The sequence below is a fragment of the Ammospiza nelsoni genome, chromosome 1 (genome assembly GCF_027579445.1).
Source record: "Ammospiza nelsoni isolate bAmmNel1 chromosome 1, bAmmNel1.pri, whole genome shotgun sequence".
In the NCBI taxonomy this organism is placed as follows: Eukaryota; Metazoa; Chordata; class Aves; order Passeriformes; family Passerellidae; genus Ammospiza; species Ammospiza nelsoni.
The window spans coordinates 105,802,374-105,874,462 of NC_080633.1; the positions used below are offsets into that span (position 1 = coordinate 105,802,374).

A 72,089-nucleotide genomic window follows, 5' to 3' on the forward strand; every position below is an offset into this window, starting at 1 on the left:
TTTTGACTAGTTCAGAAAAAAAAATTAACCAGGTGGTACCAGGAAACCAAAATAATCTACTCAGCAGCTTCCACAAGAGGGTGCAGTTGCATTTTGTTAAATCCGGAACCAACCACAGTTAATAAACGGATTGCACCAACAGCTGCCAGGCTGCCTACAGAAATGACTAATGAAACAATTATAGATATAAAAACATCAAATGTGGTGAAAGATGAGAAAAATTATATTGAAACACACTGAATTTATTAATAAACAGCACTGTCAGGCGATGCTGAATAAAAAACTTGGCCCTTCACAACTCTGTGGGATCCATTTGTAATTTGTTTTCTTTGAGCTAGTGCCATGAGCATTCTAAGGGGAAGCCCCCAGCTATAAAATCCACTCCTCCATTTTAATGTGACTTCTTAGACATTCCCATCATGAAGCAAATAGAGCATTTACTGATTTTACCAGGATCCTGGGCCCTTCAATAGCTCACCCTCAATTCCACACCACTACGCTGTTGTCAGTGGCCATTTTGCATATTGGACTAGCAAAGGTTGTTTATTACTATATCTTTTGTTATGAAGACCTCTAACAGACCTGCTGTAAGGACCAGCATCTGACTGTGAAAACTGCACTCACAAAGAACATCAAAAAAATTTTACATTCCTGCAAAAACCAGGTGAAAGTTCACGTAATTTCACTGATGAAATGATGCATGTGCCAACAGGCATGATGCCAACAACCATTGGCTTTGTTTGTTGCTCTTCTCTCCTTGCTTGTTGGTCCCTTAAGCCTGTTCTACCCAAAACTGCAATCCCCATCTCTAAAAGTCTTCTATCCTTATGGGACACTTCAGCCTGGCACAAGAAAAAGGATCCAAGTGTGGGTGAAATTTGAGAAGTGGTGATAGATATTCAGAGCTCTGAATTCTGTGAACTCTGTGAACAGATATTCAGAGTGCTTGACACTGGCTGTCTGTTGGTCACTTCTGTTCTCAAACTTGGTGAATCACCTGTTTATGCTCAGAAAAGCATGTGATTAGCTTGGGTAATAGGGAATCACAGGCTCTGTCTCCCACCCACTCTTGACAAGATGGAGCTTGCCCTGACATAGAAGCCAGCACACAGTTTGTCACATTTAAAGCACAGATTCCCTTGACAAATAAGCATTGAGATAGTCATCAGTTCTAGCAAGTCAGCGACTTATGGCCACTTTTACAAGGATATAAAATGTCCTGGCAGGTTATCCTAACTACCTGTATCCTAAAAATTCAGTATGAGTATGGCAACCCTTATATTTCCTAAAAATACTTCACTGTCATTAAAAAGAGGTTTGTGCCCATTTTTTAAAAACAAATTAAGGAGTATGCCTCTGAACATTAAAAAATTATGAATTTACCTACATGTTTTTTAAAGCTAAAACTATGTTTTTAAACATACAAATTTTTGCTTGGTAGACTGAGACTTTTTTTTAAAAAAGCAGTGTTCAGTTTTTAAAAAATGCCCAGTCCTAGGAAAACAGTTGTGAAACCTCAGATGTGATTTTTCATGTCAAAAGCCCAAGCCTTCCACCAGAGCTCTTTCAAATTTTTACAGTTCTCAAGCAACTCTGAGAAACATCATATTTCAAATGTGTTGAACACACCAAATGCTACATGGATTTCATGAGGTTATGTTTGTTGTCTAGGAAATAAACTTACCTTCAAATAAGATCCTTATTGCTAGGTTGGAGCAGTCATAAGATTCTCCTGAGAGGACATTTTCAAATGCACTTGGTTTTGGCTTGACTATTTCCCTCTATTGCTGCTCCAGAATTTTCTATTCATGGTTTTTAATAGAAAAGTGTTTTCTGTAATATTTTTTCCACAGGAAAAAGTTGGTTGTGTCAAAACAATGTCATGTCCCTTTGGGAAAATAAAAAAATAATCCAAAATGTTTTGAACTGTCCAAGCAAATCTAAATGTTTGGCTTCAGGATGGTTTGTCATTACTTATCATGAGTTTGTCATGGTTAAGGTTCCTCACTTCCCCCCATCATCTGGGGTTCCTGCATGGATTGCATTTTCCATCAAGAACAATAATGTCCCTTCTAGCTGTTATGATGATGCATCAAAGATGTCCAAGCCCACATTTTAAAACCAAAATACTTTGGAACGTTCTGTGTTTTGTTTTCTTCCCAATTAGAAAACAAAAGCAAAAATGTGGGACAGTTTTGAACACACTGTCTGATTTTCAATAGGCTCCATTTTGATGGAAAGAGGAGTAGGAAATTCTTGTGCTTTAGAAAATTCCACTTTAACCAAAACTGAAAGAAAAAATAGGCAGAAGGAAGAAGCATGTGACCCATATTAATGTAATCCTTAATGTCATATATCTTTGTTTAGCTGGTATTTTTTCTTCTTTCATTTAGCTACATTTTTCTGCATACTATTAACTAGCATTGTCCATTATGAGAATTATAAATGTATCTTTTTATCCCATCATTTACAACTTATTCCATGAGAAATTAAATACCAACATGCAATGGTATCTGGCTACAACAAACTGTTTAATGAAATGTATAACAGAATTAAATAGCTGAATATGATGTTACTTTAAAAAAAAAAAAAACCACATATTTATGAGGGGAAAGGACTATTTGCCAGCTGCCTTTCTTAGAATAACTCAAAATTTGTATAAATATATGTTGGCAAAACCTCTCCTTTCTAAATAAATTTGTCATTTTTGTAGCTTGCAGTTCTGAATTCATGGCATATAGTTAGTTCTTCTGAACCTTTATAGCAGTGTTTTCTTTTTTCTTTTGAAGAATATGAACAAAAAGTTTCTGGGTGGCTGTGACATACCATCACCAGCTTCAGCACTCATGAAGGCAGGCTCAGGTTTGGTTCTGTTCTGCTCCTTTTTTTCTCCTGAAAGCCAGATGGCCAAAAAGCACAGTGATAAAACATCAGGACAAATCAGGAGCCTGCAGAAAAAAGAGAAGAGTAACTCAAAAGTATTTTCCTTCTTTATTAATTCCTATATATTTTTTTCTTTTTGAGCTAGAGGTGGAGAAGGTTAAAGCTGCTAACATTTCCCCACAATAGCTGTTGCATGGTGGGAGGTCTGTTCCAGCTCTGTGCTCCTACCTAATTGCAAAGAAATGCTAGCTTAGCCTTGGAAGCCTTTGAACAGAGCATCTCCAACCTCCTTGGCTTGTGAGACGAAATGCAGATAGAGATTTGGAGAACTCACCTTAGATCTACCAAGCCTCTACATGAGCAGTGAGACTGTCCAGAGGCTTAATTGCCTTTGGGTCGGGTATGGATGTACTATTAACACCTACTGCAAAATGCACATCCCTGCCATCTGCGTGGGAGACTCGGGACATTACAAAGGGCTGTGTCCAGTTTGGAAGCAGAGGTGTTGTTCTGCAACTTAGCTGGCAAAGTTGCTTCCTTCTAACATGAGAAAGCAGCAGACTTTCACTTTGAAAGTGTCAGAGCAGTGAGGCAGGCAATTGCCAAGAACAATCTTTGCCTAGAAAAAGTGGAAGATGGGCAGTTATAGGCAACTGAAAACTCTTACACTCAATAACAATTAACAACAAGGAAATGATACAAGCTCTGCTTTTAATAAACCCAGTCTTCTTCCATTTCTTCATGTCTTCTTCAGATGTTAAGAATCAAGCTTTCTACAGGTGCAGCCTCTTGAGTAGCTGTTACCTTGGCTGGCTCCATGACTCACTCATTCAGCCCCAACAGAGATTCTCAGGGAGAATGGAAGACACTGCGGTTGCTTCAAGGGAACAGAGCAGATAAGCAAACCAAAGGACATTTACCTAAAGTGAGGTGGGAACTGAAAAACATCCATGCAGAACTATGGAACAGTTAAACATCAGGAAAACAGAACCCTATAATCTTCCCTATTCCCTACCACCACTGCTCTCTCTTCATCTATTAATACAATCACACTGGATTTTCCTAAATTCCAAAATTTCAGAAAATTGAGACTGTTCTGGTTCTAGGTGGGATAAGAAGTCAGTGGTGTCCCTATGTTATTACATCTTTCCTCATGCCAGTGAGCACAACAATGTGTATATCCCTAGCAAAATTGCCTCAACACGTTCTTGGCTTGTAGAAAACTATTAGGAGATGTAAACTAAGATCATGTTGGCAGAGCTGAAAACCTATAAAACTATAGGGAAACCTATACACCAGCAGACCTGAGGGAACTGTAACCTCCACCTGAAGGAATGGTGATGAGAACATTAAAGTCCTGAGGAAAACAATAGAAATAGAGGGCATGCTGGGAAAACAAGCCCACATATCTGAGAGATGTCCAGTTTTCTCAGATCTCTAAATGGTGGACAGCAATTATGTCAACCTCTAATGATGAACAGCCCCATCCTGATCCAAGCTTCATTCTAAGGATTTGTGTGACATCACAGATTGAGGGGATGATTTTGCTCCTGGAACTATTCCCAAAGTAATAAATTTCATCACATTAATCTCTAAATTAAGAAGGAAGGTTTTCTTATCCTCAAAGTTCTGACCAACAATCCTCAAAACATTAGGGCAGGAAAAACAACCTGTCACAGAAAATTCAAAAGATCTGTTAAGCATCAAAGTATAATGAAGGGCACACACACAGCCTGAGGAATTTGCTCACCTTTAAGCGAGGTGGTAGCTGAGAGGAAAAACCATACAGAGTTCCAAGTAAGGTTTAACTACTGATGACAGGAGAGTAAGATTTCTTTTTTTTTTTTTCCATTCTATTCCACTTGGCTTTGTTGCATGAAGTCATACATAAAAGCACCACAACAGCATGTGTGTTCAAGAGTAAAAATTCAGGATGCCCTGGAAAAGAGGAAATTTAGATGCAGAATCCCCTTCCAGTGCTCCCTAAATGCCATTTTAACTTGGATTCTGCAGCTACTAACATTATTAAACATTACTCACACAATAATGTCTTAGGTAGTCACTTCAAGAAAAACAAAATACATATAACCAGTATGTACGTGTGCAAGTCTCCCAAAGTCAGCAGAAATTGCTTCTTTTTACTGGCTATCAAATGAGGTCAGAAATCTCTTACAGGCTATGAATTACTCTGGCAGTGATGTCAAAACCAACCCCACTTCAGGTCAGCTTTACTGCACAAACTTCTTTTCCTCCTACTCTTTGTCCTTTTCCACTCTCCCTAAGAGTACACGACCTGCTTTGTGAAGAGGAAGGCATACATTCCAAATGTCTCAGAAGAGCACAGTGGCACAGGTAAATATATTAATTTTTTCTGAACATGTATGATTTCACAGGTTTCAGATTTTTCAACTATGAAATTTAAATGAAAAATAAAAAAAGAATGTGCGCAAGCTTCCCAATTAAATCATGCAAGAACCAAAGACACAGGATGTGAAGTCACTCCCAAAGCAGGGTTGAGTGTTAAGTGTTCATCATATATAGCACTGCCCTTGAAACAAAAGCAGTAGTTATTTTAAGTAACCATAAGCAATACTCATGTGCAATTCAAAGGAGATCGGATATAAAGAGATAAAGATTAGAGTACAGCAATACGGCTTTCATTATACAATGTAATCCAGCGTGTCTGATGTAACTGGATGTGACACAAATGTAAATAGCAACAGGTTTGGGAACACGGGGTTTACAAGCTTTTAAGCACAACTTTTAGTAAGTTCAAAAACAATCTTTGAAACAATGTTTTTCAAAAAGAACCCTCCGCATACTTGCTAGAAGTAAAATATGCATAAATAATTAGAGATGCTATGCAAGATCAAACAGAAGTGCTATTTGAAAAAGAACGGAATATTTAACCTCACAAATAGATGCAGGCACCAAACACAAAGATCCTGGCCATTTGGAGATGCAGATGCATTTTAAGGCAAAATGGGACAAGTTTAACATGAGGCTTAAATAGGAAACTTGCTTCAGAATAGGAAATAATTACAGACCAACCACACAGTGACTTAGCACTCCATTTCCTTACTGAACTACTATAGTGGTATGTAATTTGCATTATATCTAAGGAAGATCTTTCACTTTTAAACATCAATGATTTTATTAATAGCTTCTGGAATATTAAATAGAAATTAACGTGACAAAAACTACCCACTTATTCAACTAATGCTTAGACTATTCAAAAGAAATGTATTTGGGATTAAAAAGAAAAACCTATGTTTTGCTAAACACCATGTTCTTAAAATAGTGATCCAAGAGCTTCAAAGTGAGCAACTAATACTATTTCCAAGATGAACTGCTTTTTTGTAATATGATCACACAATACAACGAGCAATGGGAAATTTGGACATGAATTTTAGGAGGTGCTGCTATAAAATACCATTGTTTTCTACACTTTCAAAGAGCAATAGCTACGATGAGGCCTTGACTACCTCAGTTATTTCTCATAAAGAGGAAATTCATTTAGGTCCAGAAATATTTTTTTTCCTTTCAAAAGAAAAAAATTGTTTATCCATGAACCACTGTAATGGTTTGGTTTTTTTTACTTACTCTGAATTGCAGAATCCCACCAAGTGTTTTCAATAATGTGTTGATGTTTTCAGGTTACTACCATGTGTACCATAGATTAACTTTTGGCATGTACTGACAAAGCTCTTCAGGGAATCAATCTGTCCATCTCCTTCAATATCTCAGGATGCAAGTCCTGTATGCCCCAATTACAAACCACTGAACCCACATCAGTGTTTGAAATATTTTAGTCTGCCTGTCTCCATCTCTATTCCTCTGTTCCTCCTTCTTCCTGCTCTTACACCTGTATTCCCCCACATCACCCTAAAAATACTTTATTTGGCATAATATGTATTTGATTCTATCATATATTTTTGGGTTTTTCAAATTACTCAAACACATTAAGGATTGTATAAGTGATCACTTTAGAAAGTAATTAAAATATATGAGAATTTTCAAGGATAGTGCATGGAGAATGCTTGCCTAAACATAGGCTATTTGCATAAATCTTCAAAATTAAATTAATAACACACAGATGAGGAGTTAGTGAATACTGTGAAGGGCTATTTGGGAAACTGTGTTCAGCAAATGGCAGCAATGAATCCCTGCATTAGTAGTTCTTACACTATATTCCAGCCATGCTAAAGCATTCAAGGGCAGCTCCTCCCTCCTCCTTCCCTCACAAGGTCAAAAATACTAATTTCAAACAAAAGAATGAAAGAGAGGGGAAATTCCTAGAAGCTGGCTCTGGCCTTGCCTGACTAGTAGGTGAGACTGGTAGTTTTGGCTGATCCGCTCAGTCTCCTGAGCGAATACCAAGCAGCGTCAGTCCACCTGCAGTGCAACACATCAGAGATCCCAGTCAGGAATGGCCATGGAAAGGGAGCTTTACCCAGGTATCATGTGGCAGACATTTTGCAGGCTGCCTGACTGGCAGGCAAAAGGTGGCAATGACACTTTGAGTCCCATCCTGTGCAGGATTAATCAGGCTGAACTACCAACAGTTTCATCATTTTAAGTCACCTGCTCAACATTTCCTTATAAAAGGAACACTGTGAGGAACACTCAGACTATCAGTGACAAGTGCAAGACAATTTAAGAAGCAGCCAGTTTTTCCACTGCAATGAAAGCATGTCTAGCCTCCAAGACTCCCGACTCAGACCCTCATCTATTCTTTCACACCCATATGGTGTGAGTCTGAGCCTGCTCTCAGCTATGGGACTGGTCAGCTCGCCTTCTCCCCAACTGCTCTGCTATTTTAATCACACTGTGCTTGAAATTAAGCGTGACAGTCTCTCCACTACGGATCGAGTCAATCACTGGTGCAGCCCCAGTACTGTCTGTGGCAGCCAATAGCACACATACACGAAAGACAGAGAGCAGACGACAGTTAGTCACTCAGCCTTTCAGAAACTCACCAAATCATTCCTTACACTGGTCTTTAGGAGAGAAAGCAACAGGAGAGGTGTGATGAACTGAGAATCCCAACAAACCTTTCGGTACCACACGGGCATCGCCAGGTGCCGTGAGAAAGGACTACTATATAATCCCACCCCTGAACACCGAACCTGAAACCCAGACATCAAATTACAGCGACAGCTGGCAAGAGCCAGGATGTCTCTAACTATGAAGCTTTAGCCCAATGCCACAAAATTTCTTATGTGAGTCATTCTGAAACGTCATGAAGATGACAACACAATTAAGTCTCGTGGTTTTCAGGTATGCAAATTTTACCATTGTGCTGTAGAACGAACCAATCAGCAACACTTGCCTGAGTATACAAAACACCACAAATGATACTGGAATTCAAACTTCGCTCTCACTCAAGACCCAGTTGGAGTCGTGAAGCCGTGGGTGACCCAGAGCTTCAACCAGGCTGCAAACTGTTAAGTAATTCATTGCCAAAGTCAATTTGTAAAATTTACAATTGCTGTTTAAATTAAAAATAAATTCTGTATAACGTCAGTTAGATTTCTGACTGAACAGGATATGATCAATTCCACAACTCAAAGAAGGTTACATGAGAAGAATTTATGGTATTGAGTCTCCAAATCTAGAACACTTTTTTTTTTGTATTTTTTTAACTGTTTAAGTGTATCTATGGTCCTCTAAGAGCAAATACATGTATTTTCTTTATTTGAAATTAAAAAACACAAACGGCTTTACTCTGCAGCATTGCCTGCAAAATAAACTGGACATCCTGACTCAATTATTTTTCTTAAGAACGAACTATATGAAGTTATCATTAGTGACCAACACAACTACTGTTATCTGGTCAGCCTTTAAAGAAAATAAAACGGGGGGAGATGTAAAGTTGATTATTAGAGAGCTGAGAAAAATAAAAAATAATGCTGAATGAGGACTGCCGATTTGCCCATATAAACTTCGGGTCTTTAGGTTCATTTTTTAAATGTTCTTCCACTCCTTCCGGCAGCCTGCAGCTCTGAAGGCTAGATGCATTTGAACCACCTTTTCCCATGAAGCCCACCTTGACAGAAACCTAATTTTTTATTTCTTAAAATACCAAACACTGACTAATGGAACCGCGACGAGTGGGAAACCCGTAACGTAGAATTCCCCGGAGTTCCTGATGCGTAATTTACAGGCTGGTTCATTGCTCGGTGTTCGGCGGCAGGTCTGTTCCGCCCTGGGCACTCCCGAGCTGCCGGCGCTGCCCCCGCACTGCCGGAGGGCCATCTTGCTCCTGTCTGACCCACGGGAAATCAAATGCACCGAGCCTAAGCCGTGGCCCACCTGAAGACACCCAGGCGAGGAGTTTTAAAAGTTATTTTTGTTCGCTTTTCACGCACGACGCCGAAGGGCTCCGCTGCCGGAATCTTTCATGTTCAGCTTCTCTGGCAAGAGAGCCTCACCGAGCTCACCAGCCCGGCACGGCACGGCCGGAGGACCTACCCCGACCGGGGTCCCCGCGACCCAAGGCCGGGAGTAGGCGGCCGCCCTCGGGCGAGCCGCGGGGCAGGGCAAGCCCCGGCTCCCTCCCCGCCGCCCCCGCGCCGCCCCGCACGCCTCCACCATGTTGTCTCGGTGCGCAGCGGCGCGGAGGAGGGACCGCAGCCGCCAGCCCGGCTCCGCGGGGGCCGCCCGGCTCCTCCCCGCGGCCTCCGGTTCGAGCGCGGAGGCGCTGCCCCGGCCGGCAGGCGCGACAATCCCGACCCGGAGCGCATGGAGGGAAACGCGGTGGGGAGGAGGGGCCGCGGTGCCCACCGGAGATCCCGGCCATAGGGGCGGGGAGTCTCCTCCTCCTCCTCCTCCTCCCGCAGCGAGGCTCCAGCTCCCCGCACGCACCGGAGCGCTCGGCTCCCTCCTCCTCGTCCCTCCTCCCTTCCCCTCCTCCCCGCTTCCCTCCCCGGGTCGCCGCGGCTCCGGGAGGAGCGGGGGGGCCCCCGCTTCCTTTCCTCCCCCCCTCCTTCTCCCACCCGCCACGCCGAGGAGAGGCAGGTGAGGCCCCGGCCGCGTCCCCGCTCCGCCGCCCCACGGGAGCGGCGGCCGCGATGGCGGCGGCGATGGAGGCGCTAGGCCCCGGCCGCCCGCCCCCGGCCTCGCCCCGCCGCCGCGCCCCGGGGGCGGGGGGCTTCCCGCACCCCCGGCCCCTTCTCCTCCGCAGAAACTTTCTCGGCAACTTTCTCCCGGGCCCGAGCTCCTGCCCGCGGGGCCGAGGGGTCGGGCGGGCGGGAGCCGCGCTGGGCTGGGCGGGCTGCGGGCTGTAAGTTTGTGGGGGAGGGCCCCGTGACCCCTGCGCGGCCCGGGCCCCTCCCGGCCCCTGCCCGCCGCGCTGCCGCGGGCGCTGCGGGCCGGCTGCTCGTCCCCCGGCGGAGGCGGCGTTCGCCGCGCGGGCTGGTGCTCGGCGTGAGCCGCTCCCGGGCGCGGGGACGGAGGATGTAAAAGGGCAAAATTCAGGAGTCGCCTGTAGCTTGGCCTGCGTGGTTTTATATTCTATTAGTTTTTCTTCCCCCCGCCCCACTGTTCTGGTTTATATCCTATTATCGAGCCTGAAACATGACCGCTGTACGTTTCTGAGTCATTAATTTAAATGTTCAATCATCACACTTCATCAAGGCTCCTTGTCTTCCTTACAATTAGAAAAAAATGTGTTGGACACACACAGGCCCCTGTTCCTGCGGAGGCTGCACATAACTTTCTGCTCTCTCTGGACCCGCAGGCTTGATGTGCTTAAAGTTGTGTGCTCAGACCAAGGCTAGTGTGACTTCTCCAGTATTCAGTATTACAAATATGTGAAGTTTATGATATGGTTATTTGTTATATTAATATATTGGCTACTACGTGTCGTGTATGCATGTGATTATGATTGTCTTGGCACTGGGAAAACTAGGACAGAAATATTTCTGAAGCTCATGTTGTAAAGGTATATTCAGATGTACCTTCTGGATTTAACCCTAGGCAGAGGCCAGTCATTAATCAAAAATTAGGTGTTTGGATTTATTTTAAGTGGCAGAATGTTCCAAAACCAGTTTTGAAGGTTGGAGTACGTTCACACGGAAAGTGTAATGGTTTCAATTAATATAACTCATAGATAGCTGAATGATTTTTCAGGCAGATTTTGCAAATGAAATTGATCTTAAGTCGGGAGCCAGATATGAAAATTTACTTTAGAGTCTTTTTCTTTCCTTTTTGGAAAGTAAGCATTGAAGAGGGATAGAATTGCCTTGTAAGTTACCTTTGCAGTACCTCTGTTTGTAGGTATAGTTCACCCATAGCCATGTTTTTGTTGGCTTCATAGAAGTAAGAACATATCCTTTCCAAACAACAAAACCTCGCACTTCCACTCTTATTTCTGATGTGTATCTGTAAATTTAGTTATAGCAGGTTCCTACTGAGCATAAGCATAGAGTGGAGACTCTGTGTGTTCTGCACAGCCAGGGTGTTGTGGTTAATTTTGGGACAAGGTAGCATCTGTGATGGCAACAGGGACAGCAGCATGGGCACTGTGCTTCCGCTGAATTTCAAAGAAGATCCTCTGGTACCAGGTGTGACAGTAGTTAGTAACAGCAATTGCCAGTAATTAATTATTCCATGCGCTTTATTAGCTTTATTTCTTTAACAGGTGCAGCTCAAATAGAGCTATAATCTGTGTGCCTTCAGTCTCTCTAATAACTCTTTTGGCTGTTAGAAGATTTCAAATAAATTTGGCAGCAGAGGTCTCCCAGGTGAGCAGTTTCTACAAAATTTCTGGAAGTAAGGAAGCCAGGTAGAACGGTGCATTTAACCTACACACCAGAGAGTTCACAGCAACACTTACCTCAAGCTGGAAATTGCGGCAGGAAATGGGGCCTCCCTGGTTTTGCTGCTTGCAGAGCTACTGGTCCAGTTTTCAATAGTTATTTAATAACTGAACCCCTGTACCATTCTATCTGGAATGAGGCTGGTGAGCCCAAGGTAGCTTTAATCTATATTTTGTATTACCATGAGAGATTTTCAAGGAAATTCTTGTTACTCAACGACAGTTCTTAGGGTACAAAACATATGAGTGGAACTGAAAGTATACTTAAATTGCTGTATTATTTTGAAATAGCTGGAAAAATACTTAATACATTTTTGGTGTGCTGCATACTGTAATAATTCTACTGTAATACAATTATTGAAAAACTTCACATTATAGGGGTTCTTATCAATATTCACACAGCAGAGCAGAGAACTATTCTTGTGCTCCAAAGAAATGCTCTTTATTTTGTGCTTTGTGCACTTCTGCAGCTCCTGAAGAATGAAATTGTCACTCTGTTCAGTCTGATAAATCATGGCTGTCATGTGACAGCGATGCAAAAGTCTGCAGTGTGGCACATATCAGATTATGTGGTCAAAGTTTACTTTATGAACAAACTGGCTACATGGTTCTACTTTTCCATATGTGCTACCTGTGGACAAAAGCTGTACATTTTCAACAGATAATTCCTTGTGTTCAAGACATTAGTTAAAAGAAATACATTCTTTCATTCATATTCCCTGCTTGCATCCAGCTGTTTTGCTGTATACTTTGATCACAGTTTGAGTAAGGTACCTTGATGTTAATTTAAAAATTGGTGTCAGTACTAACACAAAAATGACTTTAGGAACGCGTCCTTACTCTGCTGTGTCGCATCAAGCAGCCTTTTTCAGGTAGGACGCGTTCTGTGCGTATGTACACAGCCTGTGGCTTCTGTGAAGTCCTCCTGAAAGGTTTCAGGCTTCTGGTGCTGCGAGTCCTGTGCCTGTGGCTGGAACAGATTGATCCATGAGGGAGAACTGCAGTTTCTCTACCTACTGTAACAGAATGGGTTAGTTTTTGTCTTGGAGGAGCCACCTCCAAATACAAGTAGGTAACTCTAGTCTCAGGATTTCTTTCACTTCTATTCTCCTTGAGAGTGGCAGTAGGAGGCTGTTTTATAGTGATGGATTTTATTATGTGATAATCACTATTTTTATGTTTTTTTTTAAATACTAGCTGCTTTACAGTTGCCATATGGGAACTTCTTTCAATCAGTACAGTCCCTGGCTGCATTCACACCAATGATTAGAGCTGTAGGGTTCCAGATTGTACCACCAATTGCCAGGTTTTGAAGGTAAACCTGGATAACTTCCCATGTGTATGCTTAGTTTAGTAGAGAAAATATACTGAAAAGATGCTGTCAACTAACTGTAGGACAAGTTTAATTTTAGCTTATAAGAGGTCATTCTTACTGCCTTTTGCATTTATGGGGGTTTATCCTTGATGGTGCCTGTGCATCAAAACAGATACTGGCACCAAAGTAATTGAAATGAGTGGGACTGCACCCTTAGGTAAAGTTAACACACATGGCTGATTGCAGGATCAGAGATCAAGATGATAGTAACTTTAATGCTAGAAATTGAGTAAGTAAACACTATTACTTATGCATGAGTTTTGTTCCTTTTAAACACATATTCTTTGAAAATGTAAAGGGTGGCTGGAAAAAGGATAGAAAACGCTCTCTATTGTCATTTTGGATAGGGACTGCATAGAGCACTGGGTTTCATGCTGTGTCCCCTAAGTCAGTGCACCAAAGCCATGCACAGCTGAAATCAAGCCCTCAAGCTGGACTTCTGGCTAGCCCTGGCTTATATCCCAGCCCCACAGCTCAGTGGGCTACTGCTGTACAGATTATCACTGACTGCATTTAAGGCTGTGTTGACTGTTGTGGCCAAGACTGGGGTTTTGTTTCGATTTTTCTTTACTGTAGTATTAGGTAATGTTATAGGGCATGGTTGGAGAATGCTGAGGAAGTAAAACCTCCTCAGCTTAATACAAAATAATTTGTATTCTAGCTTTTTGAACACTGTTAGTTGTTGAGTAGGGAATTGGATAACTTTTTTTGTTAACCTGGCTGTGTTTTATCTTTGTATTTTTGGAAGGCAAATGCTTTTATAGTAATGTTACATGAGACTTCAGTAAGTAACGATATTGACTGCGCCTATGTCTTAAATGTTTATGTAAATTTTGAATTCTGATGGTGATACTGAACATCAAATAATTTGTCTTTCAACTTGTCTGAACTTCAGGTAGATGAAAAACTTATATGGCTTAAAATGTTTCTGTGGTTTTCTTCACACCAGAGGTCTAGAGAAGTCTGGGAAAAATAAATGATTCTTCAGAAGTGATGAGCCCTTTTAGTTGAAATTTTAGAGTTATCTAGACCAAGCTTACAAGAATGAATAACTTTGTTTAATTCCATTGACACTGAAGTTGAGTAAACACATCCACATAAGTAAATCTTTATAGATCAGGGCCTTTAACTTTGTTTTAGAGAAACTTTCAGGAGAATTTTGTGGCATTAATCACACATTTAAACTCAGTCTTTATATTGGAGGGGTTTGATTTAGTAGGGTTAAGTTCCTTTGCACATGCCCAAAGTACTCTGTAGTGTTGCAAAACTGAGACAGTAGTAGTGTTTTATTCATGATGTGAATAAATGCAGTCAGGCCTCAGGTATGCTTCCCAGGACTGACAGCCCCTGTAGAAAAGAAGGGTTGGAGTGGAAGATGGTGTTCATGTTCCAAATGTTTGCCCATAGTTCAGGCAAACATTTTCATATTGCATGCAAACTTCAGAAATCAAGTATCTGGGCTAAAGATTTTGAAATTTCCACCCTACCTAATGGCCTCACAATTGTAAGAGAAGGCAGTGCTTGTGTGAGGTATTTAAAGAGTAATTAGAGGGTGCTATGGATCTCTTGTGTATTGCAATTGTATAGCATTATAACTGTTTTGGCAGTCAGCCAGGAAAGGGAGACTTAAAACAAATTAATAGTGAACAATCCAGTTTTAATAAGTTATTTTAAGTATGGTTAGATAACAACATTAATATTTATGCTTGAAGTGTGACAGAGAAAAAACAGGTCTCAGTTGTTATGTGTATCTTCTTGCTTTTCAAGAACATTTAACTGGAAACTAATATCATTACTGACACTTGTAACCACAGAAGAGTAAAAGTAAAACCCTCCAAAGTCCTTCTCTTTCTTTACATACTCTTCCTGTTTCTTGTTGATTTTTACCAGCTCAGCCTGTTCAACATAAATACTTTATTTTGCCAGTAATAGTACCCCAAATCCAGAAGCTAAAAGGCTGCACCAAGGACTCCACGACCACAGGCTTTCCTAATTCTCAGGCTCCCTTCCTGAGCATCCAGTATTGCCCAGCATTTCAGATGGTTGGGGCCCATGGGGAACTTCTGGTCTGACTCAGAGGTCTTTGGGCTTGTTGGGCTTCTGGTCTAATTTATAAAAACTGGCCTTTCAGTAGGCTTAACTTAACATGTGCCTCACAGATGAACAATGCTTTTAAGGTTTTTAAAGTATTCTTCACTGAAAAATGAATATAGAATTAGCATCTAGAAAATATTCTTGTTTTCAAAGTGCACATTTATATGAAACTAGCATTTGTTTGCCAAACTTAGAAAAGAAAACATTATCAGAACTGAGATTGAGGGAGGAAATGTAAATATATATATGAAAGTTCTGTATTTCATTGTAAAGTGTTAAAAGCAAATCACCACAATTAGTCATACATCTTTTTAGTGCTCTTGTGCCTCCTTTCTTTGCCTTGATTTTGATGTGTTTTTCTGGAGGTCTGCAGTTTGAGATGAAAACCTTATATTACTGATTCCCAAACTGACATCTTCAGAAGAATATTAACAGAAAAAATATGTAGTGCTTCAGTTAGAAGTTGATCAGACTTAGTCTGTGCGAAACACAGAGTTTAATGTGACATTTGTGTCTGAAATTTGTATAAAACAGGAGAGTCCAAACATCTTAAAAAATTACAGATCTGCACCAAACCTAGTAGCAAAGTTCACATTTTAAAAATCTGTAGAGTCACGGCATTTATATTCATGTGAAGACTAAGTAAGGGTGAGATGAAATGGGAGGAAAGCTTATGGTGATAAAACCAAGTGGTTTGTGTCCTTCTTCCTGTACCTTGAGCTGAAAACAGACCATGCCAGTGGAGCATTTTGCGACTTGTGGTGTTTTGTTGATCCCTGGTATTTAATGTTTGTGACCAGCTCCAATTGCAGTAGTTCAGTTGAAACACTTCACGTTTCCTTAGAGGTGTGAACTTGTAATGATGCTCTGATGAGGCTGTGAACATACTTAGTGATGCATCTTAAGGGCTCATAGGTAATCTCTCCTAATAGAAAATCCTGCAATACTTCACTGACAGGTGAATGTGAAAATACAGATTTTTGTCTTCTTTTCTCCTAATGCAAAGTTATGCAAGGCTTAAATAAGTTTTGCAAGGCAAAGACCATTCTCTGCTCTGTGTGAAGACTAGCCCAGGTGAGTTGTGTACATTCTAAAAAGGAGACTCTCCCTTACTGAACGGGGATGGAAGACTTTTAGTTTTCTTGATTGTTTGAGGATTTTTATCCTAAATCTGAACAAAGCTTCTCTTTGATGCACATGTGCTTCAGCTGAAGCTCACTGAAAGAGGAGTTGATGTAAATCAAACCAGAAGTCTATCTAGGCAAATATCTGCTGTCTTTTTTTCAATCCACTTCATTCTGGATAAATTCTTAATGTCTCAACTGGAAGTTCTTGGAAGTTTAGTTAGAGGCTAATTTTCAGAATGGGTTCTTTGAGCAACAGATGGTACTTCTTATTCTGCCTGTTCAAAATAAAGAGTATTCAGGTTTTTTCCAACAGCAGTGTTTTAAAATATGACTCTGCTCTCTGGCTTCTGAGACATTGATATGTGAGATTTTTGCCAAAATATTTTCTTTGGTTTTATTTTTTTGGGATTCTCCCTGTCATATATTTTTGAGTATAAGTTGCATTATAGAACGACAAAACCCTTAAAGCAAAGAGAGGATGGGCTCGTTTAGCTGATGCTGGTGTTAAATATTTGTTTAGTGGATGATTAAAGGTTATAATAGCATTGGCCTCATCAGCTTGTCCATACCTAACTGACAAACATTCACTGGTAAGAGGAAAAGGGTATATTAGTCTCACTGTAGACAGCCATGTTTAATTCTTTTTTCGTAGTAAAGTTATTCTGTTCAGGAACACTTAGAGCATAGAGCAAAATACTATTACTTTGGAAAACAATTATCCATGAAGAAAAGAGAAGAGAAAACAAGGGTAATTCCTGAGATGTTACTACTAGTCGATTGGGGAAATTTTCTTGAGTAATATTTGTTTTCTCAAGCCTGAGAAGTAGGCATTGTATTAACATTCTGTAGTTGGTGAAAAAAAAAGAGTTATATGTATTTATTTGGTGGGGTTTAAGAGGTGTTTTTTGGCTTTTTTTTTGCTGTTTTTCTGTGGTTCTAAGTGAGAGAGCAAAATGCAAGTACAAAATTTTCAGCTTCAGATCACACAAAAATTAAATGCTAACTGTATATGGCTAGGAAGCAATAGTAATATGGGTACCTTTTTTTTACTTTCAAGTACAATTCTGTACTGTATTTTAAGCACAGCTACACACTTAAAACACAATTCATAAATCGTAGTGATTGAGGCTATTTAAAGTGATAAGCTTTCAAAATATCTTGCTGAATAATTGCACGTTATGTAATTTGCTAAAGATATAAATCTTTTTCATTTTAGGAATTATTTCTTATCTTGTACGCTGGAGAACTCGTAGAACTGATTGATTCAGGCTATCATGATGTACGTAAAATGAGACAAGTGTTAGTTTATAGATGAAAAATTATTTCCCTGGAAACGTTTGACTTGTTCATGCATAGTAGGTGTATTTAAATATTCTGGAATTCATTTGCATTGGTTATGAAATCTAGGGCTCTTTGATTACCTCCCCTTCCCTTTTGCTTAGGTCTGACATATCATCAGAGTACTATTTAAATCTGGTGCATACATGGTGAAGTCACAGCCAAATAATATGTGACTTATATTAACAAGCGTGACACCTTTGTTTTATATGGTTATTTTAAATTACTATTTTACCTCAGATTTACACTCGGGCTTCTTCGTTCTTTTCCCAAAGAAAGAGGTTGAGCCTTACTAGTCAGTAAACTATATTGACTCTCCATATTAGGTTTGCACTAATCCTGTTAGCTTTTTGCCAGGGGCATGGATTCTCTGTGTGTATATTTAATGTAATAGTAAAGTGTCTTAATAATTCTCTTAAGCTATATGCATAATTATTTAAGCAATGACACTGCAATTTCTATGGAAGACATTTTTATTTCTTCCTAGTGTGTGTTCAGTGGCATTTGAATGGAAGTTCTGATTGAAACCCATATAAATAACCAGTGTTACATTTTAAAGTACAGATTAATGTGTTGCTTCCTAGATAAGGATATAGAGGGTAGTAACTCTAGTGCAAACCACATTTTCCTTTAAATCTGCTAGATTTATTTACAAAAGAGAATATTAGCTTTAGTTTGTGAATAATTTTTGGTCACTACAACCTCTAAGGCATTAGAATAGGTAGATCCCATACTTTCAAGTTTTTATTTTCTTCGAAAATAGAAACAAATCTCTCCTCTTTCAGTTAAACTTGTCTTCCCTAAATATGTCTAAGATTCTAGTGAACCAGTATCTAGATAACATTGAGGGGTGGAATATTCTTTACACTCGCAACAGCTTTACGTTACTTTATATATTTGGGTATTCAGATTCTGATTTCAGGTGGTTATGTATTAGCTCTGCCAGTTTGGTGATTTAAATTTGTTTAAAGTTTTGGTGGCTAGCAACATAGTTTGAGTATGTTTTAAAACTCAGTATAGGTTTTCCTAAAAGTAAACCTGTGTCTTTCTAGAAATTTCAGTTAAATTTTTTTTTCCTCCACATTAAATATTAAAAAAATGCCATCAGAAGGGTAACTTACTTAGTATTATACTTATATATGACGTGTAGTCAGTCTGTGTATGACTTAATTTGGCTCCATATGTCTGTTGTACTCTATTTTTGCTGTTATACAAATAGAAGTAAACATTGTTTGCTACATTATGTGCAATACAGTGTAGCCAGGTAACCCGATAATTTATGTGATGGAATCAAATAATATTTAGGCCAACAAAGAGTAACCTGCAAAAACTTCTAAGCCTGTTGATTTATCACAGCATAAGAAGTTCTTGAGGAAACCCTGATTGCTCTAATGGAAAATTGAAAATTTTGTTAGTGTTACTGCTGCAGGATTTCTGCAGCTTGGAAATCATGCCATTAAACTGTTGCTTCTCTTAAAATTCCTAGATTTGATGGATTTTTACTTTTCCCTCGAGTTCCCCTGAAACTGAAAGCCAAAGCAGATGCAGATAATACAGTTTTACTGTCAGAATATCTGAATGGGATAATTCTCTTTAAAAACATTGCCATGTAAAATAACTTCTTACATGCTCTAAATTGAAATGGAAATTAGATTTTTTTGATTTTTTAAAAGGTTTGTTTTAGGATAGTTTGTTTGTTTGTCTGGGACATTTTTTTGCTAATTAGGAACTGGAAAATCTGAACCTGCTTTTATTCACAAATGTTTTAGCGTTGCTATTCTAGGATGTGATCCTTTTTCACACTGAAGTCAAGTGCAAAATTCCCCTTGACTTCAGGGAGAGCTGGATTAGCTGTACACAAAAGAACTAAATCATCCTCTGGGATACGTGGAGGCAACTCTATTGAAGTAGACTTCATTAGAGTATAAAATGAAGACAAAAAAATGTAGCCTGCCTTAACAGGCAGTGAAATTGGATCTGTTAGCTCAAACAGCTAGGTTAATTTAGCAGTTGAATCAAAGATTTTAGCCCTTTTTCAATTAGATTGTAGTTATAATACTTCACTGCATTGAGCAGTGAATAACATATGTCACTTAATCTTGACTACAAATATTTTACAGAAACTAGAATCTCTTTATGAACCTTTTTTTGTGGTGTAAGAATTATCGCTTGGTAAATGTTAAGCAAACTTTTGAGGAGTTTATCCTTAAGTAGATGAAAGGAATCTGTTTGAATTGCTGTTTAAATTTAGGCTTTATATGACAACTTGTGTGAGGTTTGGGGAGCCTTGTTTGTATTTTCAGCCTCAGGCTGGCTTCTTGAGTGTCTTTATGTAGTCTTGCTGAGATGAGAAGTGGATAGTTCATTCACACCGAAAATTGAACTGGATGTTATCTCCTGTGTTTACTGGTGGTGTTTGGAGTAATCCCATTGAGTTCCACAGAAGACAGTAGTGCCTTTGGCATCTTCCACTAATGCTTTACACAACAGTATCTGCTTTGTCTACCCTAATGGTGAAGAAATAATATTTGACAAATGAACTCAAATGTAGTGATTACATATGTAATAACTTCTATACTTCTCATAAAATGTATCATTTGCACTCTTGCGCATCAAGTTTTTCTTCTGGTGCTTTTGGTATCTGTTGGAATCAGGAATTAATTCGACTGTTTGTGATGATTATGACCTGAGCAATTTCTGTATGGGTTTCTTGTAATTCCTCTTTGAAATTTCACAAGGGGAAGGGGGATGGAAGTATTGTAATCTCCTTAGAATAATTTGAGAATGGGCCCTTAAATGCTGCCCCGCATTTCTTTATTAACATTTCAGAGGTTAATAAAATCTGCTCTCTAGGAAGCTTCACAGGGCTCTTTGCTGTTTAGCATACATAGCTCTGAAAAAAAATCCTCCTCAAATAACTGTTGCTGCACTATTTGGCTGGTTTTAAGGGGTTAAGTAGTAAATTTAAACTCTCTGAAACGCTTGAAATGCTAAATTTACAAAACAAGACACGAGAACTGTTTTAAGATTAGTCATAGTTAGGAAGCTTATTGAAGCACCGGCATCTTCCTGGATACATCCTGTACTTTTGTGTCTTCAGCATGCCTCATCTATTCATGGTCCTGACTGCTTTTTGGTTTTTAGAAACTCTTGCTGCAACTTCTTTGTGACTGAGATGCATTGTCAATCAGTCCAGTCCTCCCCATGCCAGCCAACTGCCCCCTTAATGCAGCAATTCACTTGGATGAATAGTGCTCATACTTTAAGGAGACAATTGTCTACCAGAGAGAGAGTGCCAAGTTGATTTAACTTGGTATGGGTGTGAAAGAGTTTTTAAATGGGTGCTGTCAACTAGCATTGGCCCAGAGCACTAGTTGCTTGAAAATTGTGATAATTGTTATAATCTGATTTCACATCAAAATTTGTTCAAAATATTTTAGTCAATCATTAGGCTGCAGAGAGCATTAGTACCCTAGAAGTGGTTTTCAGACAGTCACCCGTGGCCTGTCAGAACTGTAGCAGACGTTTCCTGGCTGAATGTACAATACAGCTTTTAAAATGGACTCCTTTTTGGCAGTACATCACTAAATTGGTGAAAGAATACAGGATTTATGTTGTAATCTGCTCTTCCAGTTCCATTTAATGCCACAGCATGTGTTGAAACACTTAGTTTATACTGGGTGTATAATACAGTGTAAAACCACAACTGTAGCCTGTCATTACTGTAGTGCCTACAGACCTGAGCTGCTATTTAGCCAAGCCAGCTACTTGGATTATCCATTACCTGGAATTGTGTGAAAATGGACAGAATTTATGAAAATTGCATCGCTGCTTTGGTGACTAAAATTTTTTTATACATTTTTAGTTTTAGTGCAGGTTGAAATGATGCATACCTTCTAGGTACACCATCACTTGAGTGCAGAGGGTTTAGTGCTGTGCTTGATAGTGTAAGGATCGACTTTTCCTAAGCATAATTTGGGTCCTGATATTTCTTCACTGCACTTTGGAGGGGAAGAGAGAGGGTGAAAAAATTAAGAAAAAAAGTGTGGAGAAGATGCTTCCTGAAATTCCTCATGTTTCTTTTTCAGGGAGGCCAGGAAATCTGAGAAAATAAGTTATTTCTGTCAAGAGCCTGACAAAATGTCATTATTATCCTAAACGTGTAGAAAGGATGCTGTTAACAAAATACTCAGTTTAAAGGAGAGAAAATTTCTTAGGGGCATGGCAGCGAGTAGTGAGTATATTTGGGGGCAGGGAGGAGGGTGTTTTCCTTGCTTCTCTGAGGTCATTAGGCCATTACAGCTGCAACAACATTGCTACTAGCTGACATACATTTGTGGAGAAAAAAGAAGCATTGTTGTTTCAGTGCCTGGCTGGAATAATAGTTTTTTAAGCAGTGCTGTAGTTGTTTTAGGGACAGTTTGTTAAGCAGAGATTGTTAGTTGTTTTAGGGACATCTCCATTAGTAGATGTGCAACTGTTAGTAAGTGTATTGTAGACATCAAAAGAAAAAAACCAAAATAAAAGCTTAGATTGGAGAAGATGAAGAACAGGAGCTAGAATAATTTTCAAATATGAAAGACAAGATGTTGATTTGGATCTGTCAGCATAGCATGGAGAAGAGATCATGTTTAACCACCTTGTGTGATGAGATTGGCTGGGTAGATGAGAGAAGACCAGTGAACATTGTTTATCTTGTCTTCAGTGAGGCTGTCATTGATGTCTCCTGTAGCATCCTTTTAAACAAACTGATAAAGTTCATGCCAGGTGGGTGAACTGTGAAAGGAACTGGAAACTGTCTGATCTGATGGGCTCAGAGGGTTGGCATCAGTGGCACAACGTCACAAGTGGCTCAAAAGCTGGTGGCCAGTGTCCTGCCTAAACCAGGACAGCCAGTCACTAGCAGTGTACCCTGGGGCCCAGTACCAGGGACAATTCTGTTTAACACCTTTGCTACTGACCTGGGGGTCCCACAGAGGTGCAACCTCACCAAGCTTGCAGGAGGAACTGATAGACCAAAGAGGGTTGTGCTGATATCCAGAGGGACATTGACAGAGGAATTGTCTGATAGGAGCCTCCAGAAATTCAGTAAAGGAAAATTCAGTGATCCTGGGGAGGAACAACTCCAGGCTCCAGTATGTGGTAGGGTCCAATCAGCTGAGAAGAAAGTGCAGAAAAGGACCCACAGGTCCTGGTGGGAAAGATTTGTGTGAGCCATCAATGTGCACTTGCAACGAAGAAGGCCAGAAGTGTTTTGGATACATTAAGAGAAGTTAGGCCACGCTTCACGTGCTGTGTGCTTCTGGGCTTCCCTTTACAAGGGAAACATGGATATGCTGGAGAGACTCCAACAAAAGGCCACTAAGATGGCTAAGGGTCTGGAGAATTTCTCTTATGAGGAGAAGCTGAGAAAGCTAGGATTACTCAGCCTGGAGAAAAGAATGCTCAGGGGCACCCTATGTGTGTAAATAACCTAATGGGGTGGAATAAAGAGGATAGAGTCAGGCTGCTCGCCCTAGTTTCCACTGATAGTGGATGAAGTAATGGGCACAAATTGTAATACAGGAAATTCCATTTAAACATCAGAAAAAAAGAGAGGTTTTTATGTTAAGGGTGATAGATTGCTGGAACAGGTGGTCCAAAAAACGTTTTGGATTCTCCATCCTTGGCAATAACTCAAAACCCAGCTGGACATAGCCCTGAGCAAGTTGCTGTCATTGACATGCTTTGAGCAAGGGGGTTGGGGTAGGCATCCTCCAGATGTCCCTTCCAGTTTCAGCTGTTCTGTGATTTTCAGTAAATTGTTTAAGAGGGCCAAACCAATAATTGTGGCAGTTGAAATGAAACTAAATACAGGTGTTGAAAGGCAGAATATTTTTCTTTGTATTCACAGACAAGTTTGTTTGTCTGTTTGTTCTTCCCAGCTTTTTTTCGACAGCTTGGGAAGAGGGGAGAGAACTCTTTGCAACTGTGTTGTTCTGTTGGGTGTCTTAGCTTTCTACTATTAATACCAAGGCTGTGTATGGCTTTATTGTCAGCTGTGTCCTCTCACTCCTGCAGCAGCAGCAGTGAGGCTACTGTTAGCTTTCCTGCTGCCCAGAACACTGTGCACCACCAGAGGCTTTAAGACAAGGAAGAGTTTTCATCTCATATCTGGAAAGATGTTTTCTCAACATCTGTAATTAGGGTAATTTTTTTTTCTTCTTCATAATGTAAAAACATAGGATGTGAACACTATGCTTGCTCCAATGGTCTTTTTACCAATTTTTATGGTGGTTTTTAATTTTATTTTCTCCTTACATTTGATTTAAACATACTGAATTGATTCACCCATGCTGCTCTTCTGTTGGTATTGGAGCTACAAGCTTCTGTTAGACTGATGCAAAATACAGAGGTGAAGAAGGAGATGAAGCAGTTGCATATGGATTTAAACACTCTGTTATGTGTATCTGTAACATCCTGCCAGTAGAAACACAGTCACAATGAACCTAGCATTTGATCTTGCACCACAGAAAGCACTTCATCCGTTTGTAAGACTAATTTTCAACTCTGTCTTTGGATATGTGAGTTAAAAGAGATGAAAGTTGGCACTATGTTGAAGAAAATTTGTGTGAATGAAAACCTGAAACTTAAATGGCACTTAAAAACTTTGTGTTGTAAAACTTCAACTTCACACAAAATCGCTGAGCCTAAGAACACTTGTCTACGTATTTTAGTCCTTATTTTGAGTTGCCTGCTTGTTGGTTGTAATTTCCACAGAAGTTCTCAGATCCAGAAAGATGTTACAAGTTTTACTTCTCTTTAAATGCTGTCTCATTTGCAAATGAGTAAGTGTGTCTTCACAAGCTCATTTGTATTTTCTGGTAATTGGGACAGCTATTACATAGTTGAATGGCCACTGCTGCATAGGAGCATATGTTTATGGAACATATATTTACAGACTGTAAAGATGAGAGTGACTTTTTGATGCAATTAAATATTTGTAGTGTTACTGTTACAGTAAATGTTTATCATGTACTGCTCTTCCTAAAGATAATGCTTAAACTTTCTATTGAAAAAATGAAAACCACTTTCATATATTTAAGAACAGTGCCCGCTTTGCACTTTAGAAGTACAGCTTTCCAAACAGCAAGCAAGCAAGCATCATTGTACTGTAGACAGTAAGCAACAAATATAACACCTAGCTGAGATCTAAATCCGTTTGTGTGTGATCTATAGTGTCCTCATCTGTATGTGACACTATTTTTAAAAAAGGCTTCAGGACAGATCTGGGCAAGTACAGATTACTAAGCCTGACATCTGCTCCAAGTATATCAGTGAAAATAATAATAATGAAACTAACATGGATAAACATGATGTATTGAGGAAGAGTTGGAAGCCTGCTGTGAAGGGATGTCATGTTTTGCAAACTCGCTGGAGGTTTTTTGAAGGCAAGTACATGAATAAGCAGGATCTGACAGAAGTGGTTCCCTTGGATGTCCAACAAGCACTTGACAAGGGCCACCACCAAAGAATTTTTGAAGAAACAAGTGGGCACAGGATAGAGGGAAAGGATTTTATGCAGTTAAATTAATGACTAAAATATAAGAGAAGGGTTGGAGTAAATAGAGTAGAGAGGGGCCTCAGGTAATAATTCTCCAGGGTTATGTTAATGGAGCATGTTCAAGTTAATAAGGTGTATAGAAGAAAACTGAGCTCACAGACTTCACTGATGGGTAGCAGATGCAAAGGCAGACCCTAGCATTACACAGGGACCTGACATTGCTCAGCAACCAGACATTAAAATGGGAGATGAAATTTCTCATAAATTACTTCGTGTGTTCTATTTGGAGGTGGGGAAGAACAAGCTTGCCTTCTCGTCTAAAAAGATGACTTCAAAGCTGACTATTGCCACTAGAAATGGTTAGGAAGGAAAGGGAGAATAAGGATTATAACTTCTAAGAAATTTAATCATCTTATACAGTTTTCCCCTGCTTACACCTATCCCTGTCATTGCTGTAAAAAGAACATAGTTAAAGTTTCAAGGAAGAGAAAATCTGAAATATGGGACAGTTTCTGTAAGAGGAGCAGCATGAATTTGTTAAGGTGGAAAAGGTGACCAAAACTGGTGTGACAGCATCCTGTTAAGTGTTCAGCAACTAATGAGACAAAAATAGGGGGTGTTTATTCAATGTCTTTTTTTAGTGCACGCACGCTAAGAGGAATCTAATGAAAATAGCAGCTAGGAATTGAAAACAGACAAAAGGAGGTGTTCCCAACAGAACGTGTAATTAGGCTATAGAATTTCTTGCCTCAGGAATTTAAGGAGTCTAAACATTACATCACTGTAGAGGGAAACTGCTGTTTCATGGAAGAATCATCAATTACCTATCTATTCTTGTTTAGGAAATCCTGCTTCTACAAACCATTGGGGGATCAAAGAATATTCTTGGGAAACACTGCTGTGCAATTACTGTATTCTTGCATGCTCCACTCTTGGCTGCCATTAGTGAGAGGCTATTTGAATGGACATGGACCTCTGGATCTTACTTAGTATAGCCATCACTTTGTTTCAAAGCCTGCCCCTTTTTTATTTTTATTTCTGTTATTAGTTTTCCAGAATCGTTTCTAATAGTAGTACTCAAACTTTAGCCCACGGTGGGGTGCTGAGATATTAAAGGAGGGTTTTAAGGCCACTGGTTACATATTCTTTTCTTTGTGAGACCTTGTGCGTGCAACCAAAATATAAAATCTCCAAAATATAAAATCTGATCATGTTCAGACCAGGGATAGGACTGCAGGTACGTGTCAGTCAATGGCTTAATTTCATAAGACTTTATCCTCTTACTGGTGCATAGAACATTTTGGTCATATAATGGATGTTCTAAGGAAGAGGTGGTTTTGTGTGTGTATAGGTCGAACAAATGCATGGCCTGGGCTGACTGTAGGCAGATAATTTCTGCTCTCCCTTCTGACTCTGTTGCGGTGATTTTGTATTGCACTTCCTCCTCCAGACATGCTTATTGGTAAAAATATACTTCTCTGTGTCTCTCGTGACTATTGAAATAATCAAGAAATCTTGCTACTTGTAAATAAAGAAGTAATACTGTGTTGGATGGCAATATTCCATCTGAGAATCTTCACACTATTTGAAACAAGAGACTGCTATTTAGTGCAGCTGCCCTGTTCTTTTTGTGAAGATGGCAGCTCTGCAAATAACTGGTTATAACTGTTTGGTTCAATCATAATGGATTATTTTGATTTAATAGTATACTTTACTATGTAGCTGCTTATTTAGTTTCTGCTTTCTGTAGAAACATTTTTGAATTTTAGGCTGAGGTTAAGGAATTAGTAGACTTCGTGAAATATTTTCAACCAGTTACACATCATTATCTGAAGATATGGATTTCCTGATAGCTTTCCTTGTATAGTTTCCTTATTTTAAAATAATTATTTTATATTCAGCAAATATCAAGATTTGTACAAAGATGTCAGAAGCATGTGTGATTTTATTTGAAAGGTGTGATTATTTTTCCATGAACAAACTCCTGTCTGCGATGCGGGGGGAAAATAATGGGTGCTAATATATACACATGACTTTAGCTACTGGAATTAGCTTATTTGTGGCAGTGCTGCTTCTCACCCTGTTGAAGGACAACTTTTCTAGCCTAATTTTTTGAGACTGTGGAAGGAGATGACCATTAGGCATGCCATGCCACCTAAACTTGTGCATTAGCTGTCAGGAGACAGGTTGGTTAACACCAGCTTTGGCTGCCTGTACATGAGCTGGTTCTGTAGGCTCCCGTTATAGTCAGTGGAGAGAAATAAGCACTTTCACTGCATGATTCATCTCACCCCCAGATGGATGTCTAAATTTGGAAGATGAATTCCACCTGAAGTCCATTACTGAATATAAATGTCATTAGTTTAAACTAGGGAATTATTTTTAAAGGGCACTAGCTTGACTGACACAACAATTGAGTAGAAGTCTTTTTTTCTTACATGAATTGTGTTTCAGAGGTTTAAAATCAGCACTCTGAAGCCTGTTTCATATTTTGTGTTGTTTGGAGATGTTCTGCCTTTACAGCAGATTTGAAAGTTACAAGTCAGATATATTCACATTCCTTAATTTCTAAGTATCTAACTCTCCTAGGCTGTCTGACTCTTCCTGACAACTGATATGATTGCTGGTGTAAGGAGATGACAACAGGGTTATGTGCCCTGCTCTTCTCATTATGCTAGTCCCTGTTGTCAGAACGATGTCTTTCTGCTTGTAACTTTCTGCTAAATGTTAGGAATTTAAGAAAAAAAAAATCCAGTGTCCTTAAAATCATTGCTCCTCTACAGGACCCTGTGTCTCTACAGTGGTTGTACTCTAAATTTGTGTGAGGTGATCCAGCCTTCAAATTATCAGGAAGAAAAGGTAGGCAGTGCAAATACCTTTTTTGTTTCTGTTTATCTGGAACAGACACTTGGTATGACTGGTATTCTTTTAAAATACTTTTCATGCTGTGCCATGCTTACACACACAGAATTCTATCACCCCCCTCCCCCCATTCATTTTTCCTGTTTACACATCTTGATTCCTTTCCTGTCATGGGCAATCTCCTAGTCCTTTTTTTTCCCCTTTTGGAAACACTGCTTTTTGTGTCATGATTTGTGGCAACTTTTTCCTCGTCTGATCACACTGATCAAGTCCTACCATCAGATCCTATCCTAATACTTGAATCAAATATAAAGAATTATTACAATCCCATTGCTATTGTACCACTTTTATTTTCCTATACCATTTACTATTCTTATATCCAGTTATATATCGAGGATGGTAGAATTCTGTCAGGTCTCTTGGGTTTGGGGATTTTTTTTGCATTGAAATGAGTTGTTTTTTTCTTTGAAATTTTTTAGTTCCTACATCAGCCTGAAGGTTCTAGAAAAGTAGATTGGAGTTAAAAAAATCACAAGAGCATTTGAGGTTATGTATATAATAGAAAAATTTATCCTTTGAACATCTTACTCCACCAGGTACAACCATGGTGGGGAGAGTTCCTCACTCAGAGCTTAGAGGAAATCAGAGGCTGGGAACTTGGACCCAAAAGGTTATTGATGTTCCTAACTGGGAGAATGGATGTTGTACAGATATTGTTTGGGCTCCTTACTTGTACTGACAAGTATGTAAAGCAGTTCTCGACTCTCTGAACAAAAATAGCAAAAGTCAGTAGTAGCTATGTCAAGCTATGGAAAGATATGAGGGCAGGTAAAACAAATCACCAGCCCTTAGCACTAGCAGAGAATTTATCAAATAGAGATTGCTAGGCACTTTTAGAAAACAATATCCCCTCTAAGCTGGGACGTAAAAAAGCCCATTAGTCTCTACCAGTTGGGAGTGGCTGGGTAATTCTTCCTTTTCCTAGCCTGGCAGTTTAATGCTGGGTGTTGTGTGAGCAGATAATGCAAACCTGTTTGTGTGATAAGGAGCAATTGCTGAGCTCTCCATTGGATGTTGAATAGGACTTTGCTTGGGGACAATATCCCTTCTTCCTGTTGAGTGCTTCTACCAGTACTTGGTAGAAATACAAAGTGCTACCTACTGCTCCCCTGTAGACAGCTGCAAAGGAGTTACTTCCTTCCGTGTATTTCTCCTTTCTTCTTACTGTGTAGTTGGGGTTTAGTGTTGTATTGTGTCTATCTTACCTTAGACCAGTCACCAATGAACTGTGTCACTCCTTTGGCAGCTGCAGGTCCAGGCATTTACCTCTAATTCTGTTCAGGCTCAGAGTTATCCCTCTTAGTACTACTCTTTGTGAATAGAATCTGTGGACTGCTGGCCAGTGGATTCTGGCCAACAGTCCACAGATTGTGCCAAACAGCTGGACCCATTTTTCAGCAGATCCATTTTGTGTTTAGTCCAAAAGGCAGTGTTCAAAAATATGCAAAATTAATTCTTAAGGCTAACCTGTGGAATGATAGTATTGCTTTGCTTCCTGCTAGAAAGATGACGTTTAGAAGTATTAAGTTTATAAAGCTGGTAAGGATTTAGGGAATTTTGGAAGTTTAGGAGCTTAGCAAGGAAATCCCATTTCTGCTGGATAGGGATGACAGATAACTTTCTCTCAGATACATCTTTTTTCTTCAACTTATGAGAAGTGACAAATGCAAGTTTTTACACATCTGTAAACCGTCAGTATAATAAGAATTAAAACACTGGAATAAGTAAGAAAGCTACATAAAATATGTCTCCCCTACATTCCAGAAGAAACATAGAACAATGGGAAGACGTCTTCCTTTTTCTTGTTTTATGGTGACATGATAAAATTATTTTATAAGTTATTTTAAATGCTTATATTTTTATTTTGTTTTCAATAAATCCTTGGGTTTATTGAAATTTTCAGTCAGACATTCGAATCTGCAGCAAAATGGTTTTCATTTAAGCTGTTTTAATCATGCTGCTTATTTTTGAAGATCAGCAGTTCTGTCATTGAAATATCTCTATCAGGCAATATTAGTTCTTTTTGAATAGTGTAAATTTGTTGTTTCCTTGTTACTCATGACTGAGATCATTCTGACCTGTGACCAAAATTTTAAAAACTCATGCAGGTTACTGAGGAGTAAGTTGTTTGGCATGCATGCTTCTGCTAAATCCCTAACAACTTCCTTCCACCCTTCAATTTAACATTTAATTGAAATGGAAATTGTCCTTCCTTCTGGCAGTACTTCTAGAGTCAAAAGAATATTGCTAAAAGCCCTGCTTACTGGTTATGAACAAGAAAATTTGTTACTAAACAGCAGTTAATTAGCCTAAAGAGAATTCTTTAACATACTTTGTTTACTTCTGAAAACAAGGTACCAGAGTGATTGAAAATACAAAATGGCCAAGGCTTTACTTACCTATTTAGAAAAACATTGCCTGAACTGGTCAATGAAAACTGAAGGGTATCTTTGTGCTGTGGTGTACCCTTTTGGAAGTTAACAGTATTTACTTACATGAAATAAGTCAAAACTATTTCCTATTGCTCTTTGATTATTAGTAGTTTGTTTCTCTTTTAAAGATAACTTTCAGCCCTCTAATTCTTCCAGCATCTCTTCTCTCCTTTACTCACCCTTCTGTATTACTGTTTTATTTGATATCCTGTACCATGGCTAAAACTTACCGAAGTTATCTGTTTTGTTCACTTTGCTCGTGTTCAGGGAGTAGTGACTGGTGATGTGTGTTAGGTGTTGTTGGCCAGTCCATGCTTGGAACATATATTAGAGGGAACTATGTCAGAGGGAAGGCCCATTGACTAATATGGAAAATCTTTTAAAAAGGGAAACAAAACTGATGTCATCTCTCAAATATCATTACAAAACTTCAACATTGTTTTTGAGCTGTATGTTGATAAAGCTCTGCATCACAGGAAATACTAAGATGGTTTCCCTCTGTTTCACTCCATCAAATAGAACACCCTCAGGAAAAGCTAGTCTTTGGCATCTTCTGCAGAAACGCTTTTATGAACTGTGTTTAAAGCCCTTTCAGTGGTTTTAAGTGGTAGAGTGACAATCAGCAGAAGATGAGTTGAAACAAAAGCAAACAGGAAGCAAACACTATGTTGTTCCATGTTACATGCCGTCATTGCAGGCTTGGTATGCTTGGTACAAGTCTCTGATTGCTAGACTGGAGCTGGAAAGGGTTGAATATTTTGATCCCTAAAGCAAATGAAACAACATGAATGTAAGGGAAGGTAGTATCCTAGTTTTAGAAAGCAAAGATTGATTTTTTTTTTCAAGCAAGTTAATGAAATCACTAGTTGAAGTGACTGCATTTGGAGCAAAACTTTTCTGCTGGAGACACAGGATACACCTACTTGCAGGAACCAGCCCTTGTTTAGGACAAATGGCTGTAACCTACAAATAAGCCAGTCTTGCTTACAAAGACAGGAAGAATGTGAGTGCTTTCCTGTGGTGGTGTGCTTGCTGAGGTGCAGCAGCTATGTCTTCATCCTGCAGAAGCAGATGAACTTGGAAGGTAGAAGTGCTGCATAGCTGAGCTCCATGCACAATGCAAAACACAGTGCCAGGTGCTTGCAGGGCAGATGATGAACAAGGCAATGCAGTCTTGGAGATAAGCATAAGAAACTCTGTATAGAGTAGTGGTGAGACTCTTACTGTGTCCTTTTGTCTCTGCTTTCAGATGAGTGATAGAATTTTGATTTTTTTTTTCAAATTTGTCCTGCGGCTTCAGGATTAGAGTTACCTGGATTAACTGAGAGTCGTGTCTGTTTAATACAGAAAAATTATTATTTACTTTCAGCAAGAAGGATGTGCACCATGCTTTCAGGGTATGGAAAATTCTGTTCAAGAGCACTGCTGAAAAAGACCGAAGAATCATAATGCTGCTGTCAAAATAAATACTAAAGATCTCAAATGGGCCCAGGGAGGATCATGATTTTCCATGAAGTGCAAAGTCCTTCTCCTGGATCAGGAAAATCCCCAGTAGCAATACGGACTGGAGGAGGAAATAATTGAAAGCAGCCTTGCAAAGAAAAAGATCTATGTTGGTGGATGAAAAATTAGGCATGAGGTGACCATGTCCTGGGCAGCATCAGAAGTGTGGCCAGTAGGTCAAGGGAGGTGATTCTGCCCCTCTGCTCTGGTGAGACCCCACTTGGGGTGCTGTGTCCTGCTCTGGGGCCCTGACCATAAGGACAATGTAGAAATGTTAGAGCCGGTCCAGAGGAAACCACAAAGATGAGCAGAGGGCTGGGGCATGAGGACAGGCTGACAGGGTTTGGATTGCTCAGTCTGGAGAGGAAGTGGCTCCAGGAAGAGTTATTGTGGACTTTGAGTATATAAAAAGCACAGAGAGGGACTTTTACCAGGGCCTGTAGTGACAGATCAAGGGTTAGCAGTTTTAGACTGAAAGACCATAGCTTGGTATCCCATGCAAGTGAGAAATATTTCAGGATGAGGGTGATGAGACACTGTAGCAAATCACTCAGAGTTGTTGTAGATGCCCCATCCTCAGCCAGGTTGCATGGGGTCCTGCTCAATGTGAAAGATATCCCTGCTCAGGCTCGTGGGCTGGAACTAGATGGTCTTAGAAGATCCTTCCCAATCCAAAACATTCTGTGATTATATGTAAGAAGGATTAAGGAATATCCCCTACCTTGAATGCCATGTCTGTTCCTAATGATCACTGTTAATGGGAGTTTCTGAAAAAACTGAGGGATCTTGGAGGGGATTTGATGAGGTGATTGAGTGACTGAAGAGCCGCTTGATAGGCTGGAGCCTAGTGGGACTGCATGAGTCTTGTCAAAGAGGTTTAAGCAAACTGTGATCTTTATTACACTGGAAACAGGGACAAGGTAGGGCTCCAAGGCAAAGGTGTTTTCTGGATGTTGCCATTAAATTCAGATGGGATGTGAGGCATGTACTTTTAGTGGTTACTGTGCTCAAAATGCAGGACTTGCCCAGACTGTGGGTGAGCTTTCCATAACAGTCATTTCAAATGAGTTTGGGCATGTGTGTACATTCAGGACCATAAAAGGAAAAATTAATGTAGGGCAGCCCTGTAGCCTCTATTGTGCAAGATGCCTGACTAGCTAATTAAGATAATTTTTCCTGGTCTTCTTGCCTATGAACACTATTATAGCTGTCAGTAGAGAAACAATAGAACAGCACTAATGATAGCTATTAGGGTAATAATTCTTGTTTAAAAATCACCCAGCTCTTTTCATAACGGTGTTATTTAGCAGATGCCATCTTTTTTGTTTAATTTTGAATATCTTTACAATTTAATTGTACTCTTCACTTTTTTAATGTACAAAGGAAAGACACTATTGATTAAAGCTATTGATTAATGAAGAACAATGTACATATGTATTTGTAATTGTTTATAAATACTTTAACTTTTTGTTTTAGTTCAAAGGTTGATATTTTCCAGCTGTCTTCTTGGAATCTTTGCTGTTGTTCAGAAGAGAGCTAATTGAAGGAGGTCTGGGTGTATGGTCCTTGAATAAATGAGCTGCAACATTTTGTCAGTAATTTGACTTAATAATTGGACTTAAACACTTTATTTACTGATTTTTCTTAACATGGTAATCATATCAAGCATATTAGGATAAAACAGCATTGAAAATAAAGGAGAATCTGCATTCAGCTTAGGGTGATGTTTGGCAAAGAGTAGATGGGAAATTCATGTCTGCAAAGCAGGAATGTGCAAGTATAAAGTACGGTGTATCAAACACACAGCAAATAAATAATGTCCTAAGTTCCATCAGGTTTCTTATCAGTGACCATGTGCTATAATTTGAATGGATATGACATTATAGGGTCTTTCATTGATTTATCACTTTAAGTTGCTGCAACTGTTCCTTTCCTTTATATTTCTAAGTTGACTAATGAAGTTGCAAGAGGATTCTTGCTGATATTGAATTCCTCTGTCATCTTAAAGTATGCCCATCTGACAAGATGAAAATTATTCATAAGAATTTCAGTGGCTCTGAGATTCTGGGAGCTTGCAAATATTGTCATCCCTTTTTCATATGTAGTTCATAGTTGAACTTTGAAAGAAATTGCTTCTTAAATTATCTTTTGAGAACAAAAGTGCAATTTGTTCTTCTACCATGTAAGTTTTATGCTGGTTTTTCTGTAAGGCAGATGTCCCTTGGGAACATGTTTTGCATGCTTCATGCTGCGAGACTCAGAAAGCCAATGTTAGTTTAATTTGATAAACAGAATTTAAACATTGCTTTTTAAATAACTTTTGGATACTTTCTTTAAATGGAATGTCTGAAAACTGATTGAAAATGGTCTATGATACCAAGCATAGGTTTGTTGTTTTCCAAATAAAATTCAATGAAAACAAAATATTTCTATTTACAAATTGATTCCAGCATCCTGTCTAAAATATCCTGGATAACTTTGACAAGGTATGATGTGCCTTAAAATCTGAAACAATCTTTTGACCAGGCTTTTTAAACATACCCAACTTTTAGCTTTTAAGATACTTGTAATTATTTGCATGTCAATAAAAATAGCCATTGCACTATTAAAAAAACCCCAACAGAATTGTTCTTTTCTGCATTTATTTATTGACTATCTACTTAAATGTTCAAGACAATACTGCAGCAGTAATATTGTCTAGACAATATATTGGTTGTTTTGTCTCTAGTATCATCTGTTGTCAGAGAAAATGTCTTTGTGTGGTAAGGGCTTGAAGTTGTATGGCTAGACGTTGTAACTCTAAATTTTAGAAATGGTCTCATGTATATGTATTATGTATTTCATCACATTAAACTGCTTTTGCAATTCTGATACTTTAGTTAGTCTCTCCCTTGTGATCTTGATTGTTGGAATAAAGAAAATTAATCCACCAGTGTTAGGTATTTTGCATCGTCTGCCTTTTCACCCTTTTTGAAAGCGGAAAATATGTTGACTTCACTCAAAATTTAGTATACATCTCAAAAACAAACTTTCTTTATGTAGAAGCTCTATTTGGCAGTTGGTAGGGGTTTTAAAAATTAACTATTTAACTTTGCCGTATTTTCTCTGCTCTGCTTTGGAAGTTAGAAACGGCTCCCTTTTGATGTGAGTCAGGTACCCCAGCTAGGCTCTGTGCCTGCTGCAGCTGGGTTTGGGGTTTTAGGTACTTTTCTGTTTGCTTGGGACTTTTTCCCATCCAGTAACTTCTTTCTTTGTGCTTTCCATTGTCTTGCACACAAGGTAGGCAGCTTTCAGCTGAAGTGGAGATTGCTTCTGTGGGCAGCTGGAAGATAAGGAGGTTGATGGTGGGAATGTGCTTATTCTGGTGTTGAGCATTTTGGATGAGGCAGCCTTGCGCTGATGTATCAGACTAAAAGTCAGGCTGCCACAGTTGCTCTTGCAAGATCTTAGTCCTGGCCCTGGCAGTGACACTCACCCCCTGTGGGTTTTCCTGAGCCTTGTCTAGATCAGAATGTTTCTGATGTTTAAGTCAGCATCAGTATAGTAATAACTACTTCTGTTTTCTTGGATAAGATTATTCTGACTTTAACCAGTAATCATAAAACAATTCAAGTGAAGACATACTAGAATGCAAATCCTGTGCAGATGTTGCATTAACATAATTACGTTAGTTTAAATTCATAAGTTGGGACATAGCTGTTGGAGTTTTCTTCAGGTAGCTGAGTCCTTAGTCTTTGAGTGGAATTTCTGAGCTACAGGTTGGTGGAGGTCAGAGCAGTCTGCCCTCATCCTGCATGTCTCGTGTTCCAAGGCATCCCGTGCTAATGGCTTTCCATAAAAAAAGAAAAGCTTTATTTTATGTCAGAGTCCAGACCCACAGTAAAGGGTAGAACTCCTGATTAGAGGCAAAGGCCACTATTGGAGGCAGAATAAACAAGGTAGATCTTCTTCGACTAGAAGTGTGTTAAAAATCACAGTAGGCTTGCTTTCCTCTACCTCTAGTCTGTCATTCTTGCCCACTTCCTAGTCTGATTGGAAGCACCACCTTTTCTTATATATAACATCTAGTCAAAGAAAACCTACTACCCTAAATAGTGTAGGTGAAACTCTGACTATAAATGAGCACGAATTTATGAATAAGTGTGTTTTGCAGAGCCAGCTGGGTATCATCCATGACATGGTCATTGTCTCCAGTATGCTCTTGAAGCCTTTGCCTGTCTCTAAATTGAAAGGCACTTTAGAGGTACACAAATCTATATCTACAGATTCAGCTGTCCAGGTACATGGAAGTGGGAGGAGATCCTGCATGTGTTTGACCCAGATAAAAGGAAGAATGTAACAGATAAAAAATAAGAGAGTGTTCACATCTCTCCTTACTTTGCCTTACTGATAACCCTTAATTCCACTTTTGTTTTTAGTACTTTTCTTTGCCATAGTCAATTTTTCCTTCAACTTTGCAACCTAGCATCCTATGGGACCTTGCAGTTGGATTGCTAGGGCCTGTTGTGCACTGTTGTGAGGATTGTATTGCCTGCTGGGGCAGTTCCATCTCCTACCTGTTAGATCCAACAAGGACAATAAGTGTTTCTTCAATAGAGAAGCCTTTGTGTGGGACAATCCAAATTGGAGGACTGCAAATCCTTAGACTCCTGCATAGGTACAATGTTCAAAGTCTGATACATCTGGGTAAATCTCCCATCTCTAAGCCATTCAAACCTCAGAGGAAACAAACTTCCATTGAACTTCTTCCATTGGAAAAAAAAAGTCAGGAAATCAGGGAAAGATGTGAAGGATTGAAGGTCCTTCTTCTTTTAGCAATTTCTGCTTTTACTTGTTTTTCAGGTAGCATTTTGAAATCTCTAGTTACTTCAGTATTCCTTTGTGATCTTGTAAGCCAGTTAACTGGTTCCTCCATTTGAAGGATCAGTATCAATCATTAATTTAAAGCAAATTCAAAATTCTGAGTCCTGTAAAAAACACAAACCAGAATAGCAATATGTAATATTTCCGATATCTTTTGACTCTGAAATGCAAAATGTTCACCTAAAAAGTATTTTTATACTCAGTTTTTTCTCTATACAGAATCCTGTTTGCTACAATGGGTTTGCTAGCTGTAGCTTTATTAGAAAACAATCTGGAGTCTGTTCTGTTGCTGTGAAATCAAAATCATTATCACAGCAGCCCCAGATTTTTTTGTTTAATATATTTCTGTAGTCACGATCAAAGAAGCACTAGGTCTGTACAACCATTAGGATTCAAAACTTCAGATTGCCTTAGTAATAAAGAGGATGGTTTTAAATATCTGTTTTAGTGTATGGGCAAGATGAGGTCTAATAGTACTGATTTGTAGTTGTTTTTTGGTGTAGAACTCCACAAAGGTGTATGGTAAACATTGAAATTCAAGTAACATGAATGCTTGCTTCAGTGGGGTTTTTTTAATGTTTCTTCCTTTATCTTCACTTTTTGTTCCTTATTCGATCGTTAATTGCAAGGTCATGTCAGTTGCACTTTAAATGCATAATAATGCAGACTCTCTAAGGCCTCATTACACTAATGTTGCTGCTAATTATAAAACTGAATACAGTAGAACATCATTCTTTGAAATGTCATGGATTGTTCATGGTAAAATAAGCAAACCCTGCAATTTATGACAGCTTATAAAAGATAAATTATATCCCATGATAAAAACAGTGTAATTTTTTAAAAGTGTATGTACTCTGCAAAGAACACAGGGTAATTCTTTAGTATACTGTCCTTTATAAACAAAGCAGGTTGTTTTGTAGACAAGAGAGCCCACTCTTGTTTTCATACCAAAACAGTGACCTGTTAAAAATGGACTGAATTAGCTGGATATTATTGTAGGGGCTAAAGACATCTTAGCCTCTTTACTAGTGGTTTTCAGTTTTTTCAGTCTGTGTCACATCTAATAAGTGATTTTTCAATACCACCAGCTGAAGCCAGCTGTTTGGCAGATGCTCTATGCTGTTTGTCCAGTGTACAAAAAGCCAGTATAGGTTCTGTGTCTCTGTTGACATGTGGAATCAGCTCTACACTTGTTTGAGCAAATAGACAGCTGCCAGCTAATGGATCCATTAGCAAACTTCCCACAGAATATCCTGTCTTTATCACTGCATGAAATTTTAATAACTTTTAATCATTACTTTAGTTGAAAGTTAAGAAGACCTTTTTGGAAGACCTTTTTGGAAGGCATTTGTTTCACAGAAGTGAAGGCATGTCTTTTTTTGACAGAAACAATTTCTTTTTTATGCTAACACTGAGAAGTGAAGCTACAGTAGCAGTGGAAATCTTCAATTTTTTTCATGTTTTTATTAGCCATTTGTGAATCTCAAATTATTTTTCTGTATTAGGTAGCATGGGGAGTTACTTTTTAGTTAGATGATTTTTCTGTATATTTTAGGTGGGAAAATATTTGCAGTCTTGCCTTATCCTTCTGGAAAGAGACTTGATTTGCTTGTTCTAACTTACTCTTTGTAGTGAAAAATCACTTCTATGCTCTTTTTTAGCTGTATGGACACTTTCAGTAATCAGAAGTAATATAATCAAAATGTTGCAAACTGCCCTTCCCTTAGTGGTTTTCTTTTGCTATTCCTCTTAGTTATGGTACAGTACCTGGTTTATATGAGAGGTTAAAAAGAGAGGAAGTCCCTAGAGCATCTTTCCCTTTGTGGTGCCTTGAAACTGCTACATGTGACTGTCACTCCTGGCCTTACTCAAGATGAAGTCTCCAGAAGGCAACTGGGACATGCTGCATTGTAACACAAGAGCAAAATCAGAGAGGTATTCAGTTGGCCCCAAAAGGAAACAGCAGGGTTTTTTTTGATGTCTTTTGTTTTGGTTTGTTGTTTTGGTTTTTTGGAGTTTTTTTTAATAGTGATGGCTCTTCTTATCAAATGCATTACAGCAAGTGAAACAAACATGAGCCTCTTCCAGCCCTTTGGTTCATGGTTTTGGATGCTAACACCCAGCCCTCAAAACCTCTGTGCTGATGGGTGGAGTGTGGGGGAAAGGCAGTGCAGGGTTTAGAGGCATTTGCAGGCTGCTTTGCTCTAAGGCATGTGGCTGGAACACAGTCAGTTTATCCACCCGAGTTGAAATCCCTTCTTTCAATGAAAACTTTATCTAATCTTCCTTCATGCCAGTAGCAGACCTTCATTGAAGCACTCCTGGCAGTCCTGTGTCCCAAGGAACCAAGGAGTAACTTCTGTAACTATCAACTGGAAGGAGCAAAGACACATTAGATCAAGAGTAGGTTCTTTATGACACCCACCTCTCTGGGCTGGATGGACAAGGCTGCAGACACCCTGAGGGAATTTGTCAGTATGCTAAGATACAATGGCTTTAGAAGAAGAACTTGTTTTTCTTGGTCTGGTAGCTCACCCTTAAAGGAAAGCAGAAAAATGCCAACACAAAGACTTTACTGGCCACACTTTTCAATTGTTGTTGAACAAAGCTTTCCTCTCATCTGGCACTCTGCTGTAAAAAGGAGTTGGGAAAGTAAGGGGGCAGCATTGACTTTCTTGGAGCTCTCATCTTGTCAGAGTGTTTATTAAAGGTCTTCATTGTGTGAGGTGTTTGTAGGGTATTGAATGACAATTATCCTGTTGCTCTTTATATACTTCTCCAAAAAGCACAAATCCAGTGAGATGCTACTAAAATTTCATTTGGTTCCAAGTTCCTGGGGTACTCTCATTCTTCTGTTGATTTTTCCAGGCATCCTGTTAAGCTTCAACTGTCATTAACAATGATAATTTTAGTTTCTGTTTCTACTTGAGAACATTCTAACATAGGTTTGTTTTCAACTAGAAGGCAGAACAAGATGGCTGGACTTATAATCCATGCCTTTCTGAACATGGTTTCCTGATAGACCTCCAGCAAGCTGACTGCCACCCTCTCCCACCCAAAATGTGTGGGCACAGTGATCAGAATCAATAGAAAGAACAAGGTGCTGAAGTTGCTCAAATAAATTGCCTCAGACACCACTCTGGCATGAAACAATGATCTAATTAGTGGGAAGTCAGAGACTTGTGAATGAGATACCTTGGGCCAGCATTGCTTTAAATAGATTGACTTCTGCAGTGAAAATAGGAATTTCCCATCTGAATCTGTTTTAAAGAGTTCAGTGCATCGGATAGAGAGCTGTTAGCTTTTTATGACAAAAATGTATTCCTTAATATGTTTTTGCTGGCCAGGCAAAGGTTGGTAAAAATAGGTGTAAAGTTGTTTCACTTACATACATTTTTGATAACAAATGTAGTACCAGAATAATCAAATCCAGCATTGCACACCAGCTGCTTAGGGATTTTTTGTTCTTTATCCAGCAATTTATTATAAGACTAAACAGTACTAAGTCGTTGGGGGTTTTCCCCCACAGGATGGGCAGTCAGGGATTTTTTACTACTTGCTCTTGGTTTATATCATCTTCCCTCCCCTCATGCTTCTAACTTGTCTTCACAAACGCATATGGAGAATTTTACTGCAGTTTGCACCTATATTTTTTTGCTTTTGAAAGCTTGAGAGGTTGCTCAACTTTCTTTTGTGGGTATACAGTTATAAAAGTGTTTACATTTTTGTCTGCTTATTTCTGAGTGTCTTTCTCTTTGAAGTGCTGATTGAATCTCTACTGTTAATCTCTTTAACCCCTGAAAGAAGATTACCTTAACAGTGAAGTGGCTGGGGAGGGGAGAAGCAAGGGAGAAGCTGATGCTGTTTTTCTCGAATGAATTCAGGTCTTCAGTAAGGGCTTTTCTTTGTGACACACGGGTGATAGTAGTTACCAGCCATTTGATCAAATCAGCAATTCCTTGGGCAGGATCCAGCAGTTTTACTGGACTTGGTAAATTGTTTACTATCTATTTTTTTATTACTTTTTTTTTTTTTTAATCTTGAGGTCTTATCAGCCTGCTACAAGTTAGGCAAATGGCACAAGGACAGAAATACATTTGTGATGGACATTTGGACAGATGTCCGTGTGCTTCCCTTTTAATCTACTTGATTAACATTAGTAGTGTGCTGGACTTTTGAATTGTGTGCTCAACTTCCAGCCAAAGGCAAGGAATCAGTGCTATTAGAAAAGACATTTTTGTAAAGGTGGTAGGATTTTTATTCAATGCTAGCAGAAAACAGAATTCAAGTTTTTTTAAAAATAGTCAAGTAGGCCTCAGAGGAAGACAAGAATTCACAATAGGCAGCCACATGGCCAAAAGAAAATATTTGGGATTATAGTGTCTGTTTGCAGCAGTAGAGAAATTAAAAGGATGTGATTCTGGATGTTTGACTTCTATTGTGAATTTATAACTGGCTTTTCTACTGTGTATAGTAATGTGGTTTTTGTAAAGTATTTAGGCACATTGCATTCTTATTCACATATTTGAGCCTTGCTCTGTTAACATTTGCTCATAATTAATAAGTTGGCAATAATAGTATAAGAAGTAAAAATAATTGAAAAGGTGTGCTTTGTGATGATTCATTATTCTGTGGAAAACCTTAAATGTGATTTGTAAAAGGGCAGTTATTTGACTTTGTTGCTGCTTGTTTCTGCATCAGTAATTGTATTACATTGCAGTATTAGGGGCTGAAATGACAGGGTGAATATTATGTTTTTGAGCATTAAATTATATAGGGTGTTTCACTGTCTGTGGACCTTGTTCCTTCCAGGAACTCTGATTCATGGTTCTTGAGGAAATTACAGTATCTTTATTATTGTAACGGTTAGTTATACAGAGGGTGCTATTTTCTCTCAGTGTGACTGGATTACAGCAGTATTTGTTTAGTAAAATTTACTTCGTTCCATATTTTTATATCTAATAGTTAAAAAGGTAAGGAGGGATTGAGAAGGAAAAAAGAATTAGGCACATTGGGAGGTATATTTTGTTTCCCTAATTCTTAGTTAGAGTCCATAAAATTGTTTTTGTACTTTTCACAATATGTGGTTTTCATGCTTTCAATCTCCTGCTGTTTATTTTTTTTTTGATTGATTCATTAGCAAATGTCGAGCAGTTGATTTCCTGTGTCTGTAGAGGTTTTACTTTTGTAGTTAAAGTAGATTTTTAAACCCCCTCCTGCAAATAACACAGGGGTTTTAATGCCAGACTAGTGCTGCATGTAATAGACACTGCTGTTTTCTTCCTGATTTGTTTCCTAAGTGGGTAAGCCAGAAAATGCCTGCTACCAGTTGTCACACCACCTGATAAATGGCAGGTGGTGACTTCTTAAGGCTCAGTCGGTGTTAATTGCTGGTGACAGGTCTCCTCTCTGATTCCCTTCAGCAGCAGGTAATAGGTGCCCCCACGGTGAAGAGCTCAGGCACTGTCTGCCTGTAGTGGGAGCTGCTGGCACTCCTGGGCCATCAGTTGTCACCTGGCCAGGCACAGTTCTGGTTCTAAGTCCCTTAGGATATTGTAATTACTTTTGGGGTTTTTGCAATTTTAGTTACTCTAGAGCTTAACCCTGTCTTCTGGCTGTGAATATCTGAGGTTTGTTTGTGAGATGTATTTGGGGGGCTGGCAATGGATGAAAACTTCTCTATGTCTATAAAGATGTCAGCAGTTGGTCAAGACTTCATTGGCAGATGCTTAAAAAAGAAAGCAGGAATGCCCCATGCATTTTCTTTGTAAAATTGCTTGGATTTGCTTCCTATAATTGAGTCTGGATTTGTCACATCTGTTTCCCCCTCCACCCTGCTGTAGAAGACTCCAGTGTCTTTTCGTCATCTGTTGCCTGATTCTCCCTTTTTTCTTTGTTACCATTTACAGTCTGTCAAGTAACCAGGATGAAGAATAATCCAAATGTGCTGTTATTATGTGAAGTTGTAGGGGAAAATAATTAAGGCTTCCCTGGTAATAGTTTAGGTTTTATTGCAGAACACTTTTTCATCAGAGTTTACACTCTGCGTGGGGTTCAAAAGTAATCAATTCACATTTGGAATAACTTTTCGGGAATATCCTGTGTTAGCTATCCTAAGACCACATGAAGGTGAACTCCTTTTCTTTTTTTCCCTTTCATCCTCACAGAAGCAACGATGGGGTGCATTAAAAGCAAAGAAGGTAAAGGCCCAGCCATGAAATACAGAACTGAAAATGCTCCAGAACCTGTTATTTCCCATGTCAGTCATTATGGATCAGATTCCAGCCAAGCAACACAGTCACCGTCAATAAAGGGATCAGCAGTTAATTTTAATAGTCATTCCATGACTCCTTTTGGAGGGCCTTCAGGAATGACACCTTTTGGAGGAGCATCATCTTCATTTTCAGCTGTGCCAAGTACATATCCTAGTACTTTAACAGGTGAGTGTTACATAAAATGATTCTATTATTATTTAGTATTATATGCACAAAAAAATACTGTGACACCTTGCCACACAGAAATAAATTGCAAATTTAAAATAAATTACCTTTTAGAGATTCCTGATTTTCAGTATCTTTACTGCTCATGTAAAAATTCAGCCTGTATTCACTAGTGACTGGGGCATGAAAGTTGGGTGTTATGGCTTTTATTTTTGTGGAGACAGTTAAGATCACAAAACAGAGAAATTTAAGAGTTACTAAAGACAATAATAGGAATAGTTGATAAATTTACATTGGAAGTTGTAAGCTGTTGAAAGGATGTGTATGGGATAATGGCTTTAAACTTGGAGAGATGTACAAATGAAAAACACTTCAGATTCAGGAAATTGGTTTTTTAAACTGGTTTTAAGTCTGATTACTTTTAAGTTACATTAATACAACATTAAATGAATTTATAAAGCTAAACTGGATTTGCATTATATTCTATTATAATGCAAATTATATTCTATTATTCTATATTATATTTACTGTGGGAACAATGTGTGTGAAATGAAAGAGTGGAATTCCCATTTTTGGTGGTCATATGAAAACCAGAATGGAAAATGTATAGATAGAATTTGCAGTACACAGACAGCTTTTTGGCTGAGGTACAGCACATACAGCATTTTAAAGCAATATGCATATTTGATGTTATAAAGCCACTTAATATTAAAATCTTAAAATTTACAAAAATACTGATTCTGTCCATGTAACTAATTTCATCGTTTTGTTGGATATTTTTGAGAGGAAGCTGTGCTTTTTTTTTTTTTTTTGAGAGACACTAAAAAGGCAGACTGATTTATTCTAGAAGCTCTGTAGAGACACTTCAGAAAACAGTGTCTCTTCAGAAAACAGAAATAATTCCTTAATAGTCTATTTCGAATTTTCCCACAAACCTCTAATGCTGGCACAATTACAGTGCTGAACTGTTTGCATTGTTCTAGTGGCATTTAAAGTCTTTTAAAAACACAAGAAATCTGAGATCCATGAAAACACATTCTGACCTTGGCATTAAGCAATTCAGGAAACCAAGTATGAATTGTCAGGTAATGATCACCTCATGGTCCTTTTCTTGAGAGTACATTAAAAACCAAATAATTAAAATGAACATCTAGCCTGTATCGTTTATGAGTCAACTGTGAATCCCTCTTTTGGCTGAACATATGCAGAAATTAAATAAGGGCAGCATTTATTTATTTTCATTAGCTCTGCTGAGGAAAGTTTATTGTATTTCATTTCCCCCAAGAACCTTGGAATATTTCTTCTTACTAGATCTGGTTCTTTGGTGATGTAGGAATTTCCAGCAGTGCATGCAGGCACTCCTGGGCATAACCAGACATCAGGGATGTAGCCCCCCACTGGGTACCACAAATCCTTTGCTGCATATACCAGAAGGGATGTTCTCTTGACTGTTCCTGTTCCTGCTGGTTGTTAAGCATGTTGTATCTTGAACCAGAATCAACAAGAGAGATTTCTCATGAAAAGAGAGTCTGATATCTCATCAGTGTGAAATCAGTTATCAGCAGGCAGGCTGATTTGTGTGAACGCTTCCATTGTTTTGCAATTAGGCAAAATGATACTGCATATGAAATTATTCCTCCTTGTTCTGTAAAACCAGCCCATCCACAAAAAATATACATACATAAATGCATACATTCATAAACAGAATTGCACTAACAGTTATTTGGTATATTCAGTACTGCCTTTCAAATCAATCAAAATTGGGTGGTTTTGTGAGCAAATGAGATAGCCTTCATCTGCTGTAAGCTTTTTGTATTTGTGACCAATAAAACACTGGATCACATTCTGTCACCCTTTGTTTCACAAGAGAGGAGAATAGATGGGCTTGTCAAACAGGATGTAAATGTCAGTCATACTTATCCAGTTGATCAGTGATGAGTGACAAGAGGATGATATGGTTGTCATCATGGCCTGTAGTGAGGCTGAAAAGTTGAGCCATCTTTTATTCCTCTAGAGAAGAAAAGAAGAATAAATCTAAGTTAGTCACACTGCTCCTGTATTACACACTGTCTGTCTTCAGATACTCTGAATTCATAGAATATTGCTGAAAATCAAAATAGAAAAATGGATTACTGTTCCTGTCTTCCATGAAGCTGTGCTAGTGCTCTGTAATCCCCTTGCTGAACAAGAAGGTAAAGTCTTCTCTCCAAAACCAGTCATAGATTAGAGGATGGCATACTGACCTAATAAAAGGAAAATCTTTAAGGGAAGTCTTGTGGCTACAGATAGTTTGAGCAACTAAACTAGATCACCTCACAGTGGTTCACAAAGAAAACAGCTGCAAGAGATTTGAAATATCATTTGACAGTATCTTTGTTTAAATCAGTCTGTGCTGATGATGTTGTCTTCAATTATTTTTTTATTCTTTGCTATGAAAAAATAACATTTGTGACTGAGAATAAAAAGAGGTTTTATGGTAGCTGAAGTTTTTCAAGTTTCTTTATATGCAGTTAAAAACTCTTGCGATACTGTGACTTGAGGGTATTGATTGTGTTCATCTTGTGAAGAAAACTTTCTGGGGATGGCTTATTTCCATAACTCTTGCTTTCTGTTTGTGTGAATACTGTTTATATCCTGACTATTTTCTTGCTCCACCTATCAGTTTGTGTCATCAAAATAATGTAGTAATATAGAGAAAAATTGGTATAATTGTTTTGATTTTTAATGTAAATTAGGAGCTGCTAACTTCTAAGGAATGTTTTCATTCATTTTGAGTTCATAAATCACACTTTTAAAAAAACCCTCAATTACTCTAACCTCCTGTGGGGATTTTGTTCTGTTTTTCCTAGCGGAACTGTAAATTCATTTCCAGCTGAGGCCTGCTGAGAGACTGTAACCACAGGAAGACTCCAAATCAAACTATTTTATGTGATTAGGCGCTCTTATGTCAGAAAGTACACATTGCAAAAGAATATTGCATATAGACACTTCCCATTGCATTATGTATTCTTCCTTTCTGATCATGATCATGCTAATTTTAAGACCTAAATTAGAAGCAACATGTTTCTCTTGGTGGGCTTTCATGTATATCCTGATATGTGCATGTGCACATTAGAGATGTAGTATTATATGTTTAAAAATATGTTACTGGTTGGACAATCATTAGGCTTCCTAAATGTTAATTAGACTAAGAAATAGCATTTCTAGGGCTTAAAAAGTCTTTCTGAATTGTCTATTTGCAGTTTTGTATTTTAACTTTCTCATGGTTATGGTACATGGTTCTTTATTTTTGCTAGTAGCTTGTACATCTCAAACAGCCTTTCCTCCTTTCCCTCTTCCTCTTTGCTGTCTTCCCAGTTTTATAGATTAAGTCTTTGAAGTATAGAAAAATGTTTTCTGTTGCTAAGTGTAGAAGCCTTCCTACCATCCACCTCTCTTACATCTGTCTTATTTAGGGGACATGTTCAACAGGCTGCACTATACCAGTAGTGGGATGAGAAAGCAGATTCCTTAGGGTTGGTGGAGTGCAGCTGTTCCTCATGTGACCTGTCTTGGTCCTTGTTCTCTGGAGTAATGCACTGATGGATCATCCTCAGCAAGGGTCTGCTTCACAAGTGAAGAGACTTGGTGGCATCAAAAAAATCATCAGTGCTAAAGCAGAGGAATGTCTTTGTCCCCAAAAGAATACTTTAATTTCTGGTTCAGTTCCTTGGGTAGGTCTTGATGTGTAACGTCAGAAAGTTGGGAATGCATCAGTTATTTATAGCTAAGTGCAGCAGGAATTTTCACCTCTGTGAAAATTCGTGGCTGATGGCTCACTATTGTGGTGGTGTAGGTTCTTCCAGAATTGCATTTCTCAACAAGAAGAAAGCTTAATAAAGAAGCCAAGGGTTTGGGTTTTTTACTGATGATGCGTCATGCAGGTTTCTGTATATAAGTGCTGTAATTATTAATGTGGTTCCAGTGATGTGTCTAGTGGCCTTTTGTGGTGTGGAAGCATATTTTCAGAATGTCTGTTTATAGGCATAGCTCTCTCCTAAGAAGTTAGCAGGTTATTGATCTGTCTTCCAGAATGAGATGCAACCCAGAGTGTTCAGTTGCTTCCAAATCAAAACTGATTTATTGTTTCATGGACAAGTCCTTAAATCAAGTGTTGCAACATTACTGCTATATTATACAGGATTTTTTTTCTTTTTCCTAAGGTGGTGTTACTGTATTTGTGGCCTTATATGATTATGAAGCTAGAACTACAGATGACCTTTCATTTAAGAAAGGTGAACGGTTCCAGATAATAAATAACACGTAAGTGTTCTCATTCACAGACCTCACTGGGTTGTTTGAAATAATTAGATCCTTAGTTCTTTTGCAAATCCACGTATCCTATTTCAACAAAGGATAATTTTTTTTTAAAATACGTTCAATATTCAACAAGCATGGGGTTAAAATATATAATACTGCTAATACCATAACTTTTCAGGTTGAGATCAGGGTTTGGGTGCAGGTGTAGAACTGTAGCAGCAAGGCACAGCTACCCCCTTTGGGGCAGCAAAGGTGGGGACAGGCACTGCTCCATCCCAGGCTCTGCACCTGGAGTTACTCTCTGATCTGGAGAGGCAAATGAAGACTAGATAACTCAGAAATTTACTTACACATCTCTGCCATAAAGCATTCTGGTTTTACATTAAAAAGAAAAGCCCCAAATCTTTAAAATATTAAATTCCGCTAAGGGGCATTTGTGTTGCTCACAACACAAGATGTATGTAGGTGCAGCACAAACTATTTGAGATGCCCTCATAATTAAAATAACACGTTACCTAAATCTACCTGTCTTTCTATGTGCTATGGGATTATGTGTTGTGTTTATATGTGGAAGAAGTAATGATGTTTCATTGCAGGGAAGGAGACTGGTGGGAAGCAAGATCCATTGCTACGGGAAAGACAGGCTACATCCCAAGCAATTATGTAGCTCCTGCAGACTCCATTCAAGCAGAAGAGTAAGACACTGTATCCTGTCAATTTTATACACTTCCTACTCTGTGGTGATACTGATTTTTAAAGTCATTATATGTAACATGTAAGGGTAAAGTAGGAGAATACTGTTAATGAAAGGATAGCAGTGCTACTTAGATTATGTCAAAGGTGTAATTATTAGTAAGCATGGGGTGGACACTCACGCAGATGTTTTCTGACTGCTTGCTACATGCAGGGCTAAAGGGGAAAGGATGGGAGAATTCAATAATGATAAAAATTGGAGGGCATGCCTTGTGTATCATATAAAGCAAAAATTTTTGGGTTTTAGCTAAAGAGTTCACACACCATCAATTCTAGGTTTTTATCCCTATTTTTGCTTGCCAAACCCTGAGTCAAGGTCAGCTATATACTTGATATTACCTTACCTTACATTCTAAAAAAGCATTTGTGTGCAAATTATTGTTAATCTATTAATCTGTAATAACTTTTTGGTGACAGAATTGTTTGATATGCTAAGGACTGCTATGAATTTGGAAAATTATACTTGCTTGTGTACCAGTACTTCCTACATTTATTTACTAACATCCTGGAGTGGTTAGACAATCACATAAAATGACTGTGGATCCTGTAGGTTGGAGTAGAGTTTTAGGTTATCCTTGTTCCAAGGGATTGTATTTGTTGTACTAGAAATATAAAGCTGCACAGCTCTTGTTTCAGTGATACTGCCAATCAGCAATTCACTGATATGTGATCTGTGCACTTCTCTGTTTGTTACTGCATGTCTGGGAATAGTGCCTGATTTTCAAGATGTTTGCTAAATCTCAAGCTGAGACTTTAGCATGTTGCTGCTGCTGCTGCTCTCACTTAGCTCTGTGCTAGTAAAAAATGATTGCATCAAAGATGCTCTGTTATTTTACACTCTTGAGTTTCATCTGGTTTTAAAATTATTAACTTTTGTTTCTTTTTTGGGGGAAAAAAAGTCAAAGATTTCTTTTTTTTAGAACTATGCAGTAAAAGCTTAGGCTATTACAACTACAGCAGTGGTGGTAAAATGGAAATGATAGCCTTTTACAAAGAAAGCATAGCTCCTAAACACTGGCCAGAACAAAGTGGTGGGATTTGTCATAGGTTTATGTGATGACTAGAGGTGAGAGTAAAGGGTGATAAATGAGGAACCTTCTAAAAACTGTTTATTTCTAAAAACCAGTGCTAATTTTATGAAATATCCCCACAGCATTTGGAATACCGCTCATTTGCTTTAGAGTTTGTTAGCCCTGTGCTTTGATATAGTTTGTAGATTTTGTGCAGTGACTGCAATTAGAGATAAAAGTGCAAATGTCATACAGAGCCCCAAGTTGCTAAGAGTTTGTCTGTGGCCTTTTCTGAGCCTGGAGTTATTTATAGCAGAAACTGCTTTTGACAGGATCCATATTGTGTGCTTTTTTTTAATGACACTATAATATAAATGTTTAATTGTCTCTAAAAAAGAAAGCAATTAAACCCAGCTATTATTTTATAGGCAGTGAAATAAAACAGCACTTTACAATATAGTTTGTAAATTGTTGTAGTCTGAGGAAGAGGCATTTTTATGTGAAGTTACGAACTAGGTTCAAGTTTGCTTCTGTAAGATTTTAGGTTACATCCAAATTGTCTCCAGTGTGTATACCGTCATATCCATTTCTAACTTTGCACATCTCCTTCAACACTCAAACTTCACATACAACAAAATGTAAGAATAAGTTTCAAATTCCCCTGTGATTGCACAGGCCGTTCTGTTCATGGCCAACAAAGTGATCCCTCTTTATCTACATTTTTTCCCCAGAAAATATTTCACCCACAAAGCCATTGTTTTGCAGCAGTTTCCAGTACTACTTTTCCCGTCACTCATGAAGCCAAATTAGCTTGACGATAAGATAGTGACAGACAAAAATGTTTGAAATTTACACTTTACATTATTTGTAACTTCTGAGGCATTTAATAAAAACAGATATAGTTAGAAATACATATAAACACATCCAAAGTCTGAGGACTTATGGGAAGATGGACCTTAAAATTATCACTGGCTCAGGACAGCACTGTGTGCAGGATGTTAATCAGGATGGGCACGCTGTGGGAGTATAGAACAAAAAACTCCTTATGTGAAAGAGCTGAAGGCAAGAAAAAATGCAAGTCTTCTAAAACATCTGTGTTCTTTTTGGTATCAGAATAATTCAGCAATTTGTAATGTTACTCACAAAAAAATAAATGAGATCTACCATAGGGTTGTTGCGACATGATCAGTAGAAAAAAGGGCTCTGTCTACTGAGGTAGAGAAAGATGGAAGGCAACAGAAATTGAAACAGGAGAGTTTCCAGCTGAATAGAAGAAACATTTTTATCCTGAGGACAGCCAGGAAGAGGTACAGGTTGCCCAGGTTGGTGATCTGTCCTTCAGGGTTTTCAAGCCCGAAGTGGACTACATCCTGAGCAACTAGGTGTGATGTCACTGCTGACCCTGCCTGCAGCAGGAGGCTGCACTAGAGAACTCCAAGGGTCCTTCCAACCTGAATAAACCTGCCATCCAGTGATATTTATGCACACTCACTTTGCATTAAATATTGTTTTCTAACATAAAACTCAAACTTTTTATGGAAGGTATTTCAGTTGCTGCAGTTTTGAATGTGCTACCAAAGTGTGTCATCTGATTCATCCTGGCCTGAAAACTTAGCCTGAGGAGGGTGTTCCTTTCAATGTTAAGAACAGTTGATGTCTGTTGTTAAAGCAGCAGAAAACCATAGTGTCTGCAGATACAGGCCTCTTTACATGTATTTTGTAAATAACAGAAATAGGTCATCTTAATCTTTTGTCTATATGGATGTCATTGCTTTTGTTGATCTCTATCTGCTTTGGGATACTTCTAGCCCAGCAACTGCTTGGGAATATTAGTAGTCCTGTCAGTGCTCGAGATTTCTAAATCTTTTGCTTATATGAGTATCAAATCATAGGAAGCTTTTATTTACACATTTACTTTTAAATTTTCTAGGTGGTATTTTGGTAAGATGGGCAGGAAGGATGCAGAAAGGCTACTTTTAAATCCTGGGAACCAGCGTGGTATTTTCTTAGTAAGAGAGAGTGAAACCACTAAAGGTATGTATGTGTCTCTGTATCCCCGCTCTCCCCAGCACCAAGGTGAACATTTTTCTGCCTGGCCCATGATACACATGAATGTGCACATCATGTATGTGTGCCATGACATTTGGGGGAGATAACATTAAATACCTTTTAATATTTTGGTGAAGAACCAGATGTGATTTTTTTTCCTAGGTGCTTATTCCCTTTCTATACGTGACTGGGATGAGGTCAGAGGTGATAACGTAAAACACTACAAAATCAGGAAACTTGACAATGGTGGATACTATATCACAACCAGAGCACAATTTGAATCTCTACAGAAGTTGGTGAAACACTACAGAGGTAAGCCCAAGTTCCAGTGTCTCAATGTTACCCTGTGCCTACTGTGAGGAAGAAGGACTGCTTATTCTTAAAATTCACAACTATAAGATTTCTTTCTGATTTCAACAGAAAGGAAATGGACTAATTGTTTTTTATCAACAGTAAGATGTTACTTTTGTTACAGTCTTACCCTTGCTTAACTGTGAAGCTGTTGTCTATTTTTTCTGTTTTCCAGAACATGCAGATGGGCTGTGTCATAAGCTAACAACTGTGTGTCCCACTGTGAAACCACAGACACAGGGACTAGCAAAAGATGCTTGGGAAATTCCTAGAGAATCTTTGAGGCTGGAAGTTAAGTTGGGCCAAGGATGTTTTGGTGAAGTGTGGATGGGTAAGAGCTTAATGTGACACATTTCAGTTGTTCCTGTGAATGTTCTAATAGTATTTTAAGTAAATCCGGTATTGGGATCTGAAAATATAATATCATAGAGAAATGAAGGGAAAAAATACCAGTTACGATCATGCATGTAATGGTAAAGTTAATATTCAATATAGTTCTAGTTTATGATTATATCTAAGCTAAGAAAACAGAAGCCAAAAAAAATTTCAGCAGAAAATCTCTTCAGTATTACAATGGGGAATAAAACCTGATCTCTTTCTCTAGGAACATGGAATGGAACCACAAAAGTAGCAATCAAGACACTAAAGCCTGGTACAATGATGCCAGAAGCTTTCCTGCAGGAGGCTCAGATCATGAAGAAGCTACGACACGACAAGCTTGTTCCGCTGTACGCGGTCGTTTCTGAGGAACCAATCTACATCGTCACTGAATTCATGACAAAAGGTGTGGGACACAATAGTTACAAATACTACCTTTGAAAGGTTATTTAAGACCTCAGCAACAAATCAAATGTTTAATTAATGTTAGGTATAAGCGAAATGGAGTATAAGTGTTAATTTTGATTAAATTAAAATGAGCAACGCTTGACCTACTTGGAGCAGTCCTGATTTAGATTATGGGCAGAGGCATGATTCTTTTGCACATCTGTGTCACCCTTTCTAATCTTCCAAGTACAAGACTGGGGGGTTTTTCCTCCTCATTTTTAGTGTGTACTGTCCATCACATTTAAATGGAACAGCATAGCTGGGAGTATTATTGTGAGATTATGCCTGCCTGTAGACAGGTCATGCTAACAACAAAACATGTTGTGCTTTGGTTTTTTTAGTGTTTCTTTCCCAGCAGTGTAATAGTAAATTTTAAAAAGGTTGAGTGTTTTTTTTTCCCACACTGTCTCCTTTATCCCCTTGTTTTCAGTCTTTGATCCTTCTTCCTTTGCTCTGTGTCATTTCCCCCTCCCCCTGCTGCTGAAACAGAGATTTAGAGATTTAGGCAGAATATAGAAATAAACATCATAAGCATATGACTGTTCAGAAGCAGCAGATTTCCAAGTCAATTATTCCATTTTGTATAAAATGGAGACTTCTGTTCAACTCAGAGAGTAATTTTGCTATCCTCATAAGCTGCAGAAGCAAGGGAGTGGCTAGTTGTGTTCAGTAGTGCACTACAAATGTATGGGTTTACTTTTTCCTGTTTAGATGGGTTTTTAAAGGGTTGTATAAGATCAAAAAGGTAAAAATGAACAGAAAATGTAAAAACTTCCTTCTGCATTTTTGTTCCTAAATAATACCAGCTATGCAAAGTCAGTTTTCATTGTTCAGAAATCAGATTTCAGCAAGGCGGTAAGGAAAAAAATATTTATAACTGCCTAAAGAATAGCAAAGTTTACTACCAGAACTTGATTACCTTAAAGCAGAACTATTGTAATTTGTCTAAATTATGGATTCAAAATGTTGTTGGAAGCTTCTCTTTATAGCTTTCCTTTGACAAAATTCTCAAATTTTACAAAACCCACAGAATTTCCTTGTTCTAAGCTACTAGAACAATTTATTTTTATTTCCCCTTTCACAAGGAAGAGAAGCAGGTACAAACTGAAAAGTATCCAACTGTTTTTTGCAGTGTGGACAGGTTACTAGAGATCAGTGTGAAATCTTTGCTCCTCCTCAGTCCTTTGATCTCATGAACCAAGGTCAGAAAAAGTCTGTGCAAACACACAGAGCAAACAGCAGCAGCAGTGTGAGTCTGACCTGACACATTTTTTACTTTCACTGTGCAAAAATACAGCAAGTCACTAAAGTTATTTTGAAGAAATCTAATTCAGAGTCACTGCTATGAACAGCTCTGAATCCACTTCAGGATATGCAGTCAAGTAATTTCTTTCCCCACCTTGGCCACACTTGTAATTTTGTTACTGTAATTTGGACAGTGACAAGAGTGATTAGTTACCAGTCTTACCACTTTCTTAGGAAAGAGATCCTATTTCTTACCTCGTGTGACATAATGCCACCTGTAGGGAAAACTGTTCTGTAGAGACAAAGCTTTACTGCACAAGTAGAGGTTGGAGTGTTAACAGAAGCACTACTCCTTGGAACTGGTTTCAGATACTGCTCATGTAATGTTCTGGGTACAATTGCATTATATAAATGGGAGAAAATAAGGTATTGTGAAGAATGGAAGATAATTTTCCCTGTAAGAATAAAAAGCAACAGTTTCAGAATAATTTCTCTAGTATATGATTGGGGCTGGCAGAAAAATGCAAGTAAGGGATAGAGTTTTTTTGCAATTATAAATTGCAAATTATAAATCTCTCAGCAGAGCAATTATAAATCTCTCAGCAGAAGAAAGTCCAGCTAGGAGGAGCACTGATACCAACAACACCGGAAAAATTCCATTGTATTGCCAGAAACAGCAGTCTGTTTTGTTATTATTTAGTTATTTGCATTATTGAAGTGGATTCCAAACCACTTGGATAGATTTGCACTAACTAGTTACCAGTGCAGAGGTAACTATGGACATGATCATTGGGTCACATATTCTAGTAAATGATGGATTTTCAGATACAGATTTCATGAGATAAATGTGTCAATCATAATGTCTAAGAAGAAAATCTCATTTGTGTTTTCAGGTCAAGTTAATGTTTTTGTTTTTTCCTCTTTTTTTTTTTTCCTGAAAATGTGTTGTTTTGCAGGCAGCTTACTAGACTTCCTTAAAGAAGGGGAAGGGAAATACTTAAAACTCCCACAGCTGGTTGACATGGCTGCTCAGGTACCAAAAAAACTTAGTAAACTTGTATTTTGTGTCTAGAGAAGAGGCATCACATAGCAACTAAACATAAATATCAAATGCTCTGGCTGTTGTGTGCTGCTCTCTTACACCTTCTATTGTGGGTTTGTAATTTGTCAGAAAGGAAACAGTCTGGTTTGCAATTAGCAGATACTGCACAGCCAGACACACTAATCAGTGCCAAGCTTTTGGTTGCTATAATGTAATTCCTATACTTATACAATGGGAATTGAGCTAAAATAAGGGGGTGCAGCTTAATGCTTGGGAGAAATGTATATAGCCATGAAAAATAACCTTTTATAACACTTTTCTTTTTAAGATTGCAGATGGCATGGCTTACATTGAAAGAATGAACTACATCCACAGGGACCTGCGGGCAGCTAACATTCTTGTAGGAGACAATCTTGTGTGTAAAATAGCAGATTTTGGTTTAGCAAGGTTAATAGAGGACAATGAGTATACTGCAAGACAAGGTAAGGCCAGTTAATTTATTTAATAAGACTGGTTGCCTTTCAATTGCTTAGAACTATTACATTTAGCAGAACATGCCTTTGTGTTTTGTGTTCATGGATAAAGATCATGCATGGAAGTGTGCTTTCACAGCTCTGTTTAGGTGACCCCCTTGCCTAAGTGTAATCCTAGTAAACTTCCTTTGTTCCAACCTATGTGGCAGTTTGTTTGTGTTTTCAAAAAGCACTTTTAATTATTTTTGGGGGATCAAACATGCTACAGCTTGAAGAGAGATGAGATTGCAGAGAAGTTGCTCATCAGTTTCACTTTTTGAAACATATTTAAGTAAGACTCTCAAATGTCTTCAGTGCTTCCAGATATGTAGCCAATAATTGCTGTCCTAGTTTGAGAAACATTAAAATACTATTCCACCTTGAATTTTATCATAAAGTAAAGTATAAAAATATTTTTAGTGCATTATTCTTTTCAAAATATTTTGAAGTTGTGGATTAGCAAGAGAAAATTGAGCATCTGTCTTTCCAATGTTTGTAGGAGCTAAATTTCCAATTAAATGGACCGCTCCAGAAGCAGCATTGTATGGTCGGTTTACAATCAAGTCGGATGTGTGGTCATTTGGAATTTTACTGACAGAGCTGGTAACTAAGGGGAGAGTGCCATATCCAGGTAACAGGAAGATTTAATAGATTTTTCTTTTCTTTGTTGTATTCTTTGCCTCTGAAGTTACCTTTTGTACTTTTTCTCTTCATTCAGAGCCCACAGTTGACAAGCAGAGACGAAAACTTAGTCACACTTTACTGGTTCCTTTGTTCACAAAGATACTTTGGTTTATGTTCAGGTTAAATCTTGCATATTTTAAAATGGTTTAAGATAATAGCACTTCTAAATGTGACTGACAGTTTATTTCAGATTAGTGGGTATCCTTATGTTTTCTCTCTGTCTGTTCCTGATGTTCCTACTTTTGACATTTTCCCAGGCTACAGAGAGCACCACTACACTGAACCTGCTAAACCAGTTTTTGAAACTAAACATTTTTCAGCAGATATTTTGCTGGATCTGGAATGTGTAAGGCAGTTCTGTTAGGGATATATAAAGCCTTTTTCTTGGCCTGATTTCAGATTAAGTTGTCCTTGAGCAGAACCTAAGGCAGGGAAAAGCTATTTGGACTTGAGTCTCCTCTATGAAAGGACAGGTCCAAGGCAATGGGAAAGGGAGAAAGGGAAAAGGACTATGTGTTGAGAAATTACCAGTGTACTGAAGTAATTTTCAGAAAATATATTTAATGCAAAATGTGAAAATTTCATTCCCTAGAAAGTGTGTTCATTAAAGGTTCTGCTCTGGTAGAACCACATGCATTGCAGCTGCAGAGGTTCTTGAAAAACTTTGGGAAACTGTTCTTTGCATAATGTCATTCAGAGCTAATATGCCTTCCTTTTAGGAATGGTGAACCGAGAAGTTCTGGAACAAGTGGAACGTGGGTATAGGATGCCTTGTCCTCAAGGCTGCCCAGAGTCTCTTCATGAGTTAATGAAACTGTGTTGGAAGAAGGACCCTGATGAGAGACCAACATTTGAGTATATACAGTCTTTCTTGGAGGACTACTTTACTGCTACAGAACCACAGTACCAGCCTGGAGACAATTTATAAGCCAACAGTCTGTATAACATGCACAAATCTGCCAAATGTAAAAGACTTGCAAAGAATTCCTGAAGTCTCTAAGGAATCACAGGAAAGAAAATCTTCGCTACTTTGCATGCTCTTAATGGCAAACTGGAATTTCATTATGCAGTTGCACAAAACCACTTTTAAAGTGTTATACTCTGATTTACCAATGACATTTTTTTTATTTTTTCCTCTTTCCCAACTTATTTTCAGGGTCCAAAGGAAGCTTACTGAAAATGTGGGGCAGAAAAAATGAGTGTTGGTGTGAACAATAGCAGAAAAACCAATGTTTCAAATCCTTTATTCTCCCAGTATTTGCTAATCATTGTACTATTGAGGGAATTGTCTGGAATTTGTGATCTTGGGGTAAGGCCTTTTTAAAGCAGAAGAACTTTGTGGGACCAAGCAATTCTATTCCAGTTCAGTAGAACTCCCCGTGTTTAAAACTATATGTGTGTGCCCCCACCCCCGCAAAACAAAAGATTTGATTCACTGTATTTGATTCATAGTCTCAATCTTTAAGCTTCCACTTTCATGGACTTAATTAGAGTAGGCAGGTAAAAAGAGAAATTGGAACAGTGAATGAGAAACCTGATCTAAACGGTAGACCTCAATAGTGAGATTAGAGAGCATAATGCACTGTGTTAATACTTGTGTTAATATAACTGGAAAGTAGATTTTTCCTTTTTTCTTTCTGCATAGCTAATTAAGAATAATGAAGGTAACTAGAAAATGAGGTAATATTTTATAAAATTGTGTTGATAAAGTATGATGATATTTGAACTTGAAGCTATGTAATACAATCACGGGGGGAAAGCCTTTAAGCTTTTAAGCTCCAGTGGAACAGCAAGCTTTTGTATGGGAAGACTACCTGAACAAAGTTACAAAGTTCACCAGGAAAGCAAGACTGAAGCTGGTAAATGGCCACCTTTTAGTCCTTTTTCAGAGACAGGTTTGGTACTGTTGTATGTGGCTTGCAAGTGTTATCAAGGGTGGGTGCCACAAGTGCTATCTGTCACTAGTTCAGGGATTTGATTGCACTTTTGCTTTTCTTGGCTATTAAGACACACACACCATTGCTCTTCCCACTTCTGCCCTTCCTACAGAATTGTAGGAAATGTGAAAGTTTAAAAAGTAAAGGGATAAAATATATTTAATATTGTCCAAGTAATGAAATCTGCTGGTGTTCAGCCCAGCTGACACTACATCTAGATTTATTTTCTTTGGCTACTGACATATCAAGCAATAACGTCATGTGTTTTACTCAACAATTTGCATGAGGTTCTTGAATTTCTGATCAAGCTTATGTACTTTAATTTTTAAACACTCTTACTTAGTTACTGGCCTGGAATTCATATTATCATTGTAAAGCTGTCCAACAAATGAATTCAGAAGAGCTGGTAATATAGTTCTGGTACTAAACTTAACATTCATGGGTTTACACTACATTGAATCCAACTACCAAACAGATCTGTGTAGGAACAGTGCCATCATTTTTCATTTTCTCTCATCATTGCTCATCAACTGTACATCTGTGGTTATCAAATTTTAAAAGGGCTTTCTGTAAGAAAAACAAAAACAAAACAAAAAACACATACACAAAAAACCCAAAAAAGATGATGAAATTTTAATTTTTCTAAATATTTTAAAATAATAACACAATCATATGAGTTTATGTATTAATAGTCATAACAAAAAATGCCAACAATGACACTGGCATTGTATGGATTTTTAATTACTGAATAGAACAGTTCATTGTAATAACACTTGTATAGTAAAGGAATAAAACACTAACTTAATGAACGTGTTCATTGTAAATGGTTGTGTATTATAAAACTTCTCCAAAAGAGTTTGTATGTTTATGAAAATTTATTTGTTTCACCTGAAGACCTTGATGTGGTTCTTACCCTAACAGAGTTTAAAATTCACATTCACACTTTTTATATAAATAGTAATAAGTTTAATTATGTAACTAAGTATTTTTATAAAGTATGGCATTGTTGAACTGTTTTGCAGAATTGGTTCAAAATAAATTTCACCTTGATTGCATCTGCTTATTTGAGGTGGGGGGGGAGAAGGTGGGAGGGGGACAAAAGCAGAGTAGCCTTCAAATTGAGGGGAGAAGAACGGGAATAAAACATTCATGAGGTTCTTTTTATCCTATGTAAATTGTACTTCCGTGCAGGATTTTGAGTTCATTGTGCATTATTGCTGTTAAAACAGACATTTTCTAGACCAGTTCACAGGTCCTTGGCAGGAATGGGTTAGAACAATTCTGCCTGGGCATAAAACAAACCCCTCTGGTGGACAGACAGACTTGGGATTCTCGTGAGAGCAAGTCCAATGTCAACTCTCAGCTGGCAGTCACTGTCATGCTGTAAGGCAAGCACATATCCTCCCTCTTGCTTTCTCTGGGATTAACAGCCACTGTTCACTTCTGTCTAATTTTTCAGGGAATTTTATACGTTTGTTCTTGTGACAGCCAATGTTTTATCTCAACCTCATTGAATGTTACCTGTCTCAGTGACCAATACTCTCAAAGTGCAGATCCTGGCATGTATCTACAGTGCCACTGTAGGTCAAGGAGCTAGTACTGTTTGAGTTTCAATAACACAGCACTAAAACCATTCTTCTTACAGAACCTACAAACTGCAAAGTTTACTGTATTTTTAGTATTTCCTGTAATGTAATGTATGTTTTACTATTTTTAATGAGAACAGTCATGTAATTTCTGGTAATCTGTACTCCTCCCTGTTGTCCATCCAAACCTTGTGATTCCCATTCTGCATGCTAGGCCTGCAGACTGCTTCTGTCATGCATTGTTTCAGGCTGTAGTATTTCAAGAATATTTTCATAGTATTTTTGAGTAAACTTCCAAACATAAACATGTGTACGAGCCTACTATTTAGATAAAGTACATCCCTACTTCAGTATAAAGCATTATGAAAAGAACCTTATGTGTTCTTATCCTTGCAACCACTGAATTGTCATTTCACTAGGCTTGTGAGAAGGCCTTAAAAGTGAAAAGTAGCCTTGGAAAGGATTGGAGGGGTTTTTGTTGGGTTTGCTGGGTTATTTTGGTTGGTTGGGTTTTTTTGTTTTGTTTAAAGAAAGACTTCTAGAGTTTGCTGATGGGCAGAAACAAGGCAGAATGCTGCCTTACCCACACTCATCTACAATACTAATGTTTGTTCTAAAACACGTTTTCTGCAGCTGGAGTGAGTATAAAGAAGTAAACTTAGAGCCCCTGCTTTTGTTATTTATTTTCAACTGTTCAATAAACTTCTAAGTTTTTAAGTTTTCCATGGAGATGCTGTAGATGTTTGTATTTGTGGCAACATTCCCCTGACAAGACTTCGCTTAGAGCTACACAGTCAGGTTGGGTTTAAACCACAGGAGCACTCAATGTAAGCTAAGCAGTACATTGCAAGCAGGAGACTCAAATCCTCACACCTGGCTTAAGGAATTTAGGGCTAGATTGGAGCAGCTGATCTGGGCACCAGAAGCAGGTCTGGGTGGGTAAGTGCCTCAATCCAGAACTGTGATTCACCCAATAACTATTGCCTTGTGCAAATGTATGAAAGTGCAGGTTCCTTCATAGACACACATCTTGCTCCCACTTCAACCTCATTGTAGTACAGGAACAAAACTGCCTTTGACCTTCCAGGCACTGCAGGAGAGTGACAGAGTGACTGTCAGTGTGGGGCTGGGAGCATCCCCCCAGCTATACATCTCTGACAGACACCTCTCCAAGATAGGCTGGGAAGAGTCAGGAGACGGAAGTGAGGTGGTTGTATCTATTTTTGATGTAACAGCCTGGAGTGTAAAACCTGGGTTCTGATCAAGAATCCTGGCTAGCTGGGTGTCAGCTGTGAGAGACTGTTATGAGGGTGTTGAGAGTTGGAAGCAGAGCCCACAGAGGAACTTCGCCCTCTGCTGCAGACTTTAGCATTTCCTCAAGGACCAGATTATTTTTTCAGCACCTTTTCCTAGTGACACAGAGCGAGTGTTAGCTACAGAAACAGCAACAGCTTCCCTGCTTCTTTCTCCCTTAGCATAGGGGAGGAAAAGGGGTGAGTGGGATGGAAGGATGGAGACAAGCAGCTGAAGTACCACACTTCATCACTGGGCAGAGGCAAGCAGGCTGAGGGGTGTGGCACGGCAGATGTCATATGTTCTTGTCTCTGTCATATTTTGAAAAGGAGGTAGAAATGCAGAGGAACTGAAGAGCATCTGTTCCCTTGTGCGCAGTGGAAATGGAGCAAGGCTAATGCCAAGTGCTGCTACTGTTCTCTCTGGTAACTCTGGGCAGCTCACCCTGACTGGTTTCTAGCAGATCAGCTTCATATTAGTTGGGGAGTCCCAAGCATTGTTTTGCTCTCAGAAATTTCTAAGAATGAACCTTGATCAGCTCTTAGCAAATTAAAAAAAAAAAAAAGATACTGAGAGCCTGACAAGAGAGTTACGGGCCCCTGGATCCCAAACAGACAGCATATCAAACTCTGGAAGGTAGCTTAGCATTCCTTTCCTAGTGAATGTATATGTGGATGTAGGATTTTCTATCAGGTTTCCCTCCTCTTCATGTCTCCTCTCCATATGGTGTGCCTAGGAACTTTACAGAGTTCAGACTTTACCCATGGGACTCATGTTCTTCTCTGGTCCTGCTCTTTGAGCTTATTTTCTTTGTTAGTTCTGCATGCAAACGTGCCTTCTGTAGGTAGTACATTGATAATATTTTTTTAACATACTCTTTAAAGGCATAGGTTTTGTCAAATTGTAACAACCACTGTTGTTGGGGTATAAAGTATTTCTTTTTTGTGTATTTTTACAGAACACTGTCCATCTTCTCTTAGAATTTAATTTACTGTAGGCAAGGAGAAAGGTGTTGGCCATTGTGTTGTTTTTGTTTTGTTCTTAAAGACAGGACAGATAACCAGTTAAACTCAGCAGGGTCTGGAAACAGACTGGAAATCTAAAAGGCAAACCTGAATACAAGCAGTCATGATGAATTAGTCATGTATGAACTGGAAAGCTGACTGCTGTGAAAGCATTCCTTTCTTTAATCAAAAAGCTACTGCCAGTAGGAGCACTTCCTTTGTGCCCTGCTGCTAGCTTATTGAGTCTCTAGTTGAGGATGCTGGTAAGTACATACTGGGAAAAGGATAAATCTGGGCTTTTTTCCTTTGCTCCTGAAAATCCATCCCAGGCGTGCTAACTTGCACCTTTTTTCCTGCACCTCCACAGGTGCAAGCTGCTGGATTCACCATTCTTTCAATACCTCTCCCCACACATTTATTAAACACGTTTATTCACATTTGGGGCAGTCTTCCAGGGGCTAAATGACTGTTGATCCTTCTCTTGGCTTCAGTGTTTGGCAGTGCCAGGGATGTATTTGCTGAAATAAGGAAGGGCAAGGAAGTATTTCTGCTCTTTCAAAACCAGAATATGATAAATCTCAGTTCAGTATGACTCCTATGATATAAGTACCACACGTGAAGAAAGCATCTAATCATTTGACTGCTGCTTCATGAGAACAGTGAGGACTTTTCCCTGCTTCTCCAGCAAAGGTAGAAAATGCCACTCAGGGCAGCTCATGGTGTGCTGTGGAAAAGGGAATGACCTTGCTAAATTGCGGCCCCTATTCAGTCCTGCCAAGGGGCCAAGTCAGTGATTCTGTCCTTCCAGAGAGTTCCCACGAAAAGGCAAGTGTTGGTTTACATTTCTGAGAGTGAAAGCTGGTGACTAGGTGACTTGGGCTCCTTAAATGTCTCTATCCACCTTCCTCTCCTCTCAGTTCCAGCCAGGGTGTTTACAACCAATCAGCTTTTATTTCTCCATCGTGGCAGTGCAGTAATAGCATGAACATATATGAGAATTCACAGTTGTTGTTTTCTCTTTTTTAAGAGAAGGGTGCCTGGCAAATTAAGCAGCTTTATAAGAGCAAGGTTAGATCTGTACCCCTTTCACTGGAGTTTTGATTTTGTTCTATATTACCCTCTTCATTTCTGGAATGACTCTGTTTTTCAAAGTGGCTTATGACTACCACAAATGTATATTGTTTCCATTGTGCTAAAAGACTAGAAGTACAATAGAAACCATTTCCATATTTACATTTTAGTCCAGTGTCACTTGTTAAAGTGCATCAAAATCTGTCCATTGAATTTTCTTGACATCTTTATCAAAGAACTGCCATTTGCAAGGAGAGGATTTTTTTTTTCCCACATGGAAGTGAGGTTCAATCAATTGCCTCAGTGAGTTAAGGGTTATAATGAGCAGATTACAAGTAGGCTAAATATGAGCTCTGGCGCCACTGTCATTAGAATGGCCCCAGCCTGTTCAGACTGCTACTAAGTGTTCTGAAGAGCAAGTGTGTATACACTTAGCAATAGATATGCCCCTGATTTCAATTGATCAGTAAAGTAGGAAGGAATGACCCTTTTTGCAACCTGGCAATGACAAAGAGCAGTCAGGAGGATAGTGGGATACACATCCACTATGAAAGGTCAGCCTGTCTTGTGGAAATGCTCTTGATCTATTGACAAATAGCTTGGGCTTCATTTGTTCTTTGTTCCAAGACAGACACTGTTATGCCAGGCAATAAACAGAAATCTACTGAGGGGCAGCATCTCTCCCAAGGGTTTCCGAGACAGTTACCATTTTGGCCAACAACCCTTATTGCCTCATACATAGCATTTCTCACACACTCTCAAACAAATGAGATCAGTGTCATTATCTCTGTCATTAACCTTTAGCAAGGGGAAAAGGGGTGTTTTGACTCATCCAGGGTCAAGTTGAAGGCCATGATCAAGCAGCAGCCAGAATCTAGCATTTGGCTGATTGAACATTTCCTTTCATATGGGCAACTTTTAACATCACCCACCAACTTTGACCCCTGGTGGAGAAGAAAAGCTGCAGTAATTTCCCATTATTGTTCACAATGGACTCCTGAGCTACTAAAAAAAAAATCCAACAAGAGAGAGAGAAACTTGCATAAAACCTGTTGGCCCAGTCCTGCACAGCACTTTGGCTGCTACAAATCCAGTGTACCAATACGTCGAGTGTGCATCTCTAGCCTGAGGCTTGCCCAGTGGTTCTGGGATGCAGCTAGCCACCTTTCAGACAGCCCAGAGTGCTGGACCTTGGCCTCTGAGAAAGGCAGTGACAGTGCGTTAGTGGGATCTGCCTTCCCAGGTCTCTGAGCTTCCACATCTCAGACACACAGCCAGGGGGCAGGAGGCTTTTGTTAGGCAGTTTGGACAGGACACAGCTTCTGTGACTGTTCCACAAGCACTGCACTGTGAGCACGTTCACGAGTTCCCCTACAGTTCTCATTGCTCCCTTCTTGCACCTTGGTGTAGGTTCAAGACATCACTGGTTTGCAGCAGTGCCCTTTCAGCCCTAGATCATAGAATGAGCACTTCCTCCTTTGCCATTCCAGTCTGTTTCACTAACACTTCAAATATGTTAAAACCCTCTAAGCACTCAGCTTAACAGCCACAAAGCCTCTGACTTTGTGATATCATGCCTTTTCCTCCTTCAATCTACCTCTGCAATTATTTCTCACAGCAATAATTTCTCACAGGAATGTCTCATTTGTTGTTTGGCTTTTTTATTCACTTAGGATCTAGCAAGTATGTACTCAGTTATTTTAAGCTTCTTCAGGAACAAACCATTATCTCTAGTCAGCCTAAGACTGGAGCCTGTGTTTCACCTGGTTTGTTATAAGATGCTGAAATCCCTCCCCATCGTCATGGGTGAAAAGTGCGTAGTACAACCTGCCTAGATACATAAATGACCTCAGGCACCGGAGTACATGATTCATCACATCCAAGAAAAGTGGAATGGGATGTTGTTCCCACAACGAAGGTGGCAACAGCAGAGGAACTGAGACAGAGGCAAGGAAAATGTCTTTGCCAGAATCACGCAAAGGAGTTCTCACAAAACTGTTTTAGACATCGGTTACTCGTACCTCAAGCAAATACCCTAAGCAGGGGAGAAGTCACAGAGCTGGAGTCACTGTCTCTTAACTCTCAAGACTATTTATTCCATGCTGCTGAAGGAAATGATGGCTGGCACAAGGCTTATGCTCTGTCTGTTCTTTCTCTGACACTCTGCAGTTTGCTGAAGAAGATTGGCATGTGGTTTACCCTGGCAAAACCCTTTGCTCGGAATAAATGTTGACATTGAGTGGTAGTATGTGGGACTGGAAAGAAACAATTCTGGTACAGCCCTGAGTCTTGGGGACTTGAAACAGCTGGAGCACAACTGCCATTACCTCACTGCCAGAAACAGAATGCCTTACGAGGAAATGGGAACTTAAATGTGACTGCAAGTGCCAAAACAACTCAGGGACATGCAGCAGTGGCTGGAAAGAGACGGTATGTAAAGGGTGCATAATTTGAAGAAAAGCTGTTTTCCTCACAGGATAAGGGGATCTGGTGGCCTCTGTCCCCTAAACAGTGTTTTGGACTGCCAGTCCAGGGTGGCTGTTTTCTTCCTCTGTGGAGTGGGAGGTGATACCAAATAACTTTCATCTTGAAAGCCCTTTGTGACTATTATTTTTTTTTTTTGAGGAAGGGGTAAGCATCTGGAAACAGGAAGCATAAGATGAAACATGGCCACTCAACTGAATTGACAGTGGCCACCCAGGTCTGGGCACAAAATGAATGGCTCCATGCTGATACTTCAAATTCAGAGACTGTCTGAAAAGGTTAATTCTCAAAGTACCAGCTGAGGAAAGGGCCCACAGTCCTTCTGTTATAGGCATTTGGATGTAATGAGGCAGTAAATTCGGCTATGTTTGGCAGTCATATGTGCTGTCAAGGCTTTCTTTATTCATGTGGTCAATAGAGACACAGGAGAAATTGTCAACAACTTTGAAGGCTTCTCCAGAGAACTAACCAGCAACAGGCAACTCTGCTGTAAGACACATTTTAGGGTGCAGTTGTGAAAAGGATTGTAACAAACATGTAAGTTGTGAATTTTCACAAAATAATTCCATTTGCATTCTTAGAAATTGGGAACATGTGATTCTCAGACAAGCCAGTGTGAAAGTGACCAAGCAGAATTCTAGGGAGGTATTTTATACAAGTTGCACATTTCTGCACCTTTTCTTTTTTTCTAATTTTTAAACAATGTGAATTGTTTTGGGGTTTTTTCCCCAGTATCAGTGACTTTTTCCCTTGCTGTGTTATCAACAATGCAATCTTTCAAACCATGGAGAACAAAATATCATTTAACAGAAGCTGAGTATCAAACCACTGTGGAGGACACTGAGGGCTCTACATCTTTTTGTTCAGTAGATTGGACCAGAGAAGGGCACTGTTCACCTGGCTATAGCTGCTGTTCTGAAAGTTCTCTGGGCCAAACAAGAGGGAAAGGTGATGCCCATGGGACCTCAGTGTAAGAATGCTCATTAACTCAGAGAGATCCTGGTTGCCCACATTTGCACGTGGTCTTGATCTAGAAATAATCTGTACATACCATTGGCATTAAAATATCAAATAAAATACAATCATTGCTGAGTTCTTGGAGACTCTGCCGATGCTTCATTTTTGCAGGATGGAAAATTGAGGCCACTGCACAATGCTTAGTGGTGGAATTGGTTGGAACATTACAGAGTAATTTTGTAGAGCTCTGGCATTTCTGGAAGAAAATATTTTTGCTAAGTCCTGTTTCTTTGTATATCCCTCTCTTGATTTCATCTTTCTTCCTCACATATTTTAATCCGAGATTTTCACCTTTTAGGCCCTTCTCTGCTGAATATACTGTGGATCTGGGAACCAAATCTTGCATACTTAACATGTTACTATTTATTAAAAATAGCCTTTTAAGGTAGAGATGTGCCATAAAGACAGCCTGGTTAGAAAGGCAAATTAGTGAACAAAAGATATATGTCTGCTCAAAAAAGACTGACATAGAAAGAGCTCCCTGGAATTGCGAGCCTGGGGACCAGCCCTGTGAACTAGTGAAAAACACCCTTGAAAAGGGCAGCTGGCCTCTTTGAAGTGCAGCTGAGGTACCTAGAAACCAGAAACATCCACAGATACCACTGATAAGCACCAAACAATGAGACTGTAACAAGAATTTGTCACATGAAGGTGGAAAACAGTCTGAAAAAAATAATAGCTCTGAAGGAACAGATAACAGGATCCCTAACTGTCTGTGAAAAATAGAAATTAAAGAGGATCTGTTGGCTGATCAATGTCCCACTCCTTTTTATGACTATCTTCTATTAAAACACCTTATGTTTATCCAAAATTGAGCCTCAGAACTTTTTGGTTGAATCCCACACAACCTTTCTATAAGCATTTGGGCTCTCCCCAGGGACAGCTGGCTGAAACAGAGTCTGTGAAATGGATCATTTTGAAAATGGGACTCTACCAGTTCTCTTACTGTCTAGGTCTGTCCTCCTCTCTTTCAGGAAGGATTGGTCCCCCAGGTTGTTCCCACCTTTTGAGATGGTTTTGCTGCTTTTGAACTCTGGCTCGTTCACTTCATATCAATAGCATAAATATTAATATAAGTAATAATAAAAATTTCTGCTGTTGTATCATTGATAAATTTGCTTCATTTGTGATAAACAGTAATCTAAAATAGTATATAAATGTACTATATATCATATATAATAGATAATATTGGCTGCTGCTGTCATTGGTTGTACCACAGTACCAATTTATGTAATTATTAATTGATACCATGCTCTTGTTTGATAATATGTGTTATTGATGGCAGATATAAATTTGTAATAACTTGATATATATTCGTTCATTTTATTGACCATAGATATGTTTTCTAGTGGCAATATTTGTCATATTTGTGGTAATCTGTAATAAAGGAAAGAAATTTAGTGGGCAAAGCTTTCATGTCCTCTTGAATTACAGATTCCCACAAACCCACAGTCATTATCTCTCCTCACCTTTTTTAATAATCACTCTCCCAGTACTGCTTCCATAATGAAACCAGGTTAAGAAGGATACTGAATCCTTAATGATTTTCAGGAGAAAGTGTCAAATGTTCTTGCTTGGTGTTGAGAACCAATTTGCTTTGGTGTCAGGAATTAACTTTGCATGCCAAATGTAAATGTTACTTGCATTTTGTGACATTTCATCATGAAGAAAAAAGCCTCTGTGTGTTATGGCATCACTGTTGCTCCAGTTATTTAATTTGTTTTGTTTTCTAGTTTATGTGAAAGTTGGAGGTTGACATGGTCAGAAAGTCTAAAGGAACTGGGCCCCTTTAGAAGAGTACATGTTTCACCTGGCACCCAAACTAAAATGGTCTTACAGAAGCTGTGTCACTGGCAGGGAGTGCTGCTTTCTGCACAGGGAAGTCCTTCCCTCCCAACATTCCCTCTTCCAGTGTCTGATCTCGAGCAGAGATGCAAACCAGCCCCTCTCCTGGGGAGACTCTACAGCCTGTCTTTGCCCTCTCTTGCATCGCAGCCAGTGAGGACTGATGTCTGCAGCTGAAGGAAGCTGAGTACTTAAAGAATGTGCTTTAATCTGTAGGTCCTCGTTTAGGGTTTGGACGAGAAGCTGCTTTTTTCTCAGTCTGGATAATTGGGAGTTTGTTTTCATTTTTTTAATGGCTGGGCGCTTTTTCACAAAAACAACTTCGCACTGAAAACTACAAACTTGGTAATTTAATTGCCTGTGCTACCATGGTCTGCTAGTAAACACTTGGCCTTCATGTGTTGATCTGTTTGCTGAAGTGATCATTGTGAAGTGCTGAAGTGATCACTGTCATTTTGGGGGGTAACTCCCTTCAGTATTAAGATCTAAAAGATCCTGTTCTAAAATAACTAGGTATTTCCTTTTCTGAGAGCAGGAGGTATATGAGAATAGGGGTGCTTCTCTGTTTTAATTTGACAGCTAAAATAGTGTGACTTGGCTTTCCTGTTTAATCTTTTACTCCTGCTTGGATATAGTTTAAAAAGAAGCTGAAAAGGGCTTTTTATCAACTACTCACAGCCATGAAATTAGGCAAACTCACATTTGGCAGTGCAACACAAGCTGATGAGGGAGGGGGGTGTGAAGGTTTAGAATATCTGCTGTTTCACTCCCTGCTTGCTTCAGAAAAATGGGGGAAAGATTGCCAGCTAATACCCAACTGACTAGCATTACTCAATCTTTTCTTCATCATACTGTTTTATCATGCTATGGGCTTTTTTTTAATTTTATATGTCATGCTTGAAGGAGGCTGCCAGCATTTGCTATTCTGCATGGAACACAGATAGATTACTGGTGTGGTACCAGAGAAGGAAGCTTGTGGTAAGTCATCTTTCCTTCAAAGCTGGAGTTTTGGTGCCCTCCATTTTCCCAGTCTTGGACTTGTCTCATCAGTTTTGATGGGAGTAACTCTGTCAGGAACACACCATCAGCCTGTGAGACTGACAAGCTGGAGGAACAATGGTAATGATGAAACCTGGAGTGTGAGGAGAATTTGATCCAATGTGTAATTTGATATTCATTCTTGTTCCCCTACAGAAATACTCCAAAATGGTTTGCTTGGGAAAAAAAAGAAAAGTGTGATCTTAAATACATCTGCACCTGATGGGAACAGTTTCTTTGCATCTCTCAGAGAGTGGGAAGGGACTGTGTGAGACAAAGCCTGTTGTTTGCTGGCATCTTCTTGTGTTTCCCAGGAGTGCAATGTCAAACACCAGGTTTGTGCCACAGTGGTGATGTTTTGCCATGTGACTCTTTGCATTGGGTTAGCAAGGAGCTTGCGCTGACCTCAGCTTCTTCCAAGGATTTATCTGCCTTGCAGTTCTTTTGCAATAAAATAGCTAGGGAGAAGAGGGAAGGGCTCATTTGGCCAAATTGATCTATTTGATTAAAATGCCAAGTTTTGGGAAAAAATAAAGAAGTAAAAACATCTCCAATCCTTCAGTTTTCGCAAATAACATTCTTTGATGCATTATTTAACAAAATAATATGCTGTTGACTAAAATACAGCCTGACTTATAATTATTCTTATCTGCTTCAGACCAGAAAATGTTAAAGTATGGATATCTGGATTATTCAGGATCCTATTTCTGGCTAGAACCAGATCAGCAGTTAAAACAGGCTTGAATGTTCAATTTTACAGCCATAAGGTTTTAAATAGTATGTGAAGTGGGAAATGCTAACAGATGACGATCAATTCTCACTGCTTGCTCCTAAACACTTACAAGTTTTGCTGGACTGACTGAAAATCTCTCATTACCATTTGGGGAGGTAAAAAAGTAGGCTTAGTAGCATTTCAGTGATTTTCCCAGTTAGGCAGAGTGTTTATGAACGAAGATATATCCACAGAACTAACATAGAAATGGAAATTGTGGTATATTGTGTGTAACAGTGAGTTTGCATGGCTACAGCTGTTGTTGGTTTATGCAAGGGGCTTATGTACATAGGGATTCTCAGGGGAGTGCTACAAAAGTGTGATCATTAGGACTGTTAATGAAAGTATATAAAATCCGTGCTTGGATGGATACATTGAGAAGCACAGTAACTTCATGGATGAGAAATGAGGATATCTTCTTCAGAGTCAACATGAACCTCAAAATTTGATAAATGCTGGTTCAATCTAGAAATTCTGGTTGCCATCTCTTTGAGGGATACTTTGGAACTGTCAGCAGCAGAGGGCCCTTGGCTTCCCTTGGCTTCCTTCATAAACAGCATGCCTATTGCCAGAGAGAGCTGCATGCGCTTGACTCCCTGTCTCAGTTCATTGGTGTCAGATCAAGTTAATATAGCGGGTATTTTTCCTTCATAAAATATACACCTTGGTATACCTAGAAATACTGTTGCCAAGTTATGGATTAGAAAAATGTATTATTTGTTACAGTTAGCTGGGATGAGGAGTTTGGTTCAGCTGTATGTTACTGATATATCTGATCTCATTTTCTGATGGTTTCTTCTAGCTACTTGTGAGGAAGAAATAAAAAGCTTATTCTAATTACATGTAAATTAATATTATTCTAGATGCAGTGCGGTGGAGTTATTTGGAGATGCATAATCAAGTGACCTAACTTTGCTTGCAGTTGCACACACAGGCCTTGAGAGAAGGCTGGATAACATACAATAAATGCTGGAATTGGGTATTCTACTTCTGTGTTTTATGCTTTGGAAGGACAAACTGGGCTTAGTCTAACTCTTGCAGGGCAGGTCTGTGACACGGGCAGTGATGACTTTGCTTCTGTATCTCTCCCAGACACTCCCCCCTTCCACTGCTGCATGATGCTGCATTGCAGGAAAACAGGAGTGGTGCTTTTGGGAAAGCTGAGGGCTGATCACCAGTGGAGATTAACGCGCTCCCACTGACTTACAAAACACCATCGGCGCTTTATGGCCAGAGCAGGATGAAGCTCACTCACAAGGGAGGAGAAGTAACCAGGAAGTTCTTTCTGTAAGACACTCATGCTATAATTATAAAATCTACTTTATGGGTTCCAGTTTATGGCCCCATTAATCATTCAGGAGTGATCTATTCCATGTTCCAAGTATGCGTATACATTCAAAGTAAAAGTGGGTGATTATTACAGGATAACATTTACAGATTGAGATCTATGCAAGAAATGATTGGCCAGAATAAAAACTGTGAATATCACTTTTTGCTACTATACTATGTTATTTTTCTATTTAAAACCTTTAAATTAAATAGCTCTTATATGCATTTATTGACAAATATTGAGTTTTTCCTTCTTCAAATCCTGAATAATGATATCAACAAATGTTGATATATTTCAACAAACAGCAATATTGGATATGACTGAAGTAGATGTATTACTATTTTAACCTGTATTTTTGTGCCAGCAATTTGAGTCTGTGGGGGAGCCCCACTACCAGGATTGTCTTCTAAAATATGTAAAGTGGCTTTTATATCCAGAGAGGCTACCAGAGTAAAGCCTGTTAATAATTTTTAACGGATATTTGGCCAAAAATAAGCTGAAAAAGAAGTTATTCAAACTAAAATATTTGAGTGAAAATGAAAAAGTAGATGGAAGCCACTCATTTTTACTTTGAAAGGTTACTTTGCTGACTGCTGTGGGT

At 38.9% G+C, this 72,089-nt stretch overlaps 1 protein-coding gene across 1 annotated transcript; it reads left to right on the plus strand.

Moving 5' to 3' along the window:
* Nucleotides 1-9,643: 9,643 nt before the first annotated feature.
* On the plus strand, nt 9,644-59,103 carry YES1 (YES proto-oncogene 1, Src family tyrosine kinase). The gene is made up of 12 exons (XM_059485100.1): nt 9,644-9,903; nt 43,069-43,341; nt 47,544-47,643; nt 48,237-48,335; nt 51,334-51,437; nt 51,615-51,764; nt 51,979-52,134; nt 52,408-52,587; nt 54,830-54,906; nt 55,244-55,397; nt 55,927-56,058; nt 56,831-59,103. Exons 2-12 carry the CDS (start codon nt 43,077-43,079, stop codon nt 57,037-57,039), a joined length of 1,626 nt encoding a protein of 541 aa, XP_059341083.1. The 5' UTR covers nt 9,644-9,903; nt 43,069-43,076; the 3' UTR covers nt 57,040-59,103.
* The last annotated feature ends 12,986 nt before the right edge of the window (nt 59,104-72,089 follow it).

Excerpts from the sequence above, each read along its gene's own strand:
- YES1 (XM_059485100.1), top strand. The coding sequence starts at position 43,077 with ATGGGGTGCATTAAAAGCAAAGAAGGTAAAGGCCCAGCCATGAAATAC. Across the intron at positions 47,644-48,236 it reads TTCCAGATAATAAATAACAC|GGAAGGAGACTGGTGGGAAG; the intron begins GTAAGTGTTCTC and ends GTTTCATTGCAG. Across the intron at positions 56,059-56,830 it reads GGGGAGAGTGCCATATCCAG|GAATGGTGAACCGAGAAGTT; the intron begins GTAACAGGAAGA and ends CCTTCCTTTTAG.